General features: G+C 42.1%; 1 long non-coding RNA gene across 1 annotated transcript; it reads left to right on the forward strand.

Annotated features, from left to right (window-relative positions):
* Positions 1 to 9,321: 9,321 nt before the first annotated feature.
* LOC146007176 (uncharacterized) lies at positions 9,322 to 48,557 on the forward strand. The gene is made up of 3 exons (XR_014444265.1): positions 9,322 to 9,409; positions 43,047 to 43,148; positions 48,441 to 48,557. It is a non-coding gene; the product is annotated as an uncharacterized LOC146007176 (long non-coding RNA).
* The last annotated feature ends 23,532 nt before the right edge of the window (positions 48,558 to 72,089 follow it).

Raw genomic sequence — 72,089 nt, forward strand, 5'->3', positions numbered from 1 at the left:
CTCCCTCAGTTTTCTGACTATACTTGCAACTTAACTGTGGCCCCTTCCCCTCTCTTTCAGCAGTGAATACTGAGCAGAAATATTTATTAATATTATCTGCTATTACATTGTCCCCCTCAAGAAAACTTCCACTCTCTGTCTTCAGTCTAATTATTCCACTTTTTGTTTTTCTCCTTTCACTTATATACCTAAAAAAAGTTTTCCCCCCTTTACCCACTGACTGGGCCATTTTCTCTTCAGCCTGTGCTTTTGCACATCTGATTACCTTCTTAGCCTCCTTCTGTCTAACAAGATACACCTCTTTGTCCTCATTCTTCTGCGTCTGGGTTTGGTCTATCCTCTCCCATTGGCTGACGTCCTTTGGCTCCCGGAACCAGAGGGTCATCGTCTTATAACTCAATCGGTGGTGGTTCATTTGGCACGTAGGGCATGGCTGGAACTAGCTGCTAAAATAGGTAAAGCCTCCCTTCCATCCCTTAAACTATCGATGACTGGTTTAGCGCCCATGATCCCTGATTTGAACTTGGATTCTTGGGTATCTGCTGGTCTACCGACGATGGTCACCTACTGCCGTTTAGCCAACTTCAATCCCGCTTCTCCCTACCAAATAGGGACTTCTATAAATTCTTACAAAGCTGCCATTGGCTATATATTGTAACACAACCCTCCCATAAAATTGTTGCAATCCCAAATTACCTACATGACTTACTATATAGGGAATACAGTAAAGGAGGTATTAGTAAATGGTATAGTTTCATTGTAGACCTTTATTCTCCCCAGAAATTGAATGCCCTGGTAAGGTGGAAAAATGATCTCTCCTGTTCGATATCAGATGAAGAATGACAGGGGGTTTTCTATACATTCTTTCAGGTATCCAGATGTATATCGCATGTGGAGCATTTTTATAAATTGCTACACCGTCTATATCTTACCCCTGCCAGGCTTCACTCTATCTGGCTGTCTCACTCAAATACTTGCTGAGGTAATTGTGGTGGCATTGGTACATTGTGGCATATTTTCTGGTCCTGCATTGCCCTCATGCCCCTTTAGTCAGCAATTTTTGCCCTTATATCTGAGGTCCTAGACTACCGTGTACTTCCTCTACCTAACTAAATATGCCATTTTGCATATTTACTTTGGTGCTCTTTCCACCGGGTGATAAGTATGTAATGGGCCATATAATGATATCGACCCTCCGACCAAGATGTATAGCGGCAGCAGCGTTCTCAATATAGGAAGCGTATGGCACGGGATCTGGGGACTCCAGCAACTTCCGACCAAAGATGGACCAGCGGTGACAGCGTTCCCGGCACACCATGCTGAGGGAATGGAACCTGGGGACTCCAGTCAATCCGACCCAGATGGACCAGCAGCGGCGGCAGCGTTCTCAGCACGGCAACACGGCACACAGACGGGAATCAGCACAGGTGATTGAAAATGTCAGGAGGACACGCCCCAACGCGTTTCGTCGTGGGACTTCGTCAGGAGGCGTGTCTTAGGTAAGTATGGTCTCAGTTATATAGCCGGCTCATTAGCGTCAATACAAAACAGTCTATGCTTATTCAGTGCTTAATAGACTCAATTAAAATATGATGGGAATACAAAGACTTAGAGGACATACAAAGACTTAGAAACAGTAAAGAGAGGGGACCAGTGGAGAAGTTGCCCATGAGCGACCAATACAGTGCACTGGATCGATCTTAAAGCTGATTGGTTGTTATGGTTATGCACAATTTCTCCACTGGTCTGCTTCTCTATTCGCTTCTCTACTCTTTTCACTGCTTAATACATAACCCCATCTATCATTATTTAATATTAAGGTCAGGATGACCTTATTTACAGTAGTACAGGGTGAAATACAGTAAAAATGCCATACCAAGTTAATGGTCATGTAAAAAGCAGACTGACCAACAGTATACAGGCAGTGGTCAAATATTACTTTGGTCAAGTATGTGCCAACCTCAAAGGAAGCCATAATGGTGTATCACCTCTTCACATTACTGCATGATGTAGCCCATACTGGCAGGGGGTGTAATTTACCCTGTTCCGCTCATAGCACATGACCTCATACTGTTAGTTTAATAAGGAGAACTAAGCCATGGGGAATGTGAATGCTAATGATTTATTATGAAATGGGTACATGACCACAATGTTCATATTCCAGCAATGAGATGATCACTTATGCACTATAGTAACTGGGCATTAGAAAGCTTGTGAAACTATGGCATGGCAGATAAGAGGGGATGGTATCTTTGCAAAATAAAAAAGTACTTAACCTGTCCTTCAATGGTTCAGTTGACTTAAAGACTATTTTATGATTAAGTTCTTCATCATAGTGTACATAGATGTAGTAAGTAGTGTGACGGGATGAGTATTTATAATATATGCCCTTTTGTGAGCACAAGCCTTATTCCACAAGAGTTCATAAAAAGGGCAAGAAGAGGAAATCAAACTGGCTGCAAAGGTGATTATATGCATCCCGGCTAGACTAAAATGTTATGTCCAACAAGACAGAGCTATAGTTAGCTGATATAGGCCAAAGACACAACTTATTGTCTTGCTTACATTGGAAGTGTCAGAATATGAGAACAAGTAATTCATCATGTGCAACCTTCAGCTTGTCGCCTTGCTCTACTGGCCTCCAAAATTCTAACTATTGGAGTAACAATACAGCTTTACATCCTGATCTCCATTACATGGGAGACTGTGGTGGGGAACAACATATACCTCAGTGATTCCTGGTGTTTTACAAAATGTACAGATGTTCTGGACTATCCTCATTTATGTCAGTAGCATGTGTTGCATTTACTTGTTGAGATGTGCACTGGCCACAATCAATGTTCTATTGTACGTTTTGCTTGACCATAAAAATTCCTTAAACTAGAATGCATGCTTTGTATACATGGTTGCCGATGAGATTCTCTCTCTCTCTTATGCTGGATACACACTAGAATGTTTTGGGCTCAATTCTCCTAATTTTGACCAATTGAATGTAAAAAGAGCAGAATTATGCATGTTTTCAATGCGATTCCGATCCGATGTGCATCCCCACTGGTCATTTGGTCGCTTTGAAGATTTTACCTGTTGCACTAAAGATTCGTTATCTACATTGGATCGTGTGCAGGTCATGTACTATAATACAATCGTGCGACCATCGTACGATTTCAGGAAACCGTTTTATGATTATCGCACGATCATGGTCGTTCTGGTGTGTACCCTACATTAGTAGTACAGTAAGGATTGGTGGCACTTACATGGATTACACCAAAATATAGTAAGCCTCCAGAAATTCAGTCAGCTTGTCAAAGTTTCAGTTTATCTCTGCTAATTTTTATCAAGGTTGAGTGGATCCTGATAAAAGATTGTTGAGATAAATTGAAATGTTAACACGCTAGCCTGGTGTTATGGATATTATTTTATTGTAATCCCCATGAGTGCTGCCATTACTGTACTACACATGGCCATCTGTAAACAAACCCAACTGTGAACACAAACATCACTTACAGGGAAAACCTTGGAAAGTCATAGGAGCAAACGTACTTGTCTTGGAGAGTGATAAAGTAGGAAGAGATAAACTATCAACCAATCAGCTCCCAAGTATAATTTCTTTCAAACATAGGGCCAGATGCACTAAGCTTCAAAAAGTGATAGAGTGGAGAGTGATACGCTACCGACCAATCAGCTCCCAATTTTCATTTTTCAATCCCAGCCAGCAGCTTGGCAGCTAGGAGCTGATTGGCTGGTGATTTATCACTCTCCACTTTTTTTTTTGAGAGATATTTTTATTGTTTTTCGTAAATTAGGAAGTAAAGCAAGTTACAAAGAGAAACATTCCTGGATAACTTATATTTCTCCTAACAGCAAATAAGGCTATAAGTATTATTCCTAAATAACAATAAACATTAAAGGGAAAAAAGACAAGACAAAATATGAAATACTTTCATTTATTTTGATTTTTAGAGTCTAAACTTTATCATTATGTAAAAAAAACTTTTTGAAGCTTGGTGCATGTGATTGGATGGTTCTTTATCTTCATCCACTTTATATCTCTCACTTTTTCACATCTACCCCTTGTCTTTCTTTAACCAATGCTTGTCTCATTTCCAATTCCCTCTTTTCGCTCTCCGCACTCTTTTCTCCCTGCCTCTTTTTTTCTCTCTCCTTTTCTTTTGTCTCACTATAGGGTGTAGTCATCATCATTTATATAAGGGCAAGTGAAAAATAACATCTCCACTGCTTCTATACATTTTCAGTGCAATGTATAATAAAGATAGCACTCTGCTTACCTTTCATTCCCAATCTGGACCACTGTCCCCATACGATAGTGTGAGGACCTAAAGATATCAAGCTACGAAAATACAAAATCTTCGGTGTGTGACTGCTGTAACATTAGCCAACTGGGAGTCCCATGTGAGAAGAGGGTTCCGTTCATATCCCTCTGCCATGGCCTGTATAAAGATGTACATGGATAGCTGATCTCGGTGTCAGAGCAATGATGACTTGTTCTGGCACACACAAGTTAAAAATGTAATTATCGTGGGCTGCCCAGTCCCCAATAATTAGCATTAGTGGTGTTCCTTCTTTGCTTTCATTATGGTGCACCTGATCAGATGAGCATTTCCGAGAATTGCACAGGCAACGGGTGCATTCATCATGACAGAATATCTTGTATTCAGGATTTACCAATGTTTTCAATAGGTATCCTATGAGCTGTGATCATTTTTAGGCTTATTTTTAACCAATGGTCATTATGGGGCTATGTGGTTCCCAAACTGTGGCACCCTGAGGTGCATTGGGAGACTTGCAACGGTGCCCTGAGTTGGTGGTCCTGAACCTAAATACATTTTTTAGGGTCAGAGTAACAGACAAATTCAGTGTATGTGGCTTCCAATCATAACATATGTGGACAAACAAAAGCAAATCCTGTCCCTCACAACAGAGCTGACCTTAAGGATGACATATAAACACCATTTACTTCATTTCATATTTTTTAAACATATCTCAAGAAGATTTTGGCCTACCGGTGCCATAAAAATATTCAGATACTATAGGGCGCCATGATTCAAAACAGTCTCGGATTTGCAATTATAGTGTGTTTCAATTGGCTGGAGAAAACCCTCTATCATGCGTTATCATGGGCAAGTTTCTGATCCCATGTGTTATCAGAGGGCAGCTTATCTCGGGTTGTGTATCTATGCCTGAGACATCTGAAGCAAATCCACAATAAGATCCTGTTATCTAATTATTTGTTACCTGTGGAGTTTCAAATATACAAAACAAGCACCTGTACACTTGTAAAACACACACTCCATTGTGGGATCCAGTGGTGTATTTATAATGGGGGCAGTGCCGGGGTTAAAGTGAGCCGGAACAGGGCGGAACTGACACTGGCACTGTGCATGTAACCCCTGGCACTGTGCATGTAATCCCCTGACACTGAGCATGTGATCCCTGGCAAGAAACCCCTGGCACTGAGCATGTAACCCCCTGGCACTGAGCATGAAACCCCCTGGCACTGAGCATGTAACCCCCTGGCACTGATCATGAAACCCCTGGCACTGCACATGTAACCAATGGCAATGAGTAAGAGGCGGTGGGGAAGTGAGTTCCACCACCTCACCAGGACCACTTTAAGCACTGGTGCAGTGTGTGTGGTGCACACGGCCCCTAAGTCCAGGGGGATCCCCACTGCACACCCTGCACTAATTGTTTTAATACACACCCCTCTGGAGACTCATGACAAATGCAGCAGTGATGTAAAAATTGCTGGAAAAATGGCAGCCATTTTTCCTGGAGTTCGGCATATGAACCCTAATGCCCCCATACACTAGACCAATGGCCCAAATTGGATGTGTTTGACATCTGATCCGATACGCGGTCCTGTGTGCATTGAATGGGATCAGGAGGGGCGGCAGTTAACAGGGTCGCATGCAATACATTGTATATGAAAGGACCGCATACGATGTATTGCATACCTTCCCAGGCGGCTCAAAGGGGGTCGGATGGCCATACACTGCTGCAATACATTGCAATAGTGTATGGCCAGCTTTAGAGTCTGTGCCCTCTAGTGCTCACACTCCACACTGCTGCGATGCTGCTGTCAGATGGAGAAGGCTGCACACCACCTCCACCTCTCTTAAAATGCCCCTGGTGGGATCTAACAGCAGTACTACTTCCCTCTGCCTTTTGACAGACTTATACGAGAGAGATTGTACAGTATGTGGCATACAATGGGAAAAGCCCAGTGCAGACACATCTTCTATGTGTTTACATCCTCCCCTGTGCTCTGTACATAATTATGTGCACCCCATAACATGTATACATTTACATGATCCTGCAGCTGCTGTGACATGGAATTACTATGATTTGTGAACCGTGTCTGGTACATCCATCATAGGCGGGAACTTCTGACCCAGAGATTTCGGCAGTGTGTTACACTTTCCGAATTGATGCAGGGATTGACAAAAATGTAATTACCAGCAGCCAGAGTTTGGGAGGGATTAGTCGTGACAGGTAATTAATTATTTACTACCTGTCACAATAATCCAGTCCTCCACAGGGAGAGGGTAATTTCTTATATCAATATCGACCTTCATTGGGAAGTGCCATGCACTGCCATAATCTCTACCTCATGTGTTGGTGTATCCACCCATGCCATCTATACCCCCTAGTCACCATTCTTTTCCTGTGTTTCATTGGTCCTAATCCCTTTGCCATGCCACTGTTAGATGACTGTCTATGTGTATATTATACTCTGGTGGTGGTATATCATTAATGATTTGTGTTTGTAATTTTATGTGATGTTTCTGTCCAGCGCACACCTTCGCAGGCATTTATGTTGTTTGGGCCTTATTGGAAAGCCAAGCCTATACTAGTGGCGTGCAGTGGGGTGAGGCAGGTGAAGCAGAGCCTTTCCTGTCATTCTAACGTATACGCTGGCGTTTTAAAGTTATAAGGTATGTCAAAAATACAAAAAATATGTATTAAAAAATTCTTATTTTTATTATTCTAATCATTTTTATAGTCAAAACTGTGGAGTAAAAAGTCTATGGCAGGTGAGACAGTGCCTCCCCTGGCTACCTTTTCTACACATCTCTTATCAAAACTCAGCAAATCTCCAGCATTGTATACTGCTGCACATGTGTATAATGCCGGCATGCACTCCTGGGCTCATATATTGTGTGCAAATCTGGCTCTGGTACTTGCCACGGACTCCTCAGCCATTTACCTCACCACACGTCCCTGGCCTATACCACCTCTAGATTTACACTAAATACACTAATATATATATAAATCAGAAGAAGATAACAGATAATTGCTCTGGAGATTAGGATAACGCTAATAGATACACATATTTTCAATGAAATCCTTGGCGTCTGGAAGGATTTTTAATTGCAAATTTTCCCTAGGGACTGAATCTAAAAAATCGAACTCTTCTCACAGTTTAAGATAGATTGTAATGGGAAAGTATTGAGCTTGCATGTACTGTAATACTTCCCCACAGCGTTACTCATCCTGTCTGTAGGTGGCACCAATTCTCCATATTCTCTTATTCCATTTTCATGTGATTGACTGTGTGTTCCAGTCATTCACATTATGCAGAAGTGCAAATTGAATTCAATTAGGTGAGTAAAATATACATATGATGAATGGTTAACAGTAGACTGCATTATTCATTAGCCTTTGCCAATAGCATCCGTTCTATTCACTGTACAATCACAACACTTCCACTCAGACTCAAACGCTAAGAAGTTTTTTTGGGGTGAAGTGTAATAGGATGAGAGATTCTGAAAGTAAGAGATCTGGTAAGAAACCTCCAGTTTTTTTAAAGCAGCAATCATTTACACTACAAAATCAAACTGGTTTTGCAGTGTAAATGATTGCCGCTTTAAAAAACTGGAGTTTTTTTTACCAAATCTCTCACTTTCTGAATCTCTCACCCTATTACATTTCACCTGTAATGTTTAGTTCCCACATGATGTGTCCTCCTATATATCTAGCCGCAAGGCGCCTTCGGCATGAGAACCCTGTCATGAGTGAGCCCGTAGCATACACAAGTATCTATGCTATGGGCAAGGTCCCATTTTCAATACAACTTATATCTTAGTAAATTTACCCCAATGGCGCTATTCAATTAGTGTTTAAGAAAATGGGGCTCAGTGATTTCGAAGCCCACGGATCGTAACACACTACTCCTGTCACCATCCGCCAGCCCTTAAGCGTGGACTACCCTTTTCCCAATTACTTAGGGTTAAGAGAATAACCAGCACTAAAGAAAAATTGCAACCCAATTTGGATGCGATGCAAAATAATTTTTTATTCCGTGGCTATTCCAAAAGAATAGTAGATAAAGCGAGAGATAAAGTCAACCTGATCTCGCGGGAGACAGCACTTGAGAGACAACAGAAGATCAGTACCTCTGATGAAGTCATCCGATGGGTACGATCGTATAATGTAGCTGATAATGACATTGCCTCGACTGCTAAAGACCTTTGGCCCACAGTCCAACATGATAAAGACCTCAAGAAATTGAAATCCTCCAGACTGATGTCCTGTTATACCAGGGGGAGGAACATCCGTGACTGGATAGTCAGAACAGATATTTCCCCCAGAGTCATGTCTGGGACCTCTAAAAAACCTGGTGGATGTTACAGATGCACAGACTGCACTACGTGCAATGCCATGATTCATTACAGGACATTCAATCACCCACACCTGGGGTTTAAGTACAAAATTAAATACCCTCTCACATGCTCCAGTAAAAATGTTGTCTATCTCATATTATGCCCCTGTGGTCTGGGGTATGTGGGAAAAACCATCAGGACATTTAAAGAGCTCATAGCCCTCCATCGATCTGCCATTAACAACAAGCATATGGACCAACCTGTGGCGAAACATTTCGCTACTGCAAGACATTCGTTGTCCAGCCTCTGGTATATCATAATCGATCAGATCCCAGATGATTTTCGCGGAGGTGACAGGGGGAAGAAATTGCTCAAATTGGAAACCAAATGGATCTACAGATTGGACACAGTCAGTTCAAAAGGCCTCAACGAACAATTGAGTTTCAATATGTTTTTGTTATACTCTGACTGCATTTGTTTTTCTTGAATCTCATCCTATTTCATTTACTGCAGTACCTACAGTGCACATTCACCTTTTATTTTCTACATTCACATACATTGATGTAACTTGTGCACTTGGTTTTCTGTTTGTTTATATCTCTGTTTAGTTTCTATCCACACAGCCGTACACTCCAGAGGGTTGCTAGGCAACCACCGACACTTGCCCCAGACACCAGGAGACTGAGGGCGGTGACGTCATCAGTGAGGGCCGGGTCAACGGGGAAGCAGGAAACGGACGCCGGCACCCGGGAGGAGGCGTGTGAGGTGGAACAGAAGAGATTTAGGTAAGTGTTCGTTTCCTTGTCATTTGGCAGAATTTGAAACGTTGTTGTACACAATGGCTCCTGGTTGCATTTATTGAATTGAAGTCTGGAGTGCCTCACCTACTCGTCTCTATACATGCCCTTTCTGTGATGGCACCAGCTGCAGCATTATAAAGATTGTTTGGAGTGCCGGACCCTCTGTGTCTCTCTGTCTCTCTATCTCTCTCTCTCTATCTATATATCTATATATATAGATATATAGATTTTTGAAATTCCGCACTCCCGGCCAGCATTGGGAAATAAGTGGGGTGCTCCTTTAAGGCGACACAGTATGTCCCAAATATAGAGCAGGGTATCCTGACTCTTGTGCTGTGAAGACGTCTACTGCTGACCTGTCTTGAGAAAGGCCACCTGGTGGCCGAAACGTAGACCTACACTTTTTTGACTGGTAATGTACCAAGAATAAATCTTTCATGATGAGAATTTGGTGAGTGCCCTTATTGGATTAACCATATCCTACCCTGCTCTCTATATATATATATACACTGCTCCTAGAGATCCTGTGATTCCTGGTTTAGACTACACACAGAGGCTGTATAGATTGTGAACAGACAGACACTTCATTGGATGTATTCTTGTCTGCTAAGAATCAGCATTTCTCTCTGTTGGAGAGACTTCTCTCTCTACCTGAAGCTGCATATACTTACTACTGCAATAGGAGGGACACCGTTTTGAACACCCTATTTTCCTGTGTGAATTGATTCACAAAAATCTGGTCTGAGAGACCAAGCTCACCTTGAATTGGCTGGATTAATCCACCACAGTGGACTGAAGAACGTTGTTATTCTGTATAAGAATTTAATGTGAGAGATTTCTTCTCATCTGAATCAGAAGCCCTAATAAACGACATAGAGAATTTAACTCCGGCCACAGTATATACAGGAGATATCTCCATTTGTGATTGGTTTATCGCCCCTGATGAAGTCCCAAGGGACGAAACGCATCAGGCCGCGGATCTGAATTATATGTGGCACTCGTTTAAAAACAGTGAAATGAAAATGCATTGCTGGATTAACCATCAATAAATCTATCTATATGTATATATATATATATATATATATATATATATATATATATATATATATATATATATATATATATATACAGTATATATCTTTGCACCTTGATAAAAAGGCCGGACGGCCTTGAAACATCGGCTACAATTGCACAGCCTCTGGTGTGGTTATTTACGTTGGAGTGCCGCTGCCGGAAGTTGTATATATTTGTATATATATATATATATATATATATATATATTTTAAACTTAGTTCTGCATTATGTAGACTGTTAATTGTTAAATTATTCGGTGAGTAATATAAAAATGATGTATCTATACTGTACATCGACAGAGATGTCTGTTTCATCATGAGATCTCTGCAGCTTTTCTACAGTATTCTCTTTACTCATTAGCAGCACCAGCGGGGTAGGGAGCTGATACTGAATACCCAGGCCTGTGCCAGTTGGAAGGGCCTGGGCCAGCTACTGAGAGGGAATAATGTTCAACTATGCAGGTCTTGCACCGCATTACTGAGCAGTTCTTAGTATTTTGCAGTTTTTCTTAAGGGGATGTGATCGTTCCTCCCTGCCTTTGGACACACCCACCTTAGTACCCGGGCACCAATGATCTCTCAACTGCCCTGTTTATACTACGTTGCAGCTCACACAACATGAACAGTCCAATGATGATGAGAATGCAGATATTACTCAATTATTTTTGCAAATACTGTTTCAACTCACAAAACTGCCCTCTCTGCTGTGTGTGGTCAGCATGCCAATTACATAGAAACTACCTTATTTCCAGTAAGTTGTTGCGATAAAATCATATTTTCAGAAAATGAGTAGGAAAAGGTAAAGCTTTACAATATAATTCTATACATGTTTATGAATATAATATGCAGGCCACTCTCTGGGGACTTGGGGCACACGAGATGAACACATGCGCATTGCTCATAGCATTATTTAGAAGGTAACAGAATGAACATCTTCCCAAAGTAGCAGATATACTGTATGACCTAATTCAGCTCTGGTTGGAGGTGTTATCACTGCTGCTTCCTGGCGCTGTTTTATAACGCAGTAGGAGGCGTCTATTACAGACAAATGCCTCCTTCTGCAGTAGGGATCAGCCACAGAGATCCCTGGCCTCTTCTCTCTCCCTAAACCGTGGCGGAACACTGCCCACAACCCTGTTCCTGAAACTTCATCAGTTAATCACTGAGGTTTCTCGCTATTTCACAGGAACCATTCATGCATGGGATATGGTCATTAGGCCGACCCTACTAAGGTCAACATGCATTGGGTCGACCACTGAAGGTCAACACCTGAAATAGGGGATGGAAGGTCGAAGCAAGCATTAGGGCGACAATGGGAAGGTCGACAGACAAAAAGTCTAAATTAGTTTTTAAACTTTTTGTGTGCTGACATGTGCCGACAGGTGGTATTTCATGCCCTACAATCCAATATAGTGTGGTGGGAGAATAAACAGTGCCCGAAGCATGGCGAGTGCAAACAGCAGGTTTGAGCGGCTTTCAGTTCAAATCCGCCCAGTGTGTATGCCCCGGCGATGAGCGGTGAGTGCAACTTCGCTCCCGCAATCATCGCCAGGAAAGCCGTTCATCTGCTGATTATACCAGCAGATGAGCGGCTTTCAGGATGGCTTTGCATAGCCGTATGCCATATGCTAAGCCGCCCTCCCCCCTCCGTCGGCGCCGGGCAGGAGGAAAGCCGCTCAGTGTGTATGCACGGAGCGGCTTCCCCTGCAGCAATGAACGCTATCATCGCTGTCATACACGCTGGGCATAGACGCCCATTGTGTATGGACCTTAACTATGAGGACTTATTGCATTGGGGTAAAATACAGGAGATTGAGATGCAGTTTAGAAATGTTTTAGTTATGCATGCTTCTTTGATACATTGTACTTTTTAAATACAGTATATACCTGTAGGCAATATGTTACCAGCAAACTAATTTATGTATTAATATTAGAAAAAGTAGCACTGAGTTGCAAGTGAACCTACCTACTGATTTCCCATAGTTACCCCCATAAATGGGAGATACCATCTACTTTTGATGGCTTGCAGATGGATGGTAAGTACTAAGCATAATAAACGTATCACACAAAAGCCCAGACAGGAGAACCTCTTCATTTATATTATATACCTCTCCAAAACAACATCTTCCTCCTAAAGAACTGCTTTTAGCCTTATTTATGCCTGCTAGTAGTTATGACAGTGAGAAGATATTGGAGCTATACTGTATGTGTGAAGACTTTTATTTAATGGTTGGAAATGTGATCATATATACACCTGTCTCCAAATTGCAATGGGAAGGTGCAAGCTGAGTCCCACCAAAGTATAGAACAAGGTCTGATGAACATGCTCCCACTAATGCCATTGGAGAATTCTCCCAACAGATGCCTTCCTCACATTCTGTACTACTTACAGTGACAGATTTACCTATGGGCTGCAGAACTGCAGCCCCCCCAGGTAAAATCCGCCACTGTGGTCTGACAAGTGAAGTCAGATGCACTGGCTTCACTGTGACTCACAGTGACTTCCTATTGGAAGTCTGAGCTGCCAGTCACCAAAGGCAGTCCCATTGGGAGGTGTTCCCTTCCTCCGGGATGCTGCAGCCCATAGATTCCGGGGTCTGTACATGCGCAGTAACGAGGCTGATATCTGCAGAGTACAGGTGCTGGGTCCATAATTTAGCTACCGATGGAGCCTTCTTCAGCTAGCCTTCTCTGGATAACCATGGTGAGCCAAGGCCTATTGGCCTACAGCTGCAATACATTACATGGAACAATACAGTAGGGGATTGGCATAGGATTAAGTCCGACAGCTCTGGCTCTTTTGATCATTTTAAAGAGCTAGATGAGGATGGCTCTATCTCTACTATGGGCTGCTGCCGAAGCATCCCATAGAAGCCAGGGGGCCAGCGCATGCACAGTACTGGGGACAATACTGCGCCTGTGCTGGTCATGCCACCGCGGTGGGGAAAAGCTGCAGTGGCAGCAGGGCATCGCGGCCAGTGGCATCGCGGCCCCCTCTGACATGGAAGTAGGAGCCACCACTGGTTACTTGACAACCCAAAACACAATCTTGTTTTTCCGCTTGGGGTCAATACTATGGACATTGAGTCAGTCCCAATCCCACCATAATAAATCCATTTCCTCCTATTGGCAAGTGCAGACTGTTGTAATACCATGTAGGTTTCTTTGTGATTTGCACAGATGGAGAACATAGAACCAAAGAAACATGCAAAAATGTTGAATTTATTATTTTAGCTTAAACATAATTTACCATACATTGCAACTTTCACTGTCCTCACCACAAAATGCCATTTTCCTCCATTTCAATTGCTATTACTATTATGCTGCAGATTTTTGTTAAGTACTGTGTTGCTGACTTAGGGGCTAAAAAGTGGCAGGTTGGTGTTTAATGGGGCCACTTTCTGGACATTTGCCAAGGCCACTTTAAATTTCCAATCAGCTCATGACACCAGGGAAGGGCATTGTAGTGAAATTAGCATAAAGTTGCAGGCACAACTGTAGGAAAAGACACAAGGACAGCTGCTACTGTCTAACACTGAATCGGGCCATATAAGGAGGGGATCCCGCCCCTTCAACAGACCCCACCCACTCAACGGACAACCACGCTACGAGGTCTGCTTCCAGAAACTTGCCTCGCTAGTTTTCCATTCCAATCCACTACTTCCTAGAATTCACTGTACAACAAAAAACTTGCATCATTTATGTCTTGTGCTTTTTTTCAACACTTATTTGTGTAAGTTTTACTACAAGGTGCAATAGTTCTAAATTAACCATTTTTTACAAGGTATTTTGAACAGCTGCACTTTACTAGTCTTCTAACTGATGTGGCTAAGTGAACTTAATGTCAGGAGAGCAACAATGCACGTTAGCTTCATGAAAGAACTGTCAATAAATGTGATTTTGTAACAATTGAGTCATTTAGATGTGTGTTGAATAGGAATTATATAGCTACAGCAAGAATGGCAGTTACAAACCAACCACTGGATGGCAGCACAACACCATCCAATCCTTGGCTCTCCTCCACTACTGCTTCAGATCAGTTTCCTATGCCCCGAAGACGGCTTTGTAATTTTCTTTCATTTCCTAAACTTGACATTTCTTCGCAAAGTTTGTTTAAATAGCCTTCAGAGGAAAAAATAATGTAAGGGAAACTTTGTGATTTGTTTTGCTTTAATTTCTTCAGCCTATTTCATTATTGTTGATAGCAATCTCTCTCCATTGTACCAACTAATGAAAACACTTTTTATCTTTTCGTTTAATCATTATGCCATAAAAAGTTATTTGTTAGTGCGGTATATGAAACATGGTGTACCTGTAAGTAGTTCTGTGAAGGTGGAGTTTGCTATCTTTGTAAACTAATAATAATAATAATTATAATTATAATAAAAAAGTAGAATTAATATAGTAGTGCAAAACAAAAATATTCCATTCTAAATAAAAAAAATTATTACCAGCTCATATTATTTAAACGTTTCACTTTTTCGAGGCATGAAGGATTAATTTTTTTTTGAAATGTGAATTGTAGCAAAATAAATTCACTACATTTATACAGGTATTACATTTATCAATTTTTATTTATTTTTTTCGGGTAGAATTTGTTTAAATCAAACACCAGTTTTTTTTCCATAGCATTCTTCCACAGCACATAGTATTCAGGAACAATTGGCGGGATGCATCAATCATCACATACTGCCATTGACCACATGCGTATTGGTGTTTACTAACGCTTTATGCATATCTAAAATACCAAAGGACAGCTTTTGCGGTAAGAGCTGCCCGTTTAGATGATAGGGCCCGACGTAGTAGAGTATGTGTGCATACAGTACTTCAGATGATGTGCACTCATGATGTGCAGGTCATTCACATCTAAATATGGCAGTAACCACTGCATCCAAGCACTGGAATCTATTGCGTTCTTGGGCGTTGTGCATATGAGGTAATCGGATAATCCTCCAAAAACTGCATTTTTCAGATGTTTCGGCGCATATTTCATCTTGATGCATCCCAGTTCAGTGTCCCGTGGGCGGGAGGAACGGTTGGAGGAGCCTGTGATCACAGTCGCTCTGCAAAGCAGCCAGTGATCACTGAATAGATGCTACTGTATGGCATCTATCAGTACAGGGAGGGGAACTGGTAGCTGCTAAGCTGCTCGGGGAGTCCGGGAAACACCCCACAATGAAAATGCTGAGGTCAGAACACAAGGCACATCCCTTAATATTAGGCACCGCCCACTCCATCTGAGGCCCAGCCCTCTTTAGGTACAGCTTCTCCACCTCTCAAAGTTGGAAGGTAAGGAAATCCCATTTTAGGTGAATTTCTTTTTACGAATACACCCCATTACCATTCCATAAATTAAATTTTGCACCAGCTCTGATCTGGCATAGATTGGTTATTTTAATAATGCAAAATGCAAACATTGCAGAAGCCCATTTTGTAATCACACTTTTCCTGTAGCAAAGAAAAGAATGTTATGCATAAAGAAACGCAGTAAATGCATCCTTTACGTTTGAGCTGCTTTCAGCACGAAAGCCACCCATTGTGTACGGCGCATTTATGAGTGGTGAGTGCTGATGGGTGCTCCCGCATCATCACTGACCTGGCTGCTCCTCTGCTGGTCTTACCAGCAGATGAGCAACGAAGTGGATGGCTTCCATAATGTCCAGCTTTGGAAAGTCGTCCACTCCTACTGGGTTTTTTAGCCCAGCGATTTTCCCCATCATCGTTATCCATACACACTGGGAATAATCGCCCAGTGTGTATGGACCTTAACCCTTTGAGTGCCAACCTCTCTATGAGAGATGAGCAAACATATCCACTAAAAATGCTAGAGTCGCTCACCTTTGTTTTTATAAACCAAAATAAAAAACGTTGTGTTAAAAGAGCTTATTTCCTATATAAGGAAAACATTACAGGTCACCCCAATTTTGACAAATTCACTTTGCACTCAAAGGGTTAAGACAGTCAATAAAAAGACAAAGCCCTTATTAATTATAACACACAAATATAATTGTATGTAATGATCCAATAGTACTAATAGTTTCAAATAGGGGGAAAAGGCAAATGTAAAGAAACTATTTTTTAAGTTGCTGCCATACAGTAAAGCAGATACACTCATTTATTCCAAAATGCATTAGATTAACTCTTATGAGTTTTGGGTTAGCAGATGTGTGTGTATATATCACTTTTCACAGTAAAGTAATTCAAACCATTTATCTTAATGTTATGTTTTATGGTTTTTCAGGTTTTTAATTTTTTTATTTTATAAAAAATTCTTAACGGGCTACAAGAGACTGTAATATGCAGTTCTTTGAATTTCCTGGAATTCATCTGGGGGTCGAGCTGTTAGCCATGCCGCTCCGACTCTATGGAACTCACTTCCCTGCACAGTTTGAGTGACCCCCATTCTAGAATCCTTCAAAAACATACTCAAGACTTTTCTGTTTACGCAAGCATTTCTGTAATTCCTTTAAGTATTGTTTATGAAAAGCTTTTCTTACTTTATTGTTTCTGTACTGTATTATATTCATTCTATCTGTTAAGCACCTTGAGTCCTATTGGCGAAAGAACGCTATATAAATAAAATTATTATTATTATGATTTTCATTAATACTAGTACTATAAAGTGGAGTTACAAATAGAACCATATAACAATTCTGTGTTGTAGCCAGGGACAGACGCTCTTACAACTATTGTACTACACCTGCCCAAAATGCTAATACTCTCTTGCACTTATTGGTTAGCTAATGGTAATAATAATAATAATAGTAATAATATTACTAACAATAATTATTATTAATAGAAAAATAAAAATATAAACAGAGAATGTTGCTCATATCAGCTTCTTTCAGGAACAGTTTACAGTGAAGTTGTCAGCAGTGATCATAACTTGGTAATCTTTAATTTAGGTAAAGGTATTATGCAAATCATTCTTCTGCCTTTGGGCTCCATGCTGACACCTATACTCTGCCACCAAAGCCCTCTCTTCAGTGCTCGCGGTGATGCAGGAACAGCACAGTAATGGACATGAAGAAAAAAATCCATAGGGGCTGAAAAAACAGTGGGCATGCCCATATAAACGCTGGGCAGGCCCCAGCAAATGCAGGTGTTCCCCTGCATGCTCAGGGCGGGCAGATGACTTGGGTGTGGTACAGGGGTCCGACAGTCGGGATCCCGACAGTCATTAGCCCGACGTCGGGATCCCGACTGGCTGGACTCAGACAGCATGGTGCGCGCAACTAAGCCCCTTGCGGGCTCGCCAAGCTGCGGGCACGGTGGATCGCTACGCTCGCCACCTATTCTATTCTCCCTCTATGGGGGTCGTGGACCCCCATGAGGGAAAATAGCCAATGGCCGTCGGGAAGCCGGCTGCCGGTGTTTTGACAGTCGGGATCCCGACGTTGGGTAAATGCCTGTCAGGATCCCGACTGTCGGGACCCCGTCCAGCACCCGATGACTTCACATAAGGTCAACACCTGCCCACAATTCGGAGAAGTCCTGGATTACTTTTCTGTTTGCACATGCTCTGAATTTGGCCCCTCTGTTGATGGCGTCTGAACTGCATATGCGCATGTACTCCGGCTGCAATCGCCTTCAGCAAATTTTTCCTTTGCTAGGTCACTCGCAGCCTGATTGACAAGCATGGGGCGTTTCATGGGCGTGCCCACAAAAACAGTGGGCATGCCCATATAAACGCTGGGCAGGCCCCAGCAAATGTAGGTGTTCCCCTGCATGCTCAGGCCAGGCAGATGACTTCACATAAGGTCAGCGCACAATTTGGAGAAGTCCTGGATTACTTTTCTGCTGCAAACAGAGGATTTGTGTCACTACAAGCAGTCGCCGCGTGACTCAAGGGTCACGGAGCGGCTGTGTGCGCTGGACAGAGAAAGAGAAATAAGTGTCCATTGAAAGCTTTCTCCTCTGTGTGGGTGCTAGCGAACAGATGTGTACCAGTACACATCCATTGTCAGCCCTGCACATGGGCTTGGGGGGGGGGGGGGCGTGCATTTAGTGGGCAGCGTTAACCTGCTCACTGGGCTTTGAACACATGCAGCTCAGCGAGGTCTGAATTTAGGCCCAAAGACACAGCAGGCAAAAAGGAATACTTCCTCTCCCTCTCCTCTTCCTACTTGGTTTCTTCTGCCCATCACCATGCTCCTCCCTGCAATAATTGCCCAGTGATGCGGCAGATGGGAAGAGGCACACCAGGAACTAGAAGGCAGCCTAAGCAATAATCTGAGTCTGAAATGGACTTCTCACCTTCCCTCATGGGATGACCAACTTTGCCAATTTTATACATCTCCGACATTAACGTCACCAAAAATATATTTTTATATAATTTATGTATACCAAAGTTGTTGGTATACTAAGGTCATTACTGAGATATATAGTACTGTAGGAAAAGAACAAAATGTAAAAAATCTAAATCAATGAAGGAAATGATAGATCATTGAGCCTAATAACAGTGGTGGGTAAAATACTTTAAAAAATCCTGGAGATAGCGCCTAGAAATATGTGATTGAAAATGTGTGTTTTTTAAGGGATCAGTCATGCCAGACTAATCTGATCAGTGTCAATAAGGAGGTGCGCTTCACGCTGTATCTTCACACTGCAGTTGGTGTAAATCATTTAGCATTCGGTACTGCACAAGGTAACCAATGTATAAATAGCCCTGTGACTGGCAGACATGTATGTACTTGAGTAGATTACTGACTGATGGGCATAAATGAGGAGGATGGTATACTCAGAACATATCAGATTGGGATATAATTATTAGAGGGGGGCCTGGGGTATCAGTACTGGCACCTGTGTTGTTCATTGTGATTTTGTAATAGGTCTAGAACTAAATGTGTCCATGTTTGCAGATGACACTGAGATCTGTAACATTGTTAATGTGGAAATGCTTGCACCATATAATGAGATGAGCAGGGAAATGACAGACAACGTGATATATAAAGAAATATAAGACAATATATTTATTTGTTATAATAACACAATATTTAAACCTTGATCACTGTGCAAAATATATACTAAAAATACCACACTGGACACTAGATATATGCCGTCACACTGGACACTGGATATATGCCGTCACACTGGACACTGGATATAGGCCATCACACTGGACACTGGACACAGCCCGTTACACTGGACACTGGATATAGTCCGTCACACTGGACACTGGATATAGTCCATCACACTGGACACTGGAATTAATATATGCATGGGAAAAGGGGATTTGGGAGAGGGAGTATGACCGCACTGGTATGTATGAGAGATTAGATGATACCAAAACACTGTGAGAAACTGACTATTACCTTAATAATAGGGTTTGTTAATCCCTGATCACCTTTGTGGTCCTATGCCAATCAGTGCCTGTTTATGGGACAGTCAGTGGTGCACCCCGGAGTTAGAACAGCAATTTGTAGACTTGCTGTTTTATGAAAATGGTCCAATGATTTAAATCCTTATATACCTATACCAATACCATGGTGATTACATAGGACAAATGAGGATCACACATTCCAAACCACTAAAACCTGGTTTTCTCCTCTCCCCCAAGTGGCAAAGTATTGCCCCCTATTTAGTTATATTTTTGCGGCGCATCAATACAAAGGTGATATTTAACAAGGAACACACATTTTAGAGTATATCCATTAAAGATTTATTATTTTAATTTGTATCAAAAACACCCATAAACAACTGTGATATAAGGGTGCCCCCACCCAGAGTTTTCTTTCTTTCTCTTCCTCTCTTGGCAAGTCTACACCTATGAATTAAGTAAGAAACGACATGAATAAAGGCTGCTATTTTTATACTAGCATGCAAAAGTTGAATGGGTCTGTTAGGTCCTGTTATAATCCTGAATCCATTTCCTGTATTTAATCCACCAAACAATGTTAAACTCTTGTTATACAGAACAGAAGTGATTTAGTCTGACATGGAATAAAGTTTTATGTGAAGTCATTCAGTCAGAGGCATAAGTTCCCTCCAATCGACTGGTGACAAGTTGGAGTTTGGTGCCCCCCCTCCTTAAAAAAGGGGAAAACAAATATTGTGTCAGACCCCACAGGGAATTGACAGGACTCCAGATATGCTCTGTGAGAGTGGCTGGTGGGTCAGGATCAGACTTGTGAGTGTTCACCAGTGGGTCTCATCTCAAAGTCCAGCAGCAGTGGCGAGTGCACTGTCGCTTGCTGCAGCACCGGTTGAGTGGTGCCAGGTGGTAGTCGTCCAGTCCTGTATTGCAGGTGTTAGTAGGGCTCCTGTGACAGAGCATATTAACTCTTCAGGCGCACTGCAGATCTCCATTGGAAGAGCAGCTTTCCCATTTTGATCCTGGAAGTAGGTGACTCCATTGCCTCTGGGAGTTACACCCCGCCCTGAATTTAGTGCAAGTGGGGTGTTACTGTATGCAGAAGGGTTGTAGATTGCGGTCATCAGGTCCTCTATCATTAATGTATTGTTTCACTACATAGGGGCATATTTAACAATTATTGGGTTTAAGCTCGATAATTGTCATTTATTTATCACAACTATGTTGTATACCGGTGTTATTTGGGAAATATCCTACAAATATTTTTTGAGAACTAGGCCCCTTTTGCCTTGTGCACTATGTTCTTTCAAAATATGGGGTTAACCATTTCAGCAGTGGTTCAAAAACTTATGGAGGCTCATCAACAGTGTTTATCTATATAAGTATAATTGAACGATGTTTCTGTGTTTGTGTGTGTGTGTATGTGTATGGTCTTTTAGAACTCTCGAAGCTTTAACTAATCGTCTTCAAACTTTGCACACTATCTTATCATCTTAAAGGACCATGTACTGTAAGTTTTGAAGATGGGTTTAATCGTACGAGCCCTTAAGGGTGTTGTAATAAGGGTCCATGCTCTTTCTGTTGTTTTCATGCATTGTGATATGTCGTTGCAAAGCTTATGACTTTCTGAATACAACACAACAGACTCCCTCTTAAGTGGACCCTTAAAGGCCTATAAGGGTCCATTAAATGAAAAACATTTTCATTTTACAAAACTTTTGACAAACTGGAATGAATAAGCAAGTCATCAGCAAAGTGGTCTGTGAATCGAACACTGTAGATATTGTTATAAAATCCATGTGAGATTGATCCCCAGTCAGTTCTTTTGTCTCTTGATTGTTTGCGTATTCATTGAGTGTTTTCGGGATCTTCTATATCTGCTGCAGCAGCTCCTGCCTTGCTGTGGTTGGGTAGGGTAGGGGGATAGTTGGAGACCTGCTCTGGCTGCTGCAGCAGCTGCTGCCCTGCTGTGGTTGGGAAGGGAAGGTGGATAGTAAGAGACCTGCTCTGGCGTCTGCAGCAGCTTCTGTCCTGCTGTGGTTGGGAAGGGAAGGTGGTAGAAGAACAAGAAATGCATAAGCAGAAAATTCAATGTTGTCATTCAATGTTTGCAGGCTGTCTACCAAAAACCTTTAATCTTTGCAGTAGGACTTTCCATAGATGTAGGTGTACTTTATGGAAAAGCTGCAATATGTTCATGTTGATTATTATTACCTTAGATATCATTAATATTTTCCTATCTATACTAATTTAGGAGCAGAGTGATGGCCAGATGCACCAAAAGTAATAAAATGGAGAGTGATAAACTGCCAGCCAATCAGCTCCTACCTGCCATGTCAGAGACTGTGTTTGAAAAATGTCAGGTAGGAGCTGATTGGTTGGTTTTTTATCTCTCTCTTTTATCTCTCCTTTTTATCACTTTTTGAAGCTTAGTGCATCTGGCCCCCGGTCTGTGACATGGCAGGTAGGAGCTGATTGGTTGGCGGTTTATCACTCTCCATTTCTTCACTTTGAAGCTTAGTGCATCTGTCCCTTAGTCTGGTATTAGGTATCCGGATGTTACATTTAGGGTAGCCAATCCTGAGATTGGCAGAATCACAGAATCTGGTGCCAAAATTGCTGGGATTTCAATCCTGGGATTGGAGTTTCCAGTTCCAGGATTTCAGAATTACACTGTGCATACACACTAACTGTGTAACGCTGACTGACGCTAACGACGTAAGCTCCGGCTAGCCACGAACATACTGAGTACACTGGCTGCGAGTGCAGGTGTCACGCTAGCAGTAGCACCAGCTGGAGTGTAACGGAGGCTAGGTGCCTTGATGTAAGGTTTTTGCATAGACGACAGAAGGGAGGGATGCAATTGGATAAAAGAAAACCAGTTTTAATAAAGATACTGCGATGCAGAAGATGAACTGTGGCACAAAAGTAATACTGAAGATATGAAATAACCAGAGTCAATGATATATAAAACTTATTGTAAAGTTCGTAGTGGATGGATAACGAGGTTGAAAACTGCAGATGACTTGAAGTGTAGATTTGAAGAATAAACGTAAACTTGAATAGTTGATTTGAAGGATTTACTTGAAGAGATGATTGAATGAAAGATTGGATGATTGAATGGTTGAACGATTGGATGATTGGACGATTGGGTGATTGGACGATTGGATGGTTGGATGATTTGGAAGATTGGAAGATTGGATGGTTGATAGGATGAATCCGGGAAGTATTGCAGCAGGCCTGAGTAGCTGTGACCAGGGAGAGTTGCAGTGGAAGTAACCGTCAGGTGAGGGAAGGGTGATCCCCTTTGGGGGGCTAACCTTGTCCGGACCGTAGAGGCGGCAGCAGGGTTCTGCAGGTGGATGGTCTTCACAGCAGGCGAGCAGGAATGGATTCAGTCTGGAGATAGCTGACAGGCAGCAGCGCTTTCAGTAGGATTGGGAGTCAGATGCCTAGGGAAGGACCAGTGGCGTAGCTACGTTTTGGGCGCCCCCCCGCCGTTAGGGCCCCCCCCCCCTGTCGCCGCCCCGCCGAGCACCCCTACCCCGCTGCCCCGCCGCCCATGCAAACCCCCCCTCAATCCCCCACAGCCTTATCTATCGCGCTGGTCCCGGCGGCTCCGTTATTCTGCTGAGGACCACCAAAAAATGGCCGCCCCCATACAGCAGACAGTTTCAGAGAACTGTGTGCTATATGGGGGCGGCCATTTTGTGGTGGTCCTCAGCAGAAGAACGGAGCCGCCGGGACCAGCGCGATAGGTAAGTCTGCGGGGGATTGAGGGGGGGTTTAACTATAGCACCGCAGCCCCCGGCGCCCCCACATGCACAGCGCCCCCCCGTGGTGGCGGTGGCGGGGGGCTGCGGTGCTATAGTTACGCCCCTGGGAAGGACATCATTGTACTGACTGACTGTTTGGCCCAGCTGGTCAGTATTTAAAAGGAGAGCTGCACTGTAATTGGCTGAAGGTAATTGGTAGTGCAGCCTGGTTGGAGAAACCAACAAGATGGCTGCCGCCCGGGAAGGCGACAGGTTTCAGAACCAGGAAGTGTGTGCAGTACACTCCAGGCAGTGTGTCCAGCAAGGCCCAGGCAGAGTTCACAGCATAATGGCGCCTCAGTGTGGGAGGCATGGGTGGCAGACATGACAGCAGGAACACAACGCTGATACTGACATGGACACTGACTACGATGGCTTGCGGAACACTACGCTGATTCTGTCAGGGACACTACCAGGGCAGCCGAGAGGGGGGGGGGGGGGGGGGGAGTGTGTACTAATTACCCGGGCCCAGACTTGCTGGTGGGACACTGCAGGAGCCCTGGTCTGACCCCTCCCTTCCCCCTCCATCCCTCCCAGGTAGCAACAGCAGCACACACTTCTACAGCATGTGCTGTGCTGATAGTAGGCTCAGCATGAGCATCTCACTGACAGCGTGTGAGCTCATGCTGAGCCTACTGTCAGCACACCACATGATGTAGGTGTGTGCTGTTGAGTTTAGAGTTTTTAGAGTTTCCACCCTCCTCTAAACATTTTGGGGGCGTGGCCTATGTGTGGGAGGTGGCCACACCTCCCACACGTAGGCCACACCCCAAAATTTGACCGAGGCTCGGCACTCCTCTCGGCTGCCCTGGTCACTACGCTGACTACGTAACTGCTGCTGTGAAACTACACAATTACCTCTCCTTGATTGCACTTTACCCAGATTACAGATGTGTCATGCTACAGCTTTGAGTGTTTTGATTGTGATATCTAAAGTGATGAATAATTAAAAGTCCTATATGATTTTGCATCAGGCAGTTGGAGGATATGGTAGAAATAATCCATGTTAATATATTTATTTATTCCAGTGTGTATAATTTATGTTTAATGAGTAGATTTACAAAGATTATTCAAAAATAAAAAGTGGAACTATTGTCCGGAAGAGCCAATCAGATTCAAGCTTTTTTATTTTTAGAGTGTACAAGACAAGCGATAAGTTAGGTGTGTCTGTGTGATGTTAGGATGTAATGTGTCTGCTTATACACATTTTAAATGTTCCTTTTTGGTAACCTGGCATACTGAAACTCCTTCCAAAGTACTGTAAGCAATATATTGTTGCTACATTGCTCACTATCCATGAGAATTTTAAAAAGCTCAGTTTTTTCTCTGATACAATTTAATTTCTCGGTGGAGTGACCCAGCAATGGTGTTGGTAAAGGAGGAAAGAAGACGAACACTGTTCCTAGTATTTATTACATGCAGTGGCTGGGTTTGATCTGCATACAGCCAGCATAACTGCGTTCGAGATGACAACATTCCGAATACTTACAATCTGGGTGTGGGGATTTGGTGTATTGGGAAACCACTATTGGTCTTCTGACCGCAGGCATCCCAAGTGCCGGCATACCGATACCATCCCATTTGATCACCTTTAGATACCTACTTTAGGATTGACTTTTGCCTTGGATAGCTTGCCTACTGGCAGTAGGATCAGCTCATCCCCACCTACTGCTACAGTAAGTATATGACATCATCATCCAGAATATATCCCAGTATGATGACAACATAATGATGATAATCAGGCTCATATGCTATATTGCTGCTGAGCTCTGTGGAAGAGGAAGATCACTACAATTACTGTAACCCCGCATTTCTGTCCTGCTATTGCACCTTCTGTCATGTTTGCACTGCTATGTCTTTTGTCCTAGCAAGATGGATGTGTTGAGTTGTAGGGTTGTAGGGCTAAACGTGTTTAAGAAATAAATTCCTTTGTGAGATGAAGGAATTTATTTCTGAAATGCGTTAAGCGTATTTTTACCGCTATATGGACTTGTGGTTTCCTGGTGACAGTGTTCGGCAACGGAGAACCCTGGACTGAGCTCCTCCTTGTTTCCGGACCAGGGACCCAGACTGGATGACTACTCCCTACATCTACATGCCTGCTGTTTTGCCTGGGACCATATTATCTATGCCTTTAAAACAAGTCACTACTTTGTAAGTGCATTGTTCAGATTAAAACCCTTTATACCTGATTGATCTGCACTATGTTGCTTTTTATGATGTCTCCCCTGTATGTCAACTAGGGGAGCGTCTGGTGGATTTATCTGGATCATCCACTCCATCCATTGTATATAATTCCTGTGTAACCTCTGACAAGTTGTACTTGGGTTTTGTATACCTTTTAGGTCAGTATTCAATGCTTCTGATTCGCCATATTTTCTGGCGAATCAGGCAATTCGCCGGGTTTACAGCGAATTTTCTGACAGAAAAAACAATGCACCCTATTCAATGAACAGAATTCGCTGCAAATGAAGAGCGAATGACTGGCGATTCGCCATTTGCGATTCACCGCAATTCGCCGGTGTTTTTCAATGGGGTTTTTAGTGGAATTCGCCGGGAGTGTATTCAATGCTGAAATGGAGAACTGCTTTCTCCATTGATTTTCGCCATGATTCTCCATTTTGCATTCGTCAACTTTTTATGGAGAACTGTTATATGTACTTGTAAAATACACTTGTAAAAAAAAAAAAAAATGTTCACACCAGATGTTTTACCGGGTAAAATATTTGTTTATATTTTAAAACTCATGTTAGAAGCTGATCTGCAGATAAGGGGGCAGCAGAAGTCACATCCATTTTTTCCAGGAACTATAAAAACTTCGCAGGAGCCGATGCTAGTATTGTATTGTTCAAGGCCACTGCCAACACTACAAGTTTGTATGTCACACTACAAAATTTACATGTAAGAACCATTTCCAGACTTGCTCGGTACAGCAAATGTGCTTTTAAAATGGTAGACTCACGGAGCTGGGTTACCCCCTATGGCAAGGGATGTTGTGCAGCCTCCCTCCAATTACCCAGGAACCCAGGGCACACACTGGTCTAGCAGTTGGGACCGCACGGTGACATTGGCAGGCAGCCAATTAACCAGACCAGCAGTAGGTCTGATTAATAAATGTAGCCAAGTGACCTTGAGGTTCTAGGCAGGAGGTCCTGAAATGCGCCCGAATTACACAGCAGGACAACAGCTACTGGGCACCGGCCACGGGTGACGGTGCCAGCTCCCGGGCTGGCACATTGTAAGGCAGCTGCAGGAGAGTGTCGGAGAGGCGTACACATAGCGCCTTGGTCAGCCAGACAGGCAAGGGGTGGGGCAGAGATGGCAGAGCTGGAACTGGGACCGACTAGCTCCTAGGTACGGGGAGAGCCCGGGCGTAATAGCAAATAGTGTACCCGGAAAATCAGCTCGCTCTCCACCGCCCGCAGCCGGCACCAATACCCCCCCCTATTCTCCCATCCACTGGCTGTGTGTAATCTGTAGGGAGATGGCTCCAACAGCAGCAGCAGACCTCCGGGTCCGGCAGCCCTAGCGCGGTGATAGCCGATGTCAGTGCCAGGGCTGCTGGAGCTGGAGGTCTGCAACTGCTGCTGGACCCGTCCCCATCCTTAGGCTGTGCAGCAGGGAGAATCAGGGCGAAAGTGCAGCGAATCCTACACAGGATTCGCTGCCGCCCGCGACCCCTGGCCACTGAATACTGGCCTTAAAGGTGAACTGGAAAGTGATCTTTTAAAATAAAAGGGTTTTTTTTTTGGTGTAGAAATATAAGAAATGTTTTTGTGAAGGGGCATGCTATTATTATTCATGTTCTTGAAGCACATGAATATATATTTAATTATTTATTTATTTTTTACCTTTTTTTTTTTTTTTACACATTCGCCAGCAGGGGGCTAGGAGCTGGGAGCCACTCATTACATATTCATATATTCACTTCACACTGCTCCCGCTCATTACATATGCACGAGTGGGAGCAGTGCAGCGGCTCCCTACCCGTGTCCCCTGCCAGCTCTCCCAGGGGTGTGTGTGTGTGTATGTGTGTGTCCCCGGGAGCCCTCCTTCACCCCCACACATTCTGGGGCAGGCAGGGAGGCTTCCATCTCCCTGCCTGCCGCCGTCCCCCGGCTCCCCGGAACCCAGGGGTTCAAATTCGCCATCAGGGGCAGCGAGTCCCTATGGCATTGAATAGGATGACAGGGAGGGCTGGCAGCGAATGCTCACGCCCTCCGGAACCCTGCAAATGTGTAGTGATAAATTACTGCACATTGCGAAATTTATCATTGAATACTGCCCTAAATTGCAATATTTGCAATATCTAGCACTGGGCTGGATTAAGAGGTGGACAAAATGCTGATGTTTGTGGGTTGAACAATTATTTTTGTATTGCATATGCCTGTACCGGGGCAAATGCAGAATTTCTGAATAAATCAAATGATTGATTTTAGAGTGATTGGTGCCAGCTTGTGAAGGATAATTAATTTGCATGTTACAAGATACAGTATACCCCATAGTGCATTTCCTGCTTCCACTGGGCATGTGCAGTAGCCCTATATAATACATGTAGTGGCTGCTGGCCAAGCTGCACATGTGCTACTAGTGATTGCCAACATGGATGCAGTGTTTTTATTGGAGGCATTGGGAGGATGGCTAAGCAAACACAGCATTTCATGGGCCTGTCTCAGACAGCGACTGTTTGTGTACATGGGGGCCTTATTCTGATTGACTCGCAAGGCTGCAAATGGATGGTTTACATAATCATCCATTTGCCGACCATCACATCATTTCTCCCGCGCACGCAGTTCAGAGTGACCTATATAGTCACTCTAAACTGCGGCGCTCTGTGCAAGGACAGGGCAGGCAGTTGACATCCAGTGATGTCAGCTGCCCCCCTCCCCCCGCCCCCCACATGTCCGTCACGGCTTCATTAGCCTGAGAATGCCCCGCATTCTCAAGGGAATGCCCATGGAATGCTTGGTGTTCCCATATGCTAATGGGGCTGCCCGGTGCCCCCTCTCTTCTCTGCCCCCTGCTCGGCGTGTAGTGTGCGTGCACCCAGCGAAAGTTCGCCGTGGGTGCACACACCCTGTGTCTGCACATGCGCAGAAACGCGCCTGCACATGCACAGACACAAAATGCACGGACAGAATCAATCTGAATAAGATCCATGGTTCCAATAGGTCTGTCGGCTTACTTCAAAAAGACATTCCGTGAAATTATAGCATGGATCGGATGTGCACGCAAGTGGTGGATTAGAGAAACTGCCGATGGGCATGTAGGAATAAGTAAATCCTAGTGGCATTAGCATATTCTCATAGAATCAGTTTTGACAGAATTTGTGTTCACCTCTGAATAAGGCCCATAATTGCCTGGGAATTATACGCTGGTGGCAACTAAACTGTGTGATATTCTTACATTGCTATGATTTTGGCCCAGTGTGGAAATCTCTGACTTGCAATGAGGATTGCAGATCCCTAATCCCCTTAGATGGTAAAATATTATGCTGGAGGCTCGATCAGGTCTGTTTGGAGTTGATATAACTGCTTCTTGCTTGGAAGCTGCAGTGATAGCACATTTTGGTAATGCAGAATGAGGCGTCTATTATGAGCAGACACTTGCTGCAGTATTAATCCCACCTGTGCCCTAGGACACAGCCTCGGATCTCTCTCCCACCATTGGGTGACCTACAGCACCTATGGTGCCGTGCAAGCCAGCTGCCGCAAGGTCAGAAAATGACAGTCCTACAACGGAGATCCCTGACCGCATCCCATCCCCTAAACAGCAGTGACCCCCCCCCCCCCCTGCTGTTCTGCTTCCAACACCGCAGGAGTCAGGACCCATGTGCACATTCGCAGAATGAATCCTGCACATGTACAAAGTACCAAACTAGGGTACTTTGTACATAATAGCACAGGTGCAACCACACCTGAGTAACCCAACTGAGTGATAAATAGGTTCGATCCACCGGATTTAGATGACATATTGCTCAATTCAGTACACATCGGACAGTGTGTATGCCTGATATGCTGGTGCCAGTGGTCGCTTACAAAATTGTCAGGTTTAAATGTTGTGTCTGCTTACCGATACAATAGCCTTTAACAAACCAACAAGCTTTTATTCTAATATTAAGTGCAATAAGCCGAACTTGAGCTGTTAAGGAAAAAGAAGTAATATAAATCTAGGCCGGATGGTCCTTTGGGCTTGTACATTGGAAATCAAAGAAATCCATCAACTTTGTCATTGCAAATGTTTCAGTCTGAACATTACATTTTGATGCAAGAAGCTGGTTATAAACCTGTGACAATTTACTAAATGGTAAATTAACTTAACAGTAGAAAAGCAAAGGAGCTTCAGTGAACCAATAATACAGGAACAAAGCTGAAAATGTGATAGCTTACAGAGGAAACTTATGATTTTATCAACCATGGAAGAGTCTGAAATGGAGGCTGGAGGCTAAGCAGCCAAATGGATCTGGAAGCCCTTACCAGATCCATGTGTACTGACACTTCATCAGTCCCGTGTTTTTATTGCTCCTGATCAAATTGCCTCTCCTGAAACCGCATATTGCTTGTAGAGGGCTTTTTTTTTCTTTTTTGTTGTACCTTACTATTGTATTTTTATTATTTCTTTGTGACCTTTGTACTGTTGAGCAAACCAGTGGTATAAAAGTTATTCACTTCTGGTGATTACAGAATGGCAGGGATATATTTTTTATAAAGGCATTTTCAAACACAGACCTGAGAAGTAATGTACAGATAAAGTAAAATAAGAAAAGTAAAGTATAACAGAAAAAATAAATTGTAGAAGGAAAAAGTATTACTTTGGTCCTTGCAAAGCTTGATAACAATAAGGCAACATCATTTTGGGCATTCCAGGCAAAACAGGCGTATGCAGTCAGGGACAAAACAAAATCCCCAAATGGTGGTACATACAGCTATAGCAGTACTTCTGTTTCTCTAGAAACACCAAAACAACAATGAAGCCCGTAGCTGGAAATTACTACTGTATATGGATAGAAACCAGCTCTTTTCCCTGTCAACCCAAAATTGCTAATAAATCCACTATTGGGGTTGAATTAATATATACCAATATATGAAGAGAAAATTTAAAAATAACTAGTCTAGAGGAAATCTCTCTTGCATATACGGTTCAGGCAGCGTGAAAGGGAGATGCCAATTCCCAGTTTAGAAACAAAGTAAGAAATATAGATGGATACACGCGCTAGAAACAATGTATAAATAAAAAGTTTAAGAATTTATTAAACAAATATATTTCACTGACCAGTGATACTAAACAGTATTAAAAACAGATACACATATAGTATTAATAGCTGATTTGTTATTTTATAAAAACAGCCTTTAGCTTGTTAATATACAATCTCCGAGGATAGAAACATAGAAACATAGAATTTGACGGCAGATAAGAACCACTTGACCCATCTAGTCTGCCCCTTTTTTTAAACATGTTACCTCAAACCATATTTGATCCTTATTTTTTTGTAAGGATATCAATATGCTTATCCCAAGCATGTTTAAATTGTACTACTGTATTTGCGTCTACCACCTCTGTTGGGAGGCTATTCCACTTATCTACTACTCTTTCTTTGAAAAAATTCTTCCTCACATTTCCCCTGAATCTTCCTCCCTCTAGTTTCAGTGCATGTCCTCGTGTTCTGTTGCTCCTCTTCCTGTGAAGAATGTCTCCCACCTGTACCTTGTTAAAGCCCTTGATATATTTGAAAGTTTCTATCATGTCCCCCCTTTCCCTTCTCTGCTCTAAAGTATACATATTAAGATCTTTTAGTCTTTCCTGGTACGTTTTGTGATGTAGGCCATGCACCATTTTAGTTGCTCTTCTTTGTACAGTCTCTTATGTATTTATATCCTTTTGGAGATATGGCCTCCAGAACTGAACACAATACTCTAGGTGAGGTCGTACCAATGACCTATACAGTGGCATTATTACTTCTTTCTTTCTACTGCTGATACCTCTCCCTATGCAACCAAGCATCTGACTTGCCTTCTTCATTGCTTTGTTACATTGCCTACCTGCTTTTAAGTGCCCTGAAATAGTGACACCTAGATCCCTCTCTTCCTCTGTAGTTTCCATTATAGTGCCATTTATACTATATTGAGTCTTTGGATTTCTGAGACCCAAGTGCATGATTTTGCATTTTTTGGCATTAAACTGTAGTTGCCATTCTCTTGACCATTTCTCTAATCTGCCTAGATCCTCAATCATTTGTTTTACCCCTCCTGGTGTGTCTACCCTGTTGCATACCTTTGTGTCATCTGCAAAAAGGCACATTTTACCCTCAATTCCATTTGCAATATCACCAATAAATATATTAAAAAGCACCGGTCCAAGTACAGATCCCTGGGGTACTCCACTTGTAACCTTTCCCTCCTTTAACTGTACTCCGTTTACTACAACTCTCTGTTTTCTGTCCTGCAACCACGCTCTTATCCATTCAACTATCTTAGAATCCAATCCCAAGCTTTCAAGTTTATTTAACAGTCTGCGATGTGGGACAGTGTCAAAAGCTTTACTAAAGTCTAGATAAGCTACATCTACAGCCCCACCTTGATCTATTACTTTAGTCACCCAGTCAAAAAAGTCAATAAGATTTGTTTGACATGATCTTCCACCAGTAAACCCATGTTGTTTTGGATCCTGTAAATTGCTGGTTTTGAGATATTCTACAACTCTTTGTTTTAAGAGTGTTTCCATCAATTTCCCTACTACTGATGTAAGGCTCACTGGTCGATAGTTGCTTACCTCTTCCTTGCTTCCAGTTTTGTGCAGTGGGACTACATTCGCTGTTTTCCAGTCCTCTGGGATTACTCCAGTAGCTAGTGACTGGTTGAATAATTCTTTTATTGGTTTTACTAGCTCCCCTTTAAGCTCTTTTAGTATCCTTGGATGTATCCCATCTGGCCCCATTGATTTATCCACTTTCAGTTTTGAGAGTTCTCTGAGGACTTTCTCCTTTGTAAATGTACTTGTCTCTCCCTCAGTTTTCTGACTATACGTGCAACTTAACTGTGGCCCCTTCCCCTCTCTTTCAGCAGTGAATACTGAGCAGAAATAATTATTAATATTATCTGCTATTACAGGTTTAGTGTAAGTGTAATTTCATAAGTACTGTCAACCATGCATCAACATTTAGGATTTCTTGGGACAGAGAAAGAAAAAAACTGATTCCCAAAAAAAAAGAAGAAGAGATTGTTTAATGTCCGCTGTCTGGCCAGATACAGTTTAAAACAAGAAGAAGACGGATCCTAGTTTTATGTTGGCTGCTGACTGACCAGCTACTTTTTGTGTAGTGCTGGGTTGTAATATTGCAGTACTTGCTTTTTGCAAGTACTGCAATATTACAACCCAGCACTACACAAAAGGTAGCTGGTCAGTCAGCAGCCAACATAAAACTGGGATCCGTCTTCTTCTTGACTACTGTATATGTATCACTGCTTGTACATCAATGAGACTGTAGACTTTATTCTATTTGACTCACAAGGCTGCGTGTTTGCAGCCTTGCAAACCCACCAGATGCCGCCCTGTGAATGCCGGGTCACCCGCCTCCTCCTTCGCACGCCGTGCTCGGTCGCCCGGCATGTGAATGGATGTTTTTTATAAACATCCATTAGCAGGCCAGGGGAAAAATCCAACATCTTTCGATGGTCGCCAACCATCGAAAGATGTGGTGCGTGCATGCATATCCAAAGTGACTCAGCTATGCGTGCACATTCGGAAGGAAGTGGGCGGGTAGCTGACAACCGGTGATGTCAGCTGCCCGCTTCCAGCGCCCATGTCACTGGGCAATTACTATGGGAACGCCCAGTGTTTTCATGGGAACACCCATGAAACGCTGGGCATTCCCATGAAGCAGAGTTGCTCCCAGAGGCAATGGTGACGCATGCTTCTGGGCTCCAAGAACCTACATGTACAGCAGTGCCAAGTGTTACCGCTCCTCTTCGAATGGAGTTCTGCAGTGCACCTGCTGCTGCTGCATATTAAATTTTCTCTATTCCTGGAGCAACAGGGGACAGGACAACAACAGTTTGGTACTGCTTATCCTGTGCTGCAACAAGTGATGATGCTCCCACCACTGCTGCTGGACTGCAAGATATGACCCACCAGTGAGCACTGATTCTGTTTGTTGCAGATGGCTCAATGTCATGAGCCTGACCCTAACCCACCGTACGCCATCACACCGTCGAGCTGGAGCCCTGCCAATTCACTGTGGGCTCCGGTTCCTATAGACCAACTGGAAGTGCTATCTTCTGTATATAATTCTGTTGTGTATACTTATAATATACATATATAAGTCTTTATTTACGCTCAGTAAAGGGCACCCCCTTTTTTGTGTGTACTGCACCCTAATAGTATACACCATTAGTTCCGTGTGTGATTGTTCTGCCTCCACACAGCATTAAACAAGTTGCACATTACAAACAAATCACAATAAAAATGTAAAAAAAATAATCTTCTTTATTGTTTGTGTGTACTGCACCCATACTATACTGTCAGAAGTTCTGTGTGTGATTGTTCTGCCTCCACGCAGTGTTATAGAAGCTACGTATGAAACCCAAAAAAATGTTGCTCTTCTTTATTGTTTGTGTGTACTGCACTCCAATACACCATACTGATAGTTTCAGAAGTTACGCGTGTGATTGTTCGGCCTCCACGCAGTCTTTGAGAAGCTGCGCATAAAAAAAAAAATGAAACAAAAAAATTATTTTGCTCTTCTTTATTGTTTGTGTGTACTGCACCCCAATACAACATACTGATACTGTCAGAGGTTCCGTTTGTTAATAACCAGCCAGCTTGCTGCAGACTTTGGCCTTAATTGTGAGCTGTAAGTGGTCAAAATTGTCTGCAAAGGGCTGGAAATTAATTTTATTGCAATTTATATTAATCTAGCGCCAAAAAAACGCAAAAATTACATGATTTGGGCATTTTTTGACCATTTTTGAAAAAAAAATCCAAATTCCAAATCCAAAGCCCTTTACCATTGCTCGACAAAGTCAAATCCAAATCCCGGCGACAAATCCAAATCTTCGGCCCTGGCTCCCATCTCTAATAGATATATATCTATATATGTATACGGTATAGATATAGATATAGTAGTGCCGGACTTTTGGTTTGGACTATATATATATATATATATATATATATATATGCAGACACTCACCCAGAACTTTTTCCAGATAATGGATAAGAAATAGGCGGCACTCCAACGGGTTTGCAAAAAAGAGCTGGTGTATTAAGAAATATTTACAGCATATTCATAGTGCAGCGACAACGTTTCAAGACCGGTGCGGTCTTTTCATCAGGTCTAGCATAATGTGCAAAGTGCAAACAAAGAACAGTTTCTTACCTCACATGAGACATGTTATATAGACAGTGAACAGCGTGGTGTTTAGACAGCTACGATGCCGGGACATTCCGACTTCCGGGAGGCTGGACACCCAGGGCCGCCCCGTGGGTGTTGCCTCTGTGATGTCATTACACCTCCGGGCATCGCACTGAGTACAAGAAAAAGAAGTGATTAAAATTCAAGCCGTGTGCGCAAAAAACATAACACTAAGTGCTAAAACAACTGTGTGTGAGAACGAGCTTGTACGAGAAGCGGACATACATTTAAAATACTAACATGCATGGGTTAAATATATACGTAATGTATGCTACTTCATGTAGCTATCAATTATGATGTTATCAAATAGCCGGGTTGAACTGTCACTAGCAGTATGTCACATACCAGGTCAGCGTATCAGATCAGGGCTCCCCCCATTTGCGGTTGCCGCTAATCCAACCCTGTCCCAGCTATGACTGCCGCGTAACAGTATCTTATAGACGTAAGCCCCAAGTTATTGGGTGATTTGACAGTGTGTGTCCATGAGTGAGCAACTTGTTAGACTTCGGGACATCGTGACTCGTTCTCACACACAGTTGTTTTAGCACTTAGTGTTATGTTTTTTGCGCACACGGCTTGAATTTTAATCACTTCTTTTTCTTGTACTCAGTGCGATGCCCGGAGGTGTAATGACATCACAGAGGCAACACCCACGGGGCGGCCCTGGGTGTCCAGCCTCCCGGAAGTCGGAATGTCCCGGCATCGTAGCTGTCTAAACACCACGCTGTTCACTGTCTATATAACATGTCTCATGTGAGGTAAGAAACTGTTCTTTGTTTGCACTTTGCACATTATGCTAGACCTGATGAAAAGACCGCACCGGTCTTGAAACGTTGTCGCTGCACTATGAATATGCTGTAAATATTTCTTAATATACCAGCTCTTTTTTCAAACCCGTTGGAGTGCCGCCTATTTCTTATCCATTATCTTGAAAAAGTTCTGGGTGAGTGTCTGCATATATACTTCTGTTGGAAGGCACCGCGGTCCGTTATCTGAACTACTCTGAGTGCCAATCACTGCCGTATTGTATATATATATATATATCTATGGGGTGTTCATGGTGGAAGGACCTCTTCTGTATAGTGCTTGGCTTTGACAAAGGTCTGTGACAAGACTGAAATGTTAGCCGTGTCATGTGAGCAACAATAAACCTTTTTTCACGTTTTTTCAACAATTGGTGAGTGCCCTCTTCTTTGCTTCTATTTGTGATTTGGATTTCAGTCCTTGGAGTGAGCACCACCGTGGGGACTCTGCTGTCATAGGTGCGGAACTTTTGGATACATCTATCTATCTATCTATCTATCTATCTATCTATCTATCTATCTATCTATCTATATATATATATATATATATATATATATATATATATAGATGTATATAGAGATATATCACACTATATATATATATATATATATATATATATATATATATATATATATATATATATATATATATATATAGATTTTTTAGTAGAAAAAACGTCACTCCAGGCTCTTGATGCAGGTAAAAGACTTTATGCGTCTGTGTGTGCCTACGGCGTTTCGAGCCTTATGGCTCGTCTTCAGGACAGTCTATATATATATATATATATAGACACATACATGCCATATGTGTTTTTATGTACTTTGTTGGGGGTAGCACCAAACTACACCAATAAAGGAAGACATTTCTGCAGTGGAACAATACATTAATCAATTTGGCAATCATTCAATTAAGTGTGCATATAATTTATATTAGTAAAAGTATTACTATAACTATGTATAGTGGACAAAAAGTGCCTCTACATGAAGGTGCAGTACCTCCCTCTATCACTGACCAAATTACTGAGACCACAGGATGCTGATTTGTGTAGTTCTTTCTTTCTTTGCTTCTTTCGTTTCCATCCAGTCTTACATCATCCAAAAAAATGTACTAGTGGTTTATTAATTTCTGACTAATTTGTCCCAAAAGTGTGTATACAGTATTTATGAGTTTGAGTAAATTAGATTGTAATCTCCACTACTGATTGGAATTATGTCATTGATTATTTTTTTTTATTATTTTGACACATATTGACCCAATGAATTAAATTATATAATCATAAAATAACATATTCTAGCCTGCATACTTTGTATCCTGACTCTGGTAATTATAGCATGTAGAGGGTAGAGTCCCTCTACCTTGCATCACTCATCATTACCAAGTAGGACAATGCTTATACATGTGGAGGTGGAGCTTCATAGGTATTTGGCTACTTAACACAGAATGGTCTGGTCATACACTGGGGCATGGTCTGTTTGTTATTGCAAGGAAAATCTATAATAAATATGTCCAGTGTCCGTGTGTCTCCGAAACACTGCCATCTGTTGCCAGCAAGTGAAACTACATCTATTAGCTTTGAGCGGGCTTACTAGTAAATAATATGCTCTCATTTGTGGTTTCTGAATTTTCAGAGTGGCTGCAATAATTCTGGTTTGACAATAACGTGTAGGTAAGAGCTGCACAGAATACTCCAAATCAAACATGGAGCTGAGCATCCGGATGTACACAGGCACAAAATAGTGAATCCCCATCTGGGTTGCTAGAGCATGATGCTAAATGCACTTCTAAATAAGAAATTCACAAATTCAACTATTTAGCCCCATTAGTAGAGGTTTGTGTATATTTGTTTTTTGGGAATGGATTAGTTACTGTAAGGGATGAAATATAACCACAATTGTTTTTTTAGTCATTTGTAATAGAACAGAATAATGTACGTTTTGAATTTGTGGTTTATACATATAAAATATGTATGCTTAGTTACTGCTTTATTGATGCAGTGGTGTAATTAAAAGGATGTAAGCTACAGTGTGTGTTGTCCACAGCTACCAGCGGCAACCCCCATGGAGGTCCTATGCCAGTTTGTGAGTTCTCATCTCCACAGGCTCATCACCCTCTTCAGGGAGGGACTGCTCGCCAAATGTGGGGCTTAGTATATGGGACTGCCCTCGTTTTGCAGTTTCAGGAGAGAGTGGCTGGTTAAAGAAAATCGCTTTTGAGGTGGATATATCCTTTAAAATTATCAAAGATGAATATTTGTGGTTTAGGCTACTTTTCATTATGTTGTTCTGTATAACTGCATCACACACACAGAAAAAAAAAAAGTTCAGATGCACACTCTAACAGTATAACATACAAACAAAATTCTTTATTCCTCTGCACTTCATTTTAATTATTGCTCCAAAAATTGGATTGAGGATACTGCCAAAAATCTAAAAATATAAATATTTATTTGATAGCCATTAATAGCCATGCTTATACATAGTAGAAATGTTGATAATATTTTTTATTATTAATATTATTATTATCATTATCATTAATTATAATATAATAATAATAATAAAAATAATAATAATAATAAATATAATAAATATGAAATATTACAATATATACACTAGTAAAATTACATGTTAGGAGTATAAATGGAACTACATTGCACCTTCTCCAACTCAAAACAAAATTTAGTGGGAGAAATGATATATGTATATCTATATCTATATTTATAGAGAGAGAGAGAGAGAGAGAGAGAGAGAGAGAGAGAGAGAGATACAGTATACAGTATGTGTATTTAGTTTTTGGCATCTCATTCATGAAAATAGATATGACCTACCTAAGGCACTACATGACAAATATACTGTTTCATGAATAATCTCATAATTGTCTAAAATTTAAATTCACAGCAATAGGTTTACAGTGATGTGTTATAAGCCTGCAACCAGTAAATCCTCATGTCCTAGGACTGTGGTTGCTGGGGAAGCTGCGGAAGCTGGGAGAGCGTGCTAGTGTGCTAGGCAAGGCAGACTGAAGCACAAAGGCTGAGATTAGATGTTAGCAGAAACATGCCACACACAAGGCAGCAGGCAACCTTTCAGGAAGCCACTTCACAGGACAAGAAAAGCTGTTAAGCTTCTTAATTTCCCTTCGTCCAAATACCTGATTTTAATACCTCACATCAAAAAAGAATACATACAATGCATCTGTAGAGTGGTAATGGCATGTACTGTATAATCTGCCAGCAAAGCTGGGTAACTTACTTTTTTTTAAAGTGTGACATTTTCATATGCTTTCAAAAATAAATACAATAGAAGTAACTGTTGTAAACAATGCATGTATCGGGAAAATAATGATATGCATTTTATTAACCAAATAGAGTGTAAAAACATTTTTATGGTATATTTAAGTTCACTGAAATGTACATTATGTTTCATTAGTCTTCCCTCCCTTTGGTATCCCTAATTTATAGATGAAAAGTATTCGCTTCTCTGTAGTTGATTCATAAAATCACTTGACTGATCTGCATTTGCGACTGACTAAGCAGCCACAGTTGTGTGGAGAATGACTGCAGTGTTCAGCAAGAGAAAGTTGGAATCTGGGAGGGAAAAATCACACACACTCACACAGGCACTAAAGTCTCTTATACTGATTAGTACATGATGCGCTGGTTATTTATTTCTGTGTTGTGTGCCAAGCTGGAGCAGTATGCATAAAGGGCCTTACGAAATGATTCGTAGGCATCTTTTTCTACAAAAATAATATTTGTACCTAAACAGCACTCTTTCATTTCCATAGTTCCTCTGCCATCCTCACTCCCTTTTCTAACCGTAGGTTATTAAATAAAATGATAGAAACATAGAATTTGACGGCAGATAAGAACCACTTGGCCCATCTAGTCTGCCCCTTTTTTAAACATGTTACCTCAAACCATATTTGATCCTTATTTTTTTGTAAGGATATCAATATGCCTATCCCAAGCATGTTTAAATGTAAATTATACTATTTTATCTATTGCGCTCTAAACTAAAAACAAATAAATAAGTATAAAAAGACAAATTTGTCCATACTTTGTAATAATCTAGATGTGAAGTTGGGATACACACATATTGGTATACAGCAGGTAGTATAAGATGGGCAATTTGTTATGTCAATTAATTTTTCTCGTTTGCATTAAAGGAAAATTGTGTTGTTTTTTATTAAGCCAATGTATTTCATTTACATTACCTGGTATGGTGGATGGGCCTCTGCTATGTTCCTTGTTTACAGTATATACAAATTATATTGTAGGCAGCAACTCTACCAATAATATTATCAGATTTTACTATTATAGTCATGTTTAGTTATCACAAAAGAACCAACTTTATCCTCAAATATTTGTGGGTGAAAAAATAAAAATAATTTACTGGATAAAAATATAATTTGTCACGATAAAACATTACAGTCTGTATTCTTTTTTTAAATTCTGTATTGTATTTTATGTAATAAGCGGTATAATGTAAGGTGATAGTAGCAAAATAAAAAAAATAAGTCTGTCCGTGATTAAAATATTAGTTATAAATGTAAACTGGTTTCCTTTCTGTTATAGTCTATGGGGGCATTTGGGGTTGTTGGAACTTAATGAATATTGAATATGCACTTCCATATGATAAACTGCCTGCTGATAAAATAGAAATAAACCAAAATAACTCCCCAAAATTCAATGGAGTGTAGAAGTACAGGTTTAGTATCCGTTATCCAAAATGCTCGGGACCAGAAGAATTTTGGATAACGGATTATTCCGTATTTCAGAATATTAGAAAATTTCAATGATGTATTCTTAAGTAATTTGCATTTATGTTGTACAAACACTTTAAACACATAAAATACACACAAATATATCTTATTTATGCATAAAGCAAAGTTTCAAAACATGAATCAAAGTGTGTGTACTATCTCCGGTACTGAATTTGAATCCCAACCAATCATTTTCTTGTCCATATTTAGTGCCAGTTACATATGATGTTTTCATTAGTGCTGTTACAGATGTCCCCAGTAGGTTTTTCGCAAGAAAAATTATTTTTCTTCACTTTCTGCAATGTATGGTTTTTTAAATAATTTGAATAGCGGATATTTGGATAAGGGATACTTAGGGGGGTATTCAATGTCAGGGGCAGGTCTGTCGAGCTAGTGCGACAGCCGTGCCCCTGTCCCGTTCTTGGTCAGCTCGCCTGGAGCTCGGCAGTCGGGATTCAATGTCCCGTCTGCCGAGCGGCGAGAAGGGGGCGTGGCCACGAGTTGATGACGGAAATAGACGAGCTCTGGCCGGGAGCTCACCTATTTCCGGCTTTTCTCGGCAGAACGAGCCCGACAGCTTGTGATGTCGGGCTCGTTCTGCGCAAAACCCCTGTTCAATGCTGTCGGGGAAGACAGCATTGAATAGGGCCCCGCAGCCATCTCCCCCGTCGGGAGATGGCTGCGGGAGCTCGAATGATATTGCATACCCCCCTCAACCTGTAGTAATAAAAATAATAAGTAACATTTTTAATTATACAGACATTAAAATAACTTTTCTCTGCTATTTCTACAAAATCTATTAGAATAAAAAAGTTTTTATACACACAGAAATCGAGTATAGTTAACTCTAAACTATTGTATCTAACATATTACAGTATATTGTTGCTCCAGGTCTTTTAATGTAGTCATCATAAATAAATACATTACCGCCAAACCACTGCCACCCAATTGCCACAGAGCCCTACAGACCCTAATCCTTCAATGCCCCTTCTATATAAAATAAATATATATTATTCCAGTTACAGTATTAAAGTTTAGGGATTTTTATTCTGTCAGGTGTGCACCCCAAAGCCTAATTCATTCCCTTCATATACCTCCAGCAGATCCATATGAAATACAAATAACCTGAAAAAATGTTGGTGTAAAACTAAGGAGGGATAAGGAAGGGGATCTGCCCCAAAATGATTGCCTGCCATTGCATAGACCCAGGGGTGTAACTAGATATTCATAGGCCTCATAGCAAAAGTTTGTAAGGGCCCCCTATTTAGCAACTGATGGTGATAAATGTATGTAAAACATATTACTTAGGCAGAAAAGATGGGCCCCCTTCAGCTCTGGGCCCCATAGCAGCTGTACCCCTTGCACCTATGATAGTTCCACCCTTGCTTAGGCCTCTGGGGCCTTTCTGGAAATATCGCCCATGTGCTGTGGTTTTAAGACGTATAATTAGTGAAACAAAGAGAACCATTTTTTATCAATCCTGATATAGGCCACCTCCTACTTGTTCGTCAGTACCCAGATGATGTCACAGAGTAATCGTTTCGTTGTCACAGTTTCCATAATTATAATATTTCAAAAGGAAGTAGTGTGAACCCATGAAAAGGGCAATGAATAATCATTGTATTTGCTCAACCACTTGGAGGGTAATAAACTACTTAGAAGGAAATCTTCAGTCTAGTCCTATAGGAATCATTTTGCTAACATATATTCGCAGGACCAAAGGTATGGAAGTAACATTTTGTCAGGACGTTAGATAAGTCTCAGAATCAACTTTGTTAACTTTAATTTTTAAGTTTACATTGGCTTTTAATTATTTTTCTGCTATCAAATTAAAATGGTACCATTATTATCATTGTTATAACATTGCAAAGTTCAAAAGTATTAAGTTGTGCCAAAGAAAATGATAATTACTAATTAGTGTATTAATTGCCAGTGCAATTGTTGCATTACATGTTATGGCATATTCATTATGATGAATTTGACCCATTTGGGGTCAGTGATTTCAGCTCTAGTTGCCCACGTGAATATACAGAAAAATCCCACAGATCTGTTAGAATCCTGTTAATCGGTGACTTTGCACACAGGGTAAAACATATTTGGCCATGTCACCAACATCTGAAATATATGGAGAGGTTCTAAGGGCATTGGTTTTATACGGCAATTAGGTTACATTGGACAATTCAACTCCCGCTAGCATATATAAACATTTAACCTGTTTGTATACTTACATTTCTCCATCAAACGATAACGATACTTTACTTTGCCAGAACAAATAATATAAATATAATATAATCTTATTCTGGAGCTTTCTACATGAGAAATATGCCATGTTCAGATCTTTGTGCTCTATTATTTTATTTCTCAACTTGTAGTTTTTGATTAATGTTGCATTCCTCCAGTGAAATTGATACATCAATTTTAATTATACTGTATTTCTTTTCACTTGTAGGAGACTCCCATCCTCAAAGACTAGTTTTCAAACATTAACTCTTATCATTCTCTCCTCCTACTCATTTCCAACCTGTAAATTATACCAAAGTAACCCAACCTGGTAAGTAATGGAACATCATGAAGTTTCCCTGGATTCTTCTCATAGTGCATCTATCTATGATAACTTTGTTTTACTTTGCATAAAATCTTACAAGCTGTACAGTATTATAGAACATAAAAATACAGAACAGAATTATCAAAAACGATGTACCAGCAGGTTGCAGAGGTTGTTAAGAGTGCAGCATCTTTATCTCTCTCTCTCTCTCTAACTTTTTTTAACTATATATTAAATATGTTATGTTTTAAAATATATTTATGTTTTTGTTCCCTGTACATACAAAATATAATTGAGGTACGCATCTATAATATATATGTCTAGTGTCCATGTGTCTAGAAAACACTGCCATCTGTTGGCAGCAACTGAAACTACATCTCTTTCTCACACATACAGAAACACAGAAGGTAGCAGTTTGCTTAATAATATATACATACATGCATACATACATACAGACAGACAGACAGATACACACACTTTACAGAGAATAGCTGAACGTTCACATCAGTCCCTGCCCCAGTGGAGCTTACATACTATATTCCCTACCACAAGTACATGCACACACAGACATTATAGGGTTAATTTTGTTCGAAGCCAATTAACCTACCAGTATATTTTTGGACTGTGGAAGGAAATGGGAGTACCCGGAGGAAACCCACGCAAGCACGGGGAGAATATACAAACTCTGCACAGTTCCTACACACATACAATTTTATCTATCTATCTATCTACCTATCTATCTATCTATCTATCTATCTATCTATCTATCTATCTATCTATCTATCTATCTATCTATCGATATATAGATATTTAGATATATATCTATATATCTATATATATCTATATATGTAGTTACAGTAGATGTATGTATATAATATTTTATATATGCAACAATTCTGTCTTCCAGTTTCAAGGTTACCTCCCAGGTTGCTCTGATGTTAGATAGCTTAAAATACCATAATAATAATTGTAAGAAAAGAAATATTTATCTTCCACAGAGTGGGAGGCAGAGAACTGGAAGACGTGAAAGCCGAATCTCTATTTAATAACAAAATGGGAGAACTTTTTGGTATGGGAGGGTTGAGCCAGGGAGACTTGTATGACCTAAAGGTTATTTAGAGAGATGAAAGTAAGGGCTCTTTCTGTCTTTATTGCTGTCAGCACTTTTTAATGTCAAACTTTGTGAATGATTGTCCAAGAGCTGAGCTGGTACTTTTTTTTTATCCTAAAGTTTCCCAGGATTGTGTGATGTATTCATTGCTTTATAATTAACGTGGAATCCAGCGCGGGTGGGCTATTGCATTACAGAGTCTTTGGGTTTAAAGTGGCTGGTCTCAGTCATTGTTTTCTGACGTCTGTCTCTGTTATGACAAGATTCTTCTCTGCCACAAAAAGGATACACAGAAATCTCACAGCATTGTCCCCCCACTACCAAAACACTAATGAAAGTCACTGCAAAAGTGAGATCACCCACGAGGTATTTGGTAATCAACCATAACCTGTCTGATGTTTTTATCCATTATTGTTATTCTGGATATTTTGGCACCATTATGACCCATTTGTAAGGCAAAGGTCATAGTTTAGAACACCAATATGCCAATAATGTGTAACATTATCCTGTTGATATGATCTAGGTCAGCGATGGAGATCCTTGGCACTACAGCTGTATTTGAACTACACATCCCAGCATGCCCTACAGCAGTTTAAGCATGACCAAAGAGCGAAACTGTTGCAGTGCATGCTGGGATGTTTAATTTAACAACAGCTGGAGTACCAAGGTTCTCCGTCACTGATGTATAATATAAGTAGATAGGTCATGGTCAAGTAAGTTCTACGATTGTCGTTAAACTGCCCCAGCACCAAGGTTACATTGCGCATACGCCAATAAGCTTTAGCAGTATCACTTATGGTGAAGATTTCTTTGCAATGTTATTGATGGGCAGGGACCATTGGTGGAAGGTAAGTGGAGGTGGTGGCAAAAAGATGTTGTGACCATTTTTTCCGAGTGTCTCAGCCAACATCTGCAAAACTGTACAAAGAAATCAAAGCACCAGCGTCCCAAGCAGCCACTCTGCGACCATAGGGTTGATTATTGAGGAAATTGTGAACACTGCTGTGTGTCTGGTGGCTGATTAGCATTAGCAATAGCACATGTTCGCAATACCCAAAAAGTATTTTATGCGAACAATGTAAATATTTAAAAAAAGGAATGGAGGCGAGATTGTGAATTGTCACGTACATTCCTGTCTGTCTGCAGTCTCGCAAATTACCTCCTAACATATCAGAAGTTAAAGTTGAGAAAATAGGGCATGACCTTGTGGGAAGGGGACATAGCCTCATAGTCTGCCCCTATTTTAATAATTCTGAGGGATAAAGCAGGACAGTCTCCGAAAAGCTGCACAGTTGGGAGATATGACATTTCTATTTTTTAGGGTAATTATGGACAAATACAGCCCTCAAGGAACCTAACAGTTCATGTTTTCCATTAGTATTGACTACATCTGTGCACCAACTATTAGATCCCAAAACATGAACTGTTAGAGGTTCTTGAGGGCTCAGTGGCCAGCGATGTTCTAGGTAGCCAAATAAGTGCCCCTGTGCTAATTAACACCCAGTGCCGTAGTGCCGGAGTATTTACTCCCAAACACATGAAATCCTGATGTTACATTGAGGAGATGAGATAGCAAGAAGAGCATCCTTAGTGTGCATGAAAGTGTACAGGCTGCAGGGTTCCGTTTCATGAAATCTGCAAGCCAATAGCAGGTGTCGTGTGTCAGCAACAGTTCTGCCCCCTTGGACACCAATAGATAATGGGCCAGATTCTATAAACTTCAAAAGTGATAAAATGAAGAGTGATAAACAGCCAGCCAATCAGCTCCTACCTGCCATGTCACAGACTGTGTTTGAAAAATGTCAGGCAGGAGCTGATTGGTTGGCTGTTTATCACTCTCCATTTTATCACTTTTCAAGCTTATAGAATCTGGCCCATAGCCAGTGGCATAACTAGATACATGTGGGCCCCATGGCAAAAGTTTGTAAGGGCCCCTATTTATCACCTAATGCTGAAAAATGTATACAGCACATGATAGTTGGTCAGACAAAGTGGGCCCCTCTCAGCTCTGGGCCCCATAGCAGCTGCACTCCCTGCACCTATGGTAGTTACGCCATTGGATATAGCCGTGATTGTGCAGGATATAATACAGATTGCATCTGCTTTTACCACACTTTACAAATGACTATGTCTAATTACATGAAACATACAGAGCACACATAAAAAAATTTGACTTGTACAGAATATTTTCTGAATCCCACTTGGAATCAGGATCTATTGTTGAGTTATAAATAATCTTACATAACAATAGAATGCTGAATTTAAACATGCTGTGATGAGCAGTGTGCCCATCTATCACTGATATGTGTACTCACAGACCAGATTTTATAATGTTTTAAAGATTTTATTGTAAAACAAGAAAAATGCAAGTTAGAAGTTGCAACTAACAAAATACTGACCACTGGAAGTGCTGCTGGATACCCCGGACGTCCACATCAGATGAACGCATGACTAGAACACATCACTGGAGCTGACAGATCACCACTAGATCACCAGGAATGTTTTGTCAACATTCTAATTGTGCCGACATTCCATCAGGGTTGACACCATGACTATAAACATGGTTAATGTTGACGTGCAAAGCATTACAGCCATGTCAACATTCTTATGTTGACATGATTAATGTTTACAAATCATACCCAGTGACTACGAGGAACCAACCTACACTGTTAATAATCACAGGCTTTTTGTTTGGTTACTGAACCGGAGCCTTGCCCTGATCACTAAAGAGGGCTATAGTATTTGTTAGGTAAAAACCATGGATAGATGGCAGCTTCCTTAAGTATCTTTCCCTATTGCCAATCTCTTTGGTACTTGGCACCTCTAACTAACTACATCTTTATATGGAGAGCTATCTCTCCCTGGCAGCCTCCATGTCCCCTCCCAGATATTGCACCTTATTGATTATGCACATGCACTTATGGTGACCTAACCGGCAGTAGTGTCAACCAGCGGCGGCTCCTACCTCCTTGTAGGAGTGGGGCTGCTGCTACTAATGCATGGAGAGGAGACTGCCAGCCACTGCCAGCTGAGTCCCATTACCTGCACATTATATCTGGCAGAAGCCGAGACTGATGCATGTGCATAATCAGTGCTGGGGACTTTACATGGGCAAGACTCCGACTTCATTGGGAGGAAACACCTCCCAATGGGACTACCTTTCCTGCAGGTGACTGGCAGGTAGGACTTCCAATAGGAAGTTAATGCTAGCCACTGTGAAGCCAATGCAGTCAAGGACTGCAAATGGCTCCCTGAGGTGTCAGATTTTACTGGTGGGGCTGCAGTCCTGCAGCACCTAGGTAAAATCTGCCACTGGAAACCTCTCACTTTACCACCTACCACTTTGTCATGAGAACCACTCATCAAAGCCACTGTTTCTTAATGGTTAAAATATAAATAAATTCCTCTTCAAATAATTACATATTGCCATGCAACTTTTTGGGGGCCTCAAACTCCAATGATAAATATAACCTTTGACAGTTAAGTGTGCCCACTTCTTTCACCCAGCTGTGCTCCCCATAGCATCCCCCTTCCCAGCTACCTCTATAGTTATGCCCTTACTTTATCCACAAACCTGCAAAGTTAGATATTTATAGATTTACATGGATCAAGTTACAAAGTGTTACCCAGACAAGAAACAGTGCGATCCTCTATGGATTGTACATTACCTTTAATAAAAAAAATATGTCACACATGCACAATTGTAATCATGACATTTCAAATAATATTCTAATACAGCTAGCAAAATGTATCCTTGTGCGCAATATTTTGTAATTGGCAGTCTCTGCATGTGCCGATTCTGCATGTGTGTGTTCCTCGGGTGTCTGCTTTGTGTGTTTGTGTCTGCATATGTATGTTTAGAGAGCAGCTTTGTCTGTTTTAAGCACCTTTTGAATATATTTGTCACAGCTCATTGAGCTTCTTAACAACCCAGCACCAAACCTCCAATCCACTCTTTGCAACATGGTTACCTTATTACATAGGAAAAGGAATGGGAAGAGAGAAGAGGACTGGTGTCCTGTAGTGCTCCCAAAGGCTCGACGGCATCCTGATAAAACTGATCATCTCATTAGTCAAATAAAAAAAATAAAAAAAGTTTTTAGAGATTTTTCACTCTGTACTTTTGATTTTTAATGTTCTCACCAAACACAGTCATTTTATTTGATCTTTTCACTCCTTGCATGTAGGAAACTAGTTAATGGCCCATTAAACATATTAGGACAGCTCTGCAGCGAGCAGCAGCACTTAAGACAGAAACAACAAGAAACAACAGGAGAAGTTTAAATTTCTGGAGGAAAGAAAAAGCCCTCGAGAAATAGATTAACAGAAAACAAGAAGGAAAAAAAAGAAGTCGTTTAATTTAATTTGTTAAATGATTAAATGAACTTCGATGATGAGTATTAAAGATTTTTTTGTATCTGTGTATAAATAGGCAGTTATGGTGTGATACTCCCAGTACCCACTAATTGTGGCATAGGTCATCAGCCAATAAGGGCCTGTGCATCGTGATTTTTAAATGGCTTGTGGAAGCGTGGATTTTCATTCATTATTTTCTCTACTTCTGTATTTTTATATAATTACCTCCAAAAGCTAGAAATAAAATCCACATAAAATAGCTGTTATGTTTAGTTATAATGCACCAACATAGTCCTTAGCACTGTTGAGTGGGCAGATGAAACAAGCTTTGATTACAATAGAGTATTAGAAAATTGGAGATTGATCAGACCTTCTACAGATCATAAACAGAGAAGTTGCCCACACTAATTAATCATATTTTAGCTCACATTTATCCAGTGCATTTTATAAAATGATAGCTAGAATCTAATTGCTGGTTGCTTTAGGCAGCTTGTCCACTTTAAAAAAAAAATCTATATTCGTATACAGTATATTTTTATATATATTTTATTTGTGTACTCGCTAATTTTGGTAAAGATAGCAGTCCTACAGTACCTCTACCTGTCTGGGTGCTGTTGGGGTGGTGTAAGTGAATGTCAGTGCTGTTACTAGACATTTTGTTGCCCCTCCCATACTTAAAACAGGAACAGTGTCTGCCAAAGGCGCTTGGCAAATATTTAGGGACATGGCTTCATGGGGAAGGGGCGTGGTCACATAATAGTGCTAATTGACATTGCACCGCACAGTAGTGTCCATTATTCACATTACACCACACAGTGCCACTTGTACACACTGTGCCAGGTAAAGCCCCTTAGACACATTGCGCCAGGTACTCCTGTGGGCACATAATGCCCACAGGAGTAGCGTCCCTTATGCACATAATGCCCACAGAACTAGAGCCACTTATGCACACAATGCACCCATGGGTTGCATCCCCCGCTCTCCCAGTGTCAGGCATGTCACTCATCTCCCCCCCGCCAGTGTCAGCCATGAACCCCCAGTGTCCGCCATTCCCCCCCCCCCAGTGTCAGCCATATACCCCTCCCCCCAGTGTCAGCCATGCTCTTCCCCAGTGTCAGCCATGTCCCCATTCCCCTCAGTGTCAGCCATGTTCCCCCTCCCCACAGTAACAACCATATCCTCCCCAGTGTCAGCCATGTCCTTATCTTTTCTGTTTTTAACCCTTTGAGTGCCAAGTAAATTTGTCAAAATAGGCAAGCAAACATTTTTATTCATCATAATGACCTGTAATGTTTACCTTATATAAGAAATACAATCTTTTTCTACACAACATTTTTTATTCACACTGGCATTTTTATAGAATATTTTGTACACCTCTCACAGAGAGATGTGGTAATGATGCCAATGTACCATTGCAATGGTATTGGTCCACCATAGTGAGACATACGTTTGTGAAGACTATACGGTGATCATCACTGGCATTGCAATCAAATGAATCAACCCATATATATGTCTGGATAGTGACAGCCATGCTGCCATCTTGAAAGATTAATGCCTTCCTAGAATGTACATAAATACGTTTAGTCTGAATTATATACAATCTCATATCCTCATTATCATTTTCCAGACAGCTGTAATTTTGTCACAAAACCATATTAGTTTTGGACATGAAAGCACCTTTTTCCTCTATTGCAGGGCCCCATGCAGAGGCAGATTGGGATGGAATACCAGCCTGGACATTTTGTAGAAGCAGACCTCATGGAGGTGGAGTCTGTTGAACCGGTGGGGTCAATTGAAGGGGCGGGATTTTTCCTAATTCTGGATTGCAGCCATTCTTGTGTCTTTTCCTGCAGTTGTATCTGTTATTTTATGCTAATTTCACTACAATGCCCTTCCCTGATGTCATGAGTGGATTGAGAATTTAAAGTCGCCCTGGGAAAATTTCCCAAAAATTGTCACCCATTACCCTCTCATGGCCACCGGTCCCATAGGCACATCGGCCAAGGAGGAATTTTCCCTGTGACTTCTATTGCCACAATCCACCCTTGGCCCAATAGGGGACCAGCAGTTTCACAGATGGAAGACATTATGCTAAAAATAACCCTTTAACTCAACCACTGTGCTATGGCACACTAGTGTGCCTTGAGCTGTTCTTAAGTGTGCCACCAGAGCTAGAGATGTCCACACCAGTTTAGAGCCACCACCACCAGTTCAACTGTTATTTACTGGTCTATCGTTTTCATGTGACGGCTAATGTATTTTATTTTTGTTAACTGTGGGGACCAGCATGACTGTTTTATCATATGGGTGCTAATGTGTTTGGTTTCTTATTTCCCGTGGGGGCCTGATGGTGTGCCTTGGCAATTTTAAAACCTTGTTTGGTGTGATGCACCTTGAAAAAGGTTGAAAATCACTGCTTTAACTAGTATCATTTTGTTTAAAAAATAATGTGTTGATATAGACCTTGATTTTCCAATATTTTGCACTGGCACAAAACAAGAAAATGGAATAAAACTCACTAGAGAGGCTGAGGATAGGGTGAGCTGATTTTACAGCATGAAGCAATTTCTCACTTCCAGGGCTGTGACAGTATCAGTGTGGCCGGGTGCTGGCACTGTTGGTGTGCGCGCAGTTCTAGTCATTCTTTAGGAAGACTCCCTGGAGCCAGGCATAATTGGAAAACATGCAGTTCACAGTGGATGTCCAATGCCACTGCCCCTATTGATTGGCACAAAAATCTTGGCACATGCCATGTAATCCCTTCCAGACCAAGTGCCAACAATGCTATTTGATTCATAAATAAAAGGCTTGGCACCAATATTTCTTCTCTCACTATATGTAGCAGAAACACTGTAGATTCTGTGCTTCAGACCCTAAAGTTATTCATGCCATCCCTAAGATGTAACATAATGATTAAATTGTCAGCAAACCAAGACTCTTAAGATTTCTTTTGTGTTTAATCTTGACTTCCTAAAAGTAGACAGCGACATGCAAAAGGCTTAACAGACCAGATTTGTTTCTCTAAGCCAATTAACTGCAAATTGCACAGCAAAAACTTTTCAATCCTAGAGCACCAAGCTTGTCTTGCCATATGATTAGTTGTGGTTCACCGCGCAAATGTCAGACAAGATATGTATCAGAAATTTCTTGTTTGCTTTGACCTATGAAAAATGAAGCTATTTGTTGTTTGCTGTATGCATATTATTTCGTTTTTCCAATTTGTTTGTATTTTACTTTAGATTCCACCAAAATGCAAACATGGATATGCAAATGTTTTGCACAGGAAACTATCAAAAGCCAGTAATCAACATAGAAGATATTTAAAAGTAAAACAATTTAGCCTTGCAACCACTGGGAACCGTACAAAGGACGGACAATTTAATGTGTGTTTAATTGGCTTGGAAATTTAAGGTTGACTGCTTGTCTGAGAAAAGCACTAAACCATTTCTGTGTTAGCTGCATTTATTGTGGTGGAGGCACCTCTCCTGATAATGGGTGGTTTACTGCACTGTGTAAATTTTTATTAGGCAAGGAGAGGGCCTGTGTTCCAGTACCCCTCTCAGAATTACTGACAAGTGATGGATATACGAAACTTGCTACTGTTAGGTGCTTAAACAGGTTTCTACTACCAATCGTAGCTAGTTCTTTTACATTGTAGTCTAGTCTAGTCTTGATAAGAGACGTGGAGTCTAATTAGTAATTGCTACGTTAAATGTCAACATACCTAAATACCAAAGTGGCTCCTTTGTGGAATATGTAGTATGAAGGTGGCTTTGTCAAGTGCATGAGTCATAAGTAAGGGCCTGATTCAGAGTTATAAGCAAAGCAAAAAAAACCTCCACACAACTGGGCAAAACTATGTGGTACTGCAGGCGGGGCTGATATAACATGTACAGGGAGGCACTGCCACTCACCGTGGCTGCCCCCCCCCGTAAAAAAAAACGTAAAAAATGCAACCAGTACTCCCAGGACGTAGAAGTCACTTCTACAACACGGCAGGACCAGCTGCTGGAGCTGAGACACCAGGGGAGAGGGGAGAGCCGGACAGGAGACTTAATTGGCAGGGGCTGCTGTGATTGGACAGCAGCTGGATCTGCTGTCCAATCACAGTAGCCCCTGTCTAGAAGTGCTTCTTTTACCATTTTTTTTTAAATGAGCTTTTTTTGCCCACGGCTTAGCCCTGCCCCACGATCCCCTTACACTTGTTTGGGAGGCACACTTATCAGTGCCTCCCAAACTAATTTAAATGTTACAAATTACTAAAATAATATAAAGAAAACACTTATGACACAGAATATGTGTCATAGGTATAGTCTTTGCTTTGTATTCTTTTTTCTTTCTTTGATGTTGTCATGTGGACCCCGAATTAGCCACTTAGTGTAGCGCATACTCTTACATGGCTCTTACATGGCTCACTTAATACATTACATTAATACAGTATTTTTTCTTTAATGTAAAGTTTTAGTTTATTTGAGTTTAATTTTTCTATCTTTTGAAAACAATTCAACAAAGCTTGATTGTAAAGTTCTTATTATATTGATCCATTGTCACAGGGACCATAGGACAGTGACTCCCAAAGCCAATCCGGCACTGGCTGTGGCTGGTAACTGGAGTACCGGGAGGCATCCTACACAAGCACAGGGAGAACATACAAACTCCTAACAGAGTTGCGGTGAAAACTGTACCTATAACCTCACTGCTAACCATTACACTAACCATGTAACATTTAACTCACTTCAATAATTTAAACTTTTTTCTAACTGCTGCCCCATTGTTAATCTGGCCCTGAGCATGAGCAAGTAAAAATGAGTGAAGATAAAGTCATGATGTACCAACAGCACTGGCGGAGACCGCTCACAGTGCATGAATCAGTCCCATATGCAAATCTGTGATAATGGCTATACATCGATTTTGCAGATCTGCTCATGTGTACTCACAGCACTGAGCATGTGCCAACCCTGAATTGAAATATTAGCTCTGGCCGGGAGGGAGCTCTGCTGGCATGTCCGGACTGCTCGGAGGGGACCATGGCTTTGCAGCTTGGCTGTGCTAGGCTTTCTTAATGGTGAGTCCCCGCACATGCACAGTAGAATCTGTGTGCATGCTCAGTCATTTGATAATTGATCAGGCTGCGAATTTGCAGCTCAATGATCAGTTCTAAATCAGGCCCAATGTCACTTCGCTGTGTATCAAAGCTCCTGTATTTTAGTGATGTGCCCACAAATTTTTGCAGGCAAATCGCAGGGCATGCGGGGCGACCTTGCCTTGTGCCCCCAGCCAGTGGCGTAACTAAGTTTTGGGCACCCCCCGCCATTAGGGGGGGCTCCCCCCCGCCAAGCACCCCCAATCCCCTGCCGCCCCGCCGCCCATGCAAACTCCCCCCCCAAACCCCTGCAGCCTTACCTATCGCGCTGGTCCCGGCGGCTCCGTTCTTCCTCTTCTGCTGAGGACCACCACAAAATGGCCGCCCCCATACAGCAGACAGTTTCAGAGAACTGTGTGCTATATGGGGGCGGCCATTTTGTGGTGGTCTTCAGCAGAAGAACGGAGCCGCCGGGACCAGCGAGATAGGTAAGTCTGCGGGGGATTGGGGGGGGGGGGGGTGTGTAACTATAGCACCGCAGCCCCCGGCGCCCGCACATGCACAGCGCTCCCGCGCGGTGGCGGGGGCTGCGGTGCTATAGTTACGCCACTGCCCCCAGCAGCCAAACACCGCCAGTTGCAGTTTTGGGAAATTTCACAAAACTGCATCAGGCCCACCACAATTCAGTTCCCCACATTTATTATTTTACAACAACCATTATTATTCTTGACAGTGTTAGCAGATGTTTCCTGACTTTATTAAGGTGTGTCCCTACAGGCCGATCCGGCGGCTGTCAATATCGATTCAATATCAGTTGCCGATGGGACCCTGCTGGATGCTGGCATTGGCTGGCAGGGAGGGAGGGATGGTGCGGTGGGGGGTAGCGGGGGCCATACTATCTTTCCTAGGTAGTAGAAATAGACTGTGCTGCACAGTCTATTTCTATATTCAAATCCGATGACATCGAGATCATGTGCTGCGATTTGAACTATGTGATTTTAACTATATAGTCAAAATCAGTAGTGCAAACCACACCGTCTTTACACACCATTAGCAGTAAATGATAAAGTAATATATACTTTACATATCTGGAAAATGTTATTATCAAATACTAAAGCCACATTTAACATGTAAATAACAGAAGGCATTACTAATGTTAATTAAATAGGCACTATCTTCCCCTTTAAAAAATCAGATTGATATCTGATCTCCTGCCAAGGCTTGAATGCAGATACAATGGGTGGGATGCAGTAACATCCGCCACCCCACTTCGCCTCCCTCCACCGGTTATCGCAGCAATACTAATCGCATATGCTCTAACGTGATTAGTATTGCCAAGTGCAGCTCTTGTGGTAAGAGCTACCCTTTTCGAAGCAGCCGGCGGAGGGGGTGAGCGGGTCCCTGACGGCTCCCCCCTCCTCCTCTCCCTGGCCACTGCCTGCTGCTGCGAGGAGGGCTCCGCCTCCTCCTCCCTGCACCCGGAAGGGGAAGTAGGGGCTAGGGAGGAGGAGGTCACTGGTCCGGGCAGCACAGCACTGTGCTGCCCACACACAGGTGAGGGGTGGTCAACAGACACAGGTGAGGGGTGGTCAACGGGGGTCCATGCGGGGTGGCGGTGGGTTGCGGTAAGAAGCCTATAGGCTTCTATAGGGAATCACCAGCTTTTGCTGATGACACCTCCTGCTGCGAAAACCTGGTGTGCGGGAAATAATACTAGCATTTTTGTGCCATAGGGCATAAGCTTCATGATGTATCTTAGACACTCTGCCTTGAGAAGCAATTCCCATAATGTTGTACTTTTTCATGAGTTTAATCCACAAGTGTGCTAGGTACAGTAATTTGGTTGTGTATTTTGCAAACTAGCAAAAAGTAAGCTTAATGATATGAGGCATGAGGCATATCTGACATCTGTCTTTTGCCCTTTTTACCCAGATTACTGAAAGTTGCACACAGCATCAGTACCCAGGGTACCCGTCCATTGTAATTTTGTTGCATTAGTGATGTGATGCATAGTTTGGGCTTGGCAGGACATTTGATGACAAGATAATTCACAGAGTTGGGCTATTCGGTGAAATGTGAGGATAGGTTTATGTGGCACGTCTGCAGAGTGCAGCAGCCATACTAATAATTTGTATATCATCAGTAGGAAGAATCATAATGCATTCAGCCAATGAGAAGTGGCTGACAACTGTCATCATCATCATCAGAGCGTGGTTGAGCACCTGCAAAGTTCTTACGCCTCCTAACAGGTGACTCTGGGGGTTATTCTGGTTCGGGCGGTTGGGCCGTGTGTGTACGTATGGATTTTTGTTGTTCTGTGCATGCGTACCTTTCGCAATGCGCATGCGCGACCACTCCACAACGCTCACGGACGGGTCTTTCCGTGCGAAAAAACCTGTACGCGAGAGTACGGGCATTGGGGGCGGCATAGGGGCGTGTTGAGGGGAGAGGCTGAAATACTGAGGGAAACTGGGCGTAAACATGGGCGTACACGGGGGTGTGCACAAAAAATGTACGGTGCTACTACCGCTCGATCAGCGAAAGCACCGTGCATTTCGGACACAGAACAGGCGGCCGCCAACCGCCACCTCAGACCACCCCTACAGATACCGCATGAGAGCGGATGCCTGGGTCTGCTAATTGACGCTGATTACTACTCAAACACATACACCTGAATGTAATAAGCAATGCTGCAGTCTATTAAGTCCAAACCATTATTTCACTACCTGCAAGCCACACACAGCACTCAAACACATTGGAAGCTAATCTTTCTACACTTCTCAACATGTAAAGGTTGGTTTAATTTAAGGTAAGATTCATTCTAAGACCTGCTTACATATGTCAAGGTAGTTATTTTATAACCATCAACACCCATTCAGTAAGTGTTTTTGTATACTTTAAAAAGCAGGACACTCAATTCACAGAAGTCGACATGTGTCAACTTTTTCACTGTAACACCAACTTAACTTTATTTAAAAGTATAACCAATGTGGGGACACATAGATAGTGATTAAAATGCCACATTAGAACATAATAAATATACATGTAATGAGGGTTAAAATGTTGTTTTATTAGGGTGTTTATTAAGGTAGACAATTGAGTTAATAGAAAACAATTATTGAATAACAGTTAGAATATTTAATTAATTGTCTTAAATATAGTTGAAAGGCTAGATTATGAGGGCCATATATGTGAAGGGTATGCCACCGTGCACGGACGTACGCTCACTCTCACGATCGGTGACACACGCTGAGTTTTCCATTAAAAAAAGATGAGACCCGTCCATGCAATGTGGCATACGCTCCGATATACGGAAGATGTCGGTGTGAAAACGGACGAGACCCGTCCGTATACGGTGGCATACGCTCTGTTGTACGCCAGTTAACGGTGTCTAAGAGGAGACCCTTCCATATACGGTGGCGTACGCTCAATTGTACACCACTCCCCTTTGTCGGTGTTTGTGAGCGTCCGTATGCGGATGTTTTGTGGGTGGACTTTCGCTCAACGTCCGCGTATGGGAAACGTACGGTGATACGGAACGTATGCACGTTTGGCCGACCGAACCAGAATAAGGTCCTCTGTGTCTGTGCTGTGTCTGTATGATCTGCCCTCAATGTACTTGCTCACCCTTTCCACGATCCCCCCTTTAAGCATAAACAGTTTATTTTGTCCTCTTTGTTTGTGCACCAACAAAACTGAATTTTTATAGAATACGTATTAAATACACTTAAAAAAAAAAGCTACACTGGAGAGAGATCTGCATTCTGCAATTCATTGTCTTTTAAGTTGTACCAGTTGGCATTTATGCAATGAACCACCCAGTGAACTGTGCCTTGGCGTGCCCGCAGAGAGATTCTGGTTGCGTGTATCACAAAAAATATGCCCTTCACTACCAAGTGTTAAATACAATGCAACTGACTGAAATACATGTATTACAAGGAATTAATTAGTGCTGGGAAATTGATGCCACCTAAAGGGGCGGGGTACTTTGCTTTCATTGGGGAGACCCTGTTTTGCTTTCTCTCTTTTTTTTTTTTTTGTTGAATTTTACTTACCCCTTTAATGAACTCTGATGTCCACCTCTGATCACTGAAGGGTGACAGAAGGCTGATTGAAGGGCAGTCTCCCAGGAAATGAAACCTGTTCACACAGTCCAAGCATGCTAGCCCTACCGCTGCCCGGCACTGATTTATACCAGGAGACATTCCTTCCTCCTGTAACAATAACTGGTCTTAAAAATCAGACCCCACTCCCTCACATAAGATACTTTTTCTCTACATGTGGACAGGTAACAATTATAATATATTCTCTGCCTTGCTACTTGCTGTAGCTGCTTCCATATGGCTACATGGCATAATACACAAAATATATAGTACGGAATTGTGGCCATATCATACATTTTTATTGCACAGTTCAGATACTGTAGATTTAGTTTTGACGCTTTGCCAATTTTTCTTCCTGACAATTTTAGGAAATATCAGTCTGACTCTGTCACTCTGTATAAATCTCTAGAGAACAGTGTTCTGATGCTGTCTGCAAAAGCTGCATAAAACTACACAAAAATATAATAATACTGAAAAGGATTCATGTAACCGTTTTTGTTTCATGGATGAAGCTTTAAATATTTGAACCTTTATTATGTGTAAATTCTTAAAGTTGGATAGAAACTAAAGATAACTTAGTGGGAGAAAAAAAAACAGAAGTGTATTACTGAAGAAATGCTTTTTTTCTGATTAAATAACATCACAGGTGCGGCTATCATACAGAGGAGCTGACTGCAGCATGCAGAAAACACAGCTGATAGACAAAGAAATAGGTACGTTTGCATATCTCCCAACTTTTGCCACTTTAGAGATTGGGATGCTCTGAAGCCACTTCCCCCCAAAAGGGGAATCCCTCGCTGGGATGCCGTGGCCAAAAGCCACGCCCCCATTGTCACTGTCACCAGCGCTCTGTGAGCTGGTGGCCATGCCACCACCCCCCACTCTGAATAGATACAATGGGACAGTCCCGTGAAAACCGGGACAGTTGGGAAGTATGTGTCCCTGTGGGCTGCAGGGGCAGGCTGTAGACACTTTAGGGAGGTTGTCTGGAGAGACTTAAGGGGGTAGGCTGCCTGGCGAGGGAGTAAGGGGTGGCTGGCTGGAGAGGCAGAAGGGGTTGCTAGCTGGAGAGACTGAAAGGGGAGGGTGCCCTGGTGAGACTGAAAGGGGAGGATGCCCTGGGGAGACTGAAGGGAGACTGCCTGTAGAGATTGAAGTGTGTTTGGGGCTGGTTGGAAAGACTGAAAGGGGGGCTGTCTGGTGTGACTTTAGAGGGGCTGGCTGGTAAAACAGAAGGAGGGCTGACTAGTGAGACAGAAGGAGGGCTGCCTGGGGAGACTGAAGGGGGGCTGCATTGTGAGACAGAGGAGGTCTCACTGATAAGACAGAAGGGGGAGTGGCTGTATAGATAGACAGCTGCCTAGTGAGACTAAAGGGTTGACTGACCGATAAGACAGAAGGGGCTGACTTTAGGGTATGGTCTTGTAAATTGGGGAGAAGTCTTACCAGGGCGATGATCAGGCCATATAGCAACACTACACAAATGAGGAAGTTCAAACAAGCAGTATGTACATATACATCAGTATTGAGGAGGACAGTTTTTAGAGTCAGTTCAGTTCAACACATTTTCTCTACTTTTTACTAGGTACATTGAAATGTATAATAGAGCAGATTTTGAAGTGATGTTTTAGCCCTTTTTTTTATATATTATTTATTAAAGAATTTTGTATGGAAGTAATAAAAGTTTAAATACAGAAAAATGCAGGTCATTGAAGTCATAACAGAGTGAGTGAACATATCCAGACATACAACGTATATAATAGCAGTAAGTCAGGAACGTATAAGAAAAGTAAACGTCTAAATATATATCCAAAACAAAAGGACTCCATGGATATGTAAACTTTATGCATATAGTAAAATATGGGGGGGAGGGGGGAAACAAAAAATTCAGAACATATAACAAAGACATTTTCAGGGAAACACAAGAGGGATGAGAGGTTATTGGAAAGTACATAGATGAGCATCTTTAACCAGTCTGTTGTAACACAGGAAGTTTTAAGCACATTAATATTACTATTTACGTGTAAACCCTCAATAGGAACCTCTTGGTAACCAGGTTCTGAGGCAATTTATTGCAAAAGAGACCAGGATGTGTTTTCAAACAGTCTGAATATATGCTGACGAGTAGAGTCATCCATAGTCTAAAAACAGTCTCCATTTCTTATGGAATTTAATAACGCCCTGTTCAACATTGAATAATAACAATAATATACTATTGTTCAACAACAGTATATTATTGGGAGGAGCATATTAGTGACTTCCGAGACCAATTGGGCTGATTTTTTCGTCCAGTGGAGTAAGATACATTTTTGGGCCACTACAAGAATCACCATTAATACAGGGATTGTTTCGGTTTTCCTTGTGCCAAGGTTCCATAGTTTAAAGTTAACTAATAAACAAGCCAGAGGATGCCTTCTGAGCAATAGGTGGAAGATCTTATTAATATAATTAATAACTCTATTCCAAAAGGTTGCAATTTTTCCACACTGCCAGTAATTGTGGAAATCTCTGTACATTTCAGAGAACAACCCAACTCCTCCACAACCATATGGGCCCGCTGGGCATGAGAAATGTGTGCCCTATGCAATAATTTGATGTGGGTCTCCTGCAGAGATGCAGAGTGTAAACATTTCAGTACATTTTGGTTGTGTTTGAGCATATCATCTAGGTCTTGGAGTTCAGGAATGTCTTTTTTCCATTTCTGGAAAGTGCAGTTCCAGATACGTTGCAGCTGGTCGTGTTTAATGTGAACATAATAATAACGAATCCTAAATAGGCTGGTTCGAGAGATAGCGAGTAGGAACTCAATGGGGTCAGGCACCCTCACCGAGTCCATGGCTTTAGGCATAGAGTGAGAAAAATGTCTGATTTGTAAGTACATATACAGTTGGTTATTGGGAATTTGGAATGCGTCCTGTAGAGCAGAGTAGGTCATTAATCGCCCCCCTGGGTCAAATTTGTCTCTAATAGAACTGATTCCTGCCTCCTTCTAAAGCCGGAAGTGGGTATTATGTAAGCCTGGGAGAATTTTGGGGTTACTCCAAAAAGTGGTGTGTCTGGAGGATGATGAACTCCTCCCTATGGTTTTGTTTGTACCCATCAATGCAGCATAGGTGTCTTTAAACAGAGTGCATTGGAGAAAAGAGGGAGGAATCTCTTTTTTTGTGGCGTGAAGAAGAGCACTGGGTGAATATCATAATTAATAAACACGGAACGTTTCCACATCCAATCCGTAATATATCGAAAGTTTGTGGCTCTGCTAAAGCTGACAGGTTCAGGTAAGGCTAATCCACCATCCTGACGGGACATCCCTAGCTTGGCATAGGCTTCTTAGCAGCCCATAAAAAGGCTTTAAAAGCTTTTTCAATTTTGCATAGGTCAGGTTTGGACAGGGTTAACGGTAACATTTGGAGGACATAGGAAAGGTCTTCTCACAGAATCACAAGTTATATACTTATTACTACCTGTGGGTCTTTTAGAATGTGTCAGTTGGCAGAGCAACGTAAGGACTGTGAATACACCTTTGCTCCAGAAAGGATCTATGGCAAACATGCACTGGCAGGTAGCCTTTAGGGACTGGAAATAAACCTGTGCTCCAGAAAGGAGATATGGCAAACATGCACTGGCAGGGTGCACTAGGGACTGTGAACACGCCTGTGTTTCAGAAAGGAAATATGGAAAACATGCACTGAAACTTTATGAAAGGTGCCTTGGGGACTGGATTTGGCAAATATTGTGCTAAGCAAACTAATCACCTCTTGAATATAATGAAGTTACCGAGCGACACTATTTTTTTGTAGATTGAGATGATTTATCAAACATTTTAAAGAGAACATTTGGAGAATTTCATAATGGGCGAGATGTATCAAAATGAAAATGTGGTAAAACCCCCATTTTACCGCATTTTCATATGAACTATTACCCGGCCGCAACGATTTCGCCGGCCAGGGTATCGTCACCCTTTGGGTGGTGATACCCTATAGAAGCCAATGGGCTTCTTTTCACCGCCCGCCGCAACCCCGCTGCCTCGCAGACTCCCCCTCTCCCCCTCCCTTGGGCTTACCTTCTTGCAGGTCCTCCTGGACCCTGGAAGGTAAGCTTTGGGTGACGATACCCTGGCCGGCGAAATCGTTGCGGCCGGGTAATAGTTCATATGAAAATGCGGCTGCAGGGGGGGAGGAGGAGGCGCCGGGGACAGCCTGCTTAGCTGTCCCTGGCTTGAAGGCAGTTCAGGCGGCAAGGAGGAGACGGAGACCCCCGCACACCACAGTACAGGTATCGCGGGGGGGTCTCCGTTACCGCACAGCGATGCCAGCCGCATATGTTAGTACATATGCGCTGGCATTGCGGCGGGCGTTCTGGCGGCGAAGGGCAACAATGTATTTTAATGCATCCCACCCAATGTGAACTGGGGTCACAGTGTAATATAATGCAGATCAGGCAGAGTTGGTCGCTGTTCTGCACTCTGATCAAGTGCAGCGCATGAGTGCAACAGCAACATCCTGGATAATGCATTAGCCCCATAGTTCCATAGCTATATATGCACCTATCACAGAGCCCAATGGCAGAACTTGTGGGTGGTGAGCCCAGGTGCAAATATATAATTTGGGCCCCCCTCCTCCACCCCAACTCAAGTTCACAATATGCAACACGGCAGTAGGTGACAGGGAGAGGCAGAGGGTGACAGGGGGAGGCAGGGGAAGCAGAGTGTGACAGGGAAACACTTTGGGTGACAGGAAGGGGGTGACAGGGGCAGCAGTGGGCCCCTTAGTCCTCAGGGGCCCAGGTGCACTGCATCTGCTTCACCCATGGTAGTCCCGGCTCTGACAGAGCCTTCATAATATCATCCAAGGTACTTTAGAATAGGAACATCTAAAGATGGAATATGGCAAGCCCCAATTCTCAGAGCTTCCAAAAATCAATGTGCTGCCTTCATAAATGATTTGCGTAACATGCACAACCCATCGCGATATACAGAAAAGGTATAGGATCATGGAAGAACAGTAGGATGTAACATCAACATTTATTGTTTTTCAATTGACATAGACCCACAGCATGTAAAAGAATGAGGACATTAGTAAAAGCTGTCATTACAACCTATGCATGTATTTTCATTAATATCCATCCCATTTTATTTGTTTAATTCTTTGCATTTGGAAAAGTGTAAATCAGTAATGCGGCGGTTCAGTGGAACAGGCTGCATCATTAAGTGCTGCGAATAGTGATATTAGGTAATAGCATGCTTGGCTTTCTTATCTGTAGAGCAAAGTGTGTTCCTGTATTTTATTCTCATGTTCCACCTTACAGTGATCTTTAAACAGCTCGTTCTGACTCCAGTGTGAAGCCATTGACCTCTGTTTCCAGACAGGCTACACCATCATTAACATAGCCCAAGGATGGAATTACTCAGAGACAATATTTTTTGTTTTCCAGACATGTTAATAGCTGGGAAGGTGATTAAGTGTAATCTGTAGTAAATTTGAATGTGTCTTTAGGAGCTGTGTGAAATAAGGCAAGGGGAAGGGTGGACACTGCAGTGCCATTTAAAGCAGTCACAGCACCTTTAGTAAATAAACACAGGTATAGCTACATCCATTTCCTGCCAGTTGTTTAGCTGGTTAATGAAACACTGTCATTCATCTACTACATATATGGATATAGCACCTTGCAGTTCAAACAGCTCTGATCCACTCAGGTTAATGGTGTTATGGTGCATTCCAGCCATGAGAAAAACTCTTAGCTACTGACATAATAAACACATAATGTAAGAGGAAGAAGCACATCTTGGTATGTTTAGTTTTGGGTATATTTGAAATAATAATTAAGAATGTTCCAATTATTATTATTACTACCAATTATTTAGCGGGGTTCAGTATGAATTACAGTCACAGTCAAAATACCAACCACCATTTGACCGAGAAGATCAAAATAATGACATAGTCAAAATGCAAACATTTAAAATGTCCACATGTCAAAAATCACCATCATTTTTATAGCTTTTTTTGGGTGTCTATGTTGACATAGTTCGACATGGACACCGTATAAGTGTACCGCTTCCCCTCGAATGGCTCACTGCGTTCTCCATGCTTCGGACTTGGTGCCCTGTTGTGCATGGCACATTATTATATTTCCACACCACATCCACTGGGATGGTATCTTGATGGTATGAATAAGTTGGTTTCAAAGAAAAAAATCATTAAAATCTCATTTCGACTTTTTGATGTCAACATTTTAATACCCCTTTTCATACCCCTACTATCCACGTTAGCGTGGAGTTGAGAATATAAAGTGTGGCGAGCGCAGCGAGCCACCGAGTCTGAAGCGTGGCGAGCGCAGCGAGCCACCGAGCCCGAAGCGTGGCGAGCGCCGCGAGCCCCGCGAGGGGACGCGTATAACTTCACAGCTATACGCGTCCCCAAACTTTGGGCTCGGTGGCTTGCTGCGCTCGCCACACTTTATATTCTCAACTCCACACCAACATGGATAGTAGGGGTATGAAAAGGTCGGGGGACGCGCACCGCCGCCCCTCGCGGGCTCGCCGCGCTTCGGGTTGGCGTCAATCGTGGGGTGACGCTCACAATGGGGTGGCGTAACTTTTTAACCATGACGGGGCCATATCAATGTGAAATGGGTCATATTGGCCCATTTCACATTGTTTCCTATGAAAAATGGACTTAATCAAGTCCATCTCATCTTGTGCCAAGACCGACGCGATGCTCCCGATTTCAATGTTAAAAATATTTTAACATTGAAGCCTATGGCAAAATTGCGTCGATCGCGCCGGTCGCGTCGGGGGCCATGTTAATGCACGCAACCGACGCGATGCCCCCGATTTTGCCTTTGCCGGCAAAATGGACCTGATTTCAAAGGAAATCGGGTCCATCGCGTCCATCGTGTACCTTAACTTTAAGGTACACGATGGACAAGATTGTGGCCGTGCTAGGAAACAAGTACCGAACTTTCACATCAGTTCTTGCCCCAATGGAACTTATAATCTATATTCCCTACTACAAACACACACATACACACACACACACACACACACACACACACACAGACATTCTAGGGTTTATTTCTGTTGGAAGACAATTAACCTAAGAGTATATTTTTGGATTGTAGGAAAAAACAGGAGTATATGGAGGAAATACATGCAAGCACGGGTAGAAGATACAAACGCAGCACAGTCAGGGCCATGGTGGGAATTGAACTGATAACCTCAGTGATGTGATGCAGTAATGCTAACCATCATACCGTCCGTGCTGCCCTAGCAATGTACGATGCCTCACCTCACACATTAAATGCTGATCACTATTTCACAAGCAGGCGCATGTTCTCAATGCTCCCCTTCTGTCCAACTTTTCTATTTGTCCATAGCTTTGAAGGGTACTGAATTTAAGTAATAAAATGTATTTGGTATTTAAGGTTTTAAAAGCCCTTTAAAGATTCCTAGACTGTGAGCTCTCTGTCACCCATCCACTTGGTTCTATCCCTTGTCTCCAACCAGCAACCAATCCTTTCAACCCACCCTTCCCATGGCACCTGGTGAGTGGATCATTGTTTACCATGGTGTGGGCAGTTTCATTAGAATGAAGGAACTAAATTCTAATTGAAACTAAACTTTAGAGAGTTGCATTGATTGGATGACTGGGTATAGAACAGATACATCAATGATAGATGTATATCATGGAATAAGGCAGAGCTTTAGGAGAAAAGTATGAATTTGATGAGAAGGTGGGGAGGAGGGTCAAAGGCGGGAAGATGATAGTCAGATAGAGGTAAGGAGAAGTTAATGAAGTTGGAGAGTGCACAACTGTAGGAGAAACTAAATCCCAAGAGTGATCACTGGAGTGGGAGGCGGGGGTGATGTATTGTATTCATGAGGTTGTCTACTGGGATATTGAAGTACCCTGGATGAGAGAGGGTAAGTCCAGATGATATACTGTAGGTGCATAAAGTGGGCCTCAATGGAGAAAATGGAGAGGGAGGTGCACATAAGGCCACCACCTGGTCAGTCACCAGGACGAGGAGTGAGAAAGAAGGAAGTTGTATCAAACTGGGAATCAGTTAATGGTGATTGCAAGGAGGTTGGCCTCCTGGTACAGCTCTCTGGGTTAGTATTGCCAGAGCAACTGGGTATAACCACAAATTGCTAAATAGGCCCTATTGTCTTTCAATAAAATGAATACATCAATAATAGTTACTGTATCCTTTGCATTATTATTATTTTTGACTTTTTGTTTCATTTTTTTTTGTTATCTGCCCACACGCTGGAGGTAAAATGCTGTCACTTCTGAAAACAACCTTTCTACCCACAGTTAATTATTAAACCTTTTTAGACAAATATTTTATTCCTAACTTGTACGTTGCAAAACAAAAACTCCCAGTTCTCCCACACGAAGCTGCCTGTTCCTGGTTCCTTCTGAAGAATTGTGAAACTTATCTCTCTCACTTAATAGATTAATCAATGTCTCTGTATCATATCTTCCCAGGGACAGGAACACGAGATGCTTGGGAAGTTTAGATCAGACTTGTTTTTACCTATGTTTATATGTTAAATAAATCATACAAAAATATACAGTATGTAGTTATCGAAAATGGGTTGGGATCATTTGGTCTACAGCATGATGGTCGACAGTCATTAGGTCGACACCATTAGGTCGACATGGGAAAATGTCGACGTGGGTCTAGGTCGACATGGGAAAAGGTTGACATGGTTGTAGGTCAAAAGGTCATTAGTTTGACCGGTCGTTAGTTTGACAGGTCATTAGTTCGACAATGTCTATGTCGACAGTCAAAAGGTCGACATGGGTTTTTCACTGGTTTTTTACCTGAATGTCAACACAGTCAACATGGACACAGTTTCAAGTGCACCGCTTCCCGTTGCATCGCTCTCTGTGCTCGCCATGCGTCGGGCACACTATTTTATTCTCCCACCACGCCCTAGTGGATGGTAGGGCATGAAATACCGTCTGTCAGCACATGTCGGCTCAAAAAAACAGTGAAAAAACCCATGTCGCCCTTTTGACTCCCTACATAGACATTGTCGAACTAATGACCTGTCGAACTAACGACCCGTCGAACTAATAACCTTTCGACCTAGAACCATGTCGACCTTCTCCTATGTTGACCTAGACCCATGTCGACCTTTTCCCATGTCGACCTAGTGGTGGCGACCTAATGACTGTCGACCATCATGCTGTAGACCAAATGACCGCATACCATCGAAAACATTCTGTAGTACTGTAACCCAATACAACTTGCTGATTTAGTGCCAGATCATATCCTGTGCAGGTAGCTCAGATACAATACTGAACAGGCCTACGCAGATGAGGGATTGAGTTTTGCACTGGTAGGGGCTTTTGGGAAACATTTTCGCACCGCAGTACTGCACTAGTTTTGCAGAAGGTGAAAAATTCTGAAGTGACGCACTGTGTGTAATTATAAACTTGACAGAAAGTCCCTATAGTACTTCCGATCACTTTAGAGCCACATATTTAATCAAACTAGATTATTGTCAACTTTTTCATGAAGGTCCAGCCAAAAAAATCACTTTGTCGACAACTAGTATTTACACTTCTCCGCCCTCAGAAAAAAATTACTAGTTTCAAGACTAGAAAATGAGGCAAGTGGAGAAGGTATCCATAGCAACTAATCAGCATTAAGGTAGCATTTATCAATTTTATTCTGTAAAATTTTAGGTAGATTCATTGCTAGACAACTTCTTCACTCTTTACCAGGCATGGCAAAACTGTGTCCCTTCAGCTGTTGTGAAACTACATCCCAGCATGGATTGCCATTGTTTTAGCATTCCCTACTAGCAAAACTGTGGCAAGGCATGATGGAACTTGTAGTTCCACAACAGCTGGAGGACCATAGTTTGTACATGGCTGCTGTAATTTCTCTTTCTCACCATAATAGAAAGACTGTAAAATATAATTTTCATGAAAAAATGACTGTGCTGTGGAGCCGGGCAGGTTTGTCTCACGGAGCAGACTCTTGCCGAGGCTAGAGCCACACAGCAACATCCGGACTCTTCGCCCCTGCACCACAGCAACTAAGGGGGTAAGCAGCAGGTAGCAGGACGCCGCTCCCTGCTGGGACTTTTATTCTTGGTAAAGACATAAGCATTCACTTCCTCATTAATTCCTACCAACACCAGTGGGTTGGAAATTCACACTGCTCATTACAGCAGGCTTTATTATCCCCAATGCATGAGCACACATCCCCAATACCCACCCTGCCCAATCAAAGACCGCTGCGGTCACCTATAGTGGACATAGGTCCCAGGTGAGGGACCTATGGTTGATAAGAGTCCCTCAAAGATACCCTAACGCATAGAGTGATACCTCGCTGGCCTATTCCTGTGAATTGATCCAGGACATGCTACCGCTCACTAGATTATAAATAAAACACTTATTGTTTTCATATCTGTGTTCTTGTCTTTATACAGTCAATTTGTTACACTTCCCCACACCAGAAAGGTGAACGCTTAGTATCCACTATAATTATCGCTATACCCGTAGGGTTCTTGGATAACCCTTTACTCAACAGCTCCCTACACACTTCACCAGAGGCACCCATTCCCACTAACTTGACTAATTTGAGCGCTATTGCAGATCGAATATATCCACTCTGGATTTCAATGTAGGGGTCCCAGAAAGCGGAGGAAAGAGGGGATTTGCAGGGCAACAGGAGGCTCCTGTAAAAATCGGGAGGGTAGGCAAGCCTGCATATCTGTTGGTGGCGTGTTAATGAAAATAGTGCAAAATGTCTCAGAAGATGGACCATGCAATAATTCTCTGATAGTAATCCTAATTATGAATCATGCAAAAAAAAAAAAAAAACATAATAAAAAATAAATTAAAATTAAGTAAATAAATAAAATATAAAAGTATTTAGAATTCTTTTTTCTTCATCTCAGGTTAAAACATTTCCTCATATTTAGGATTAGTGAACGATAAGATTTTTATTAATCATTCTCAAGACCAGCACAACAAAAGCAATAGGTCAGGTTCCCATGTTGTGGGCTAAAGACACATTCTCCAAACCGGAAGTGACCACTACTCACTAAACAAATAGTTAGAAAGCAAAAATACAACAGAAAAGGGGTCTCCTATATCAAACTACAATAATAATAAGGTTCATGATACTGGAATAATGTTTAAGAGAGCGATACATATCATCTGTATCAACCCAAGAAATTATTATATAAAGGAAAAAGTGCACTCCCACTAGTGCATAAACAGGAAATCCTGGTAGAATGCATAATCAGAGCTGCCAGTGGCAGATTGTCAATAGTAACCCGAGGAAAGATTCCCAGTGGCCTGTGCACCCATGGGGCCACCTGTGGCTGGGAGAGGGTAAAGGGTGACGGAATGGTGGTGTGGGAGTGTTAGGGGGTAGAGGGCGGCAGGCTGGCAATATGGGTGTGTAAAGGAGCCACTTTTGTTGAGTATTTGGGACATTTTGGGTGAACCCAAACCATATTTGTCCCTTTATTTTTATTATTATTTTTTTCATTTACTTTGAAGCCATGTATTTGAAAGTATTGCATAATTGTGAAACAAACTTAACAAATACTTAACAAATATTTCAATCAGCAGCTGATTACATCAACTAAAAAGTGTGTTTGATATATAGAATAGCTGCCCGGCAGATGTGGGAACAGTAAGAAGCAAATTGACAATATCAAAGATGGAAATTAGGTAATATATGGCCCATTTAAAGAAAAAGAAAAAAAGGGATAAAAGAATAATCTTCCATCTAAATCTTTCTATATATTTCATGAGTGAATAATTGGTGTCATACTAAATCCCTAAAATGCTAAAATATTACCAGTTTAAATGAAAAAACAGGTGTTGGATTCATTGGCTCAGTAATTTTGATGGTACCACCTGTGCAAAAGTAGGACTACGGGAGCACCAGCGCTGATGTTACCCTTTAGGATTGCCCCTGGTAAATCATAGTTCTCTTTCATGATTAGTAATACCAGTACGCGTGTATTGATTACATTTAGATTTTGCATATAATATACCTGAAAGGGATTCAGAAACAGAATGTTAGTTTTGGTTACCAATAAGCTTTTATTTTAATTGTTAGCAATCATTTTTTGTACAGTATAATTAAACAAAAAAGTCTTTACAGGAGAAACAACAAAAGATTAACATTGCTGTACGGTACATCTATCTCCAAAAAATGACAGATGCAGGATCATCTTTACCTTCAGTCTGAAAGAAGGATAATAAAAGGAAGCATAGGGATGTGCGCACATGGGATGTACAGTGTGCCCTAATGTCAGCCAGCTTACGTGTTCTGATGATGAATTGACCATGCCAGTGATTGAATTACTCACTTAGAACCCTTTCTCGTACAAACCCTGGGACTGATATGGCCTATTACACTTGGGTTCATCCTCAGTTGCACTTGTTCACAGCACACTTTGGTCCAGTTAAAACACCATTGATACTAGGGGCCAGATGTATCAAGCTTTAAAAAGTGATAGAATAGGGAGTGATAAACAACCAGCCAAGGAGCTCCTATCTGTCATTTTTCAAACCCAGCCTTTAACATGGCAGTTAGGAGCTGATTGCCTGGCTGTTTATCACTCAAAATGTAGAGTGATAAACAGTCAGCCAATCAGCTCCTAACTGTCATGTTTTATTACTTATTGAAGCTTGATACATCTGGCCCTAGATCTTTCTCTGCCTAGTGGAACAAAGTTGTCACTGCGTTATATATGCCTCCGTTAAACCAATGAGGTTCCATGGTCATAAGAAAAGCCACCTGTCATTTTGCAGTCACCTGGGTCATACCTGGTAAAATTCCAGATCATAAACATGGGCGTGGACCAACCACAAATTTCTCTTTGATTCTTGCCTCAGGGCCAGATGTACTAAGCTTGAAAATTGATAAAATGTACAGTGATAACCCACCAGCCAATCAGTTCCTACCTGCCATGTCACAGGCTGGGTTTGAAAAATGACAGGTATGAGCTGATTGGCTGGTGGTTTATCACTCTCCATTTTATCACTTAATCCAGCACTGACTGGAATAGTTCACAACAGCAGAAGTGGTTACGTGTCCAAGCGTATTTTACTAAGGTGGACAGGGCTGCATGTGACAGGACACCACCATGATTAAAGAGACAGAGGAAAACAACAGTCCATACATTGGCCTAGATGTACTAAGCATTGGTTCATCCCACCACTTCCTGCATCTATAAAAATCGCATATGCACTAACATATGTAAGGATTTATGGGGGGGGGGATGCTCTAACATCCGCGCCCCCTTACCACCCCCCTATCGCCGGCTACTGCATTCATAATTATCGCATATGCTGTAACATATGCGATAATTATGGCAAAGGACAGCTCTTGCGGTAAGATCTGTCCTTTGCGGTGAGTCAGCTCCCTTACCCGGCTGCTGGCTGCTGCTGCGGGGGGGCTGGCTCTCCTCCTCCCTGCACCCGGAAGAGGATCAGTGCAGGGAGGAGGAGGTCACAGGTCCGGGCAGCACAGCTCTGTCTGCCCGGACACAGGTGAGGGGGAGGGCGGCGGTGGTTCAGTGTGGGGCGGCGGGGGTCGCGTTAGAAGCCCATAGGCTTCTATGGGGCATCGCCAGATTTTTCTGGCGATGTATTTTTAGCTTAGAGAATCTCCCCCTATGTATTAAAGAATAATGCTGCAGCCACAGGTGCTAGGAGGTATCTGATTGGAGCCAGCACTAGGTAAAATGTGGAAAGAAGTCATAGGCCAACTGCCTGCAAAAACTGATGTTGTCCAACACATCCAAGGTTGGGAATGCATTGCATTCCAGTGCTTAGTACATATGGGACATTTTAGAGGTTTTAGCCACAATTTCCCTATAATACGTCATGCCCACTGAGAGACAATGTGCCAGGTGTCTCACAGGAGAGCACAGTAGAAAGGTAAAGCTCCTCCTGGGTGATGAGATGGGCTCTGTGCCCCAAATGTAAATGCCTGCCAGTTTTTCATGTTTTTTTGTGTCTATGTAGACATAGGTCGGCATGGACACCGTCTAAGTGTACCATATCCCCTCGCATGGCTCACCAAGTTTCGGGCTTGGCACACTATTAAATTCACGCTTCACGCTGTAGTGGATGGCAGGGTATGAAATACCACCTGTTGGCACATGTAGGCTTAAAATTTTGTAAAAAATTACACATCAACCTTTTTCATGTTGACCTTTGAGCTGTTGACCTTTTGACCCTGTTGAACGTTTGATTGTCGACCTTTGGACCTTGTCGACCTTTTCACTGTCGGCCTTTGGACTC

This window comes from Crinia signifera, chromosome 6 (genome assembly GCF_055691185.1).
Source record: "Crinia signifera chromosome 6, ASM5569118v1, whole genome shotgun sequence".
NCBI lineage: Eukaryota > Metazoa > Chordata > Amphibia > Anura > Myobatrachidae > Crinia > Crinia signifera.